The sequence below is a fragment of the Dromiciops gliroides genome, chromosome 1 (assembly GCF_019393635.1).
Source record: "Dromiciops gliroides isolate mDroGli1 chromosome 1, mDroGli1.pri, whole genome shotgun sequence".
NCBI lineage: Eukaryota > Metazoa > Chordata > Mammalia > Microbiotheria > Microbiotheriidae > Dromiciops > Dromiciops gliroides.
Window position 1 is genome coordinate 479,054,263 of NC_057861.1, and position 72,089 is coordinate 479,126,351.

The 72,089-nt window shown below is 36.4% G+C and overlaps 1 protein-coding gene across 3 annotated transcripts; it reads left to right on the forward strand.

Annotated features, from left to right (window-relative positions):
* Positions 1 to 21,834: 21,834 nt before the first annotated feature.
* NUDT12 (nudix hydrolase 12) lies at positions 21,835 to 42,932 on the forward strand. 3 transcript variants are annotated; one of them, XM_043975726.1, is made up of 7 exons: positions 21,835 to 22,027; positions 28,453 to 28,664; positions 29,896 to 30,476; positions 31,167 to 31,334; positions 33,497 to 33,610; positions 39,382 to 39,581; positions 42,002 to 42,932. In XM_043975726.1, exons 2-7 carry the CDS (start codon positions 28,459 to 28,461, stop codon positions 42,110 to 42,112), a joined length of 1,380 nt encoding a protein of 459 aa, XP_043831661.1. In that variant the 5' UTR covers positions 21,835 to 22,027; positions 28,453 to 28,458; the 3' UTR covers positions 42,113 to 42,932. The 3 variants fall into 3 exon arrangements, with proteins under 3 accessions (XP_043831661.1, XP_043831663.1, XP_043831662.1); XM_043975728.1 differs by lacking the exon at positions 21,835 to 22,027 and adding an exon at positions 22,170 to 22,188; XM_043975727.1 differs by lacking the exon at positions 21,835 to 22,027 and adding an exon at positions 22,491 to 22,576.
* Positions 42,933 to 72,089: the final 29,157 nt, after the last annotated feature.

Sequence of the window (72,089 nt, forward strand, 5' to 3'; positions counted from 1 at the left end):
TAATAATGATTGGAGTAATAGGACAATGGAGTGAAATGTCCTTACCAGTCAGTTAATAAGCATTTATAAAGCATGTGCTGTGGAGCAGACAGTAACCTTAATACTAGAAATACAAAAAAAGCAAAAAATAATTCTTGCCTTAAAGTAGGTACATTCTAATGTACCCCATTTGGTGTTTTCTTGGCAAAGATAATGGAGTAGTTTGCCATTTCCTTTTCCAGATCATTTTACAGATGAGGAAACAAGTTTAAGTGATTTGCCCAGGGTAATAAAGCTAGTCAGTGTCTGAGGCCAGATTTGAACTCATGAAGATGAGTATTCCTGACTCCAGATCCAGTATTCTTTCCATTGTACCATCTAGCTGCTCAAGATTATCATGATATCCTCTTAATTGATCTTCCTGCTCCAGGTTTCTCAGCACCCCAGTCCATCCTATTTATTTCTGCCCAAATGATTCTCCTTAAGTAGAGATAGGATCATGTTACTCAATAAACTTCAGTGGTTTCCTATTGCCTCTAGCATCATATATAAAATCATCTGTTTACTTTTTAAAACCTTTACAATATGGCTCCAATCTATCTTTCTAACTTCATCTTATGTCATTCCACCTTCTACACTTTGATCCAGTCAAACTAGTATTCTTTCTGTTCCTCTTATAGGATAGGTACTTTATCTCTCCAATTTCTTTGCTTTTACACTGGCTGTTCCCCAGTCTCAGAATGCACTTCCTCCCTGAAAATGACAAGGTATGTGCAAAATACATAAAAAATAGATGAAGGTAGTCTGAAAGGGCTAGAATTTAGCAGGTAGGACACACCCAGGAAAGACCTCCAGCATAAGATGGGATTTGAACTGTCTTTAAGGAAGGCATAGAAACTAAGAAGCAGAGGTGAAAGGAGCAAAGAATTTCAGGCATGAGAGACAGCCAATACAAAGGCCTGGAGGCTATATGAGCGTCAGAGGAATTGCAAGTAGGCCAATATAGCTGGATCCTAGAGTGGAGAGAGTGGAGTAAGGTGTATGAAGGCTAAAAGGTAGGAATAGGCCAAGTTGAAAAGCTTTAAATGAGTAACAGTAAAGGTTATATTTAATTCTGAAGGTAATAGAGAGCCATTAGAGCTTAATGAGCAGATAGGTGATATGGTCAGGTTTGCACTTTAGAAAAATCACCTTGGCAGCTAAATAGAGGGTAGGTTGCAATAGGGAAAATCTTAAGGCAGGCAAAAAAGGCTACTGCAGTAGTCTAGGCAAGATGTGATGTGGGCCTGAACTAGAGTTGTGGCTGTGTTAGTGGCAGGAAGGAGACATATGTGAAAGAATGTAAAGGATATAATGCATAGATATAATAATATTTGGCAATAGACTGGATATATTGGGTGAGTTCAGTGAGGAATTGAGAATAACACCATGGGTTCAGGCCTGGGTGGTATCTTATACAGTAATAGAGGAGTTCAGAAGGGGAAGGTTTGGGGACACATTGGAACATTATTTCATATGATTGTTGATAGTTTGATATTGTCCACTGAAAACCTACTATTCATACATTTTGATGATTTTATCCATTAGGAAATGAAATTTATTCTTATAATTCATATCAATTCTGTTTTTATTTTGTTGCATTTTTTTCAGTTAATACAAACTCATTTTCTCTTCTCCCAGATCCTGTACGTTAGGGAGGGAGAGAAAAACACAGTTCTCTTAACATATTTATCTTGGAAATCAGAAACATTTTTTGCAAAGATGTTTTTCCCATAAATTATTTCCCTTCTAATTCTAACTACATTGATTTTTTATATGTGAAAACTTCAATTTTATACAATCAAAATTGTCCATTTTATTTTTTATGATCATCTGTATCTTTTGTTTTGGTCAAGGACTCTTACTCTACCCATAGCTGTAAAAACCATGTCCTTCCTTCCCTTTTCCTAGAATTTATTTATGATATGACCTTTTACATTTTACATCATTCTAAAACTAATTATGGCATATAGTCTAAGGTGTTTGTTGAAACATTTGCCATTAACATTTGCCAAATTGCTTTCCAGTTTCCCCAACAATTTTTGTTCTTTCCCCTAATAGTTGATAACATTGGTATGATCAAACACTATATTTGACTGCTTCTGGGTCTTGCTTTTCTACTCTGTTCCATTGATAAACACTTTTTAATGTGTTTTTTTCCAGTATCAAAAAATTTGATGATTATACCTTTATAGTAGCTTGAGATGTGACACAGGTCTCCTTCCTTTCTAATTTTTCTTTGAGTTTCTTGGCCCTTTGGCAGAATGGATCAATCTATCATTCAACAAGCATTTATTAAGAAGGCCAACCTTGTGTCATATACCACCTAGTAGGAGGTCTTGGGGATACAAATAAAGTTAATAAAACATGGTCTAGGGGGCAGCTAGGTGGAGCAGTGGATAGAGGACTGGCCCTGGAGTCAGGAGTACCTGAGTTCAAATCCAGCCTCAGACACTGAACACTTACTAGCTGTGTGACCCTGGGCAAGTCACTTAACCCCAATTGCCTCACTAAAAAAAAAAAAAAATCATGGTCTACTTGAAGAGAGCTTACTTTCTAATTGAAGAGATAATGAGGGATACATACACACATGCACACACACACACATATATATATGCACATTTATTTATTTATACTATAAGGAGAATAAATACAAAGTACTTTGAGTAGTCTGAGCAGTAGTTGAGAAGATCAGTAAAGTCTACAGATACAAAGGAAGAGCGGGATTCTATGGAGGTGGCAGTGAGGAGGAAGTGCATTCTGAGATTGGGGAACAGCCAGTGTAAAAGCAAAGAGATTGGAGACATAGAGTACCTATCCTTTAAGAGGAACAGAAAGAATACTAGTTTGACTAGATCAAAGTATAGAAGATGGAATGACCTAAGATGAAGTTAGAAAGATAGATTGGAGCCAGATTGTAAAGGTTTTAAAAAGTAAACAGATGATTTTTTATATGATGCTAGAGGCAATAGGAAGCACTGGAGTTTATTGAGTAACATGATCCTATCTCTACTTAAGGAGAATCATTTGGGCAGAAATAAATAGGATGGACTGGGGTGCTAAGAAACCTGGAGCAGGAAGATCAATTAAGAGGATATCATGATAATCTTGAGCAGTTAGATGGTACAATGGAAAGAATACTGGATCTGGAGTCAGGAATACTCATCTTCCTGAGTTCAAATTTGGCCTCAGACACTGACTATCTGTATTACCCTGGGCAAATCACTTAAACTTGTTTCCTCATCTGTAAAATGATCTGGAAAAGGAAATGGCAAACTACTCCATTATCTTTGCCAAGAAAACATCAAATGGGGTCATGACGAGTCCGACATGACTGAAAAATAACTGAACAACAACCACCTAATAATCTAGGCAAGAGGTGAGAAACACCTGAACTAAAGTGGCTGTGTGAGTGAAGAGAAGAGGGTCTGATTTGAGAGATGCTGTGGAGGATTTTTAAAAAGCAAGATTTGGCAATTGATGGAATAGCAGAGTGAAAAGAAAGTGGGGAATCAAAGATAATGCTAAGGTTACAAGCCTGGGAACCTGAAAAAATGGTGATGTCTTCAACAAAAATAGGGAAATTAAGAAGAGGGTATTTTTGAAGGGAAAGATAATGAATTCAATTTGGGATATGTTGAATTTGAAATGTCTCTGTAATTTCCATATGAAATGGACAACAGGCAATTTGTGATATGGAACTGAAGCTCAGGGGAAAGATTAAGGTTGGAGATAGATTTTTATATGTGCATGCGTTGTGCATACATTAAGCATACATATACATGTATAGATAGGAGTTATTGGCATAGAGATAATAATTAAACCTATGGGATCTGATGAGTTCACAGAGTGAGTTCACCCAGAAATAAGTGTAGAAAGAAAAGAGTAGGTGGCTTGGATCAGAGCCTTTGTGAACACTCACAGTTAGTGGTCAGGATCTAAATGATTTCTCATCAAAGGAGACTGAGAAGAGAGGTGGCAGGGGAAGACTATGAGATCTGGCAATTAAGAGATCACCGATTACTTTAGAGAGCAGTTTCAGACAAGTGATGAAGACAAAAGTCAGACCACAAAGGGATTAGGAGTTTGAAGAATCAGAGGCAGGGAGTACAGACAATGTTTTTGGTTTGATTTTTTTCAAGGAGTTTGAATGAGAACAGAGAAGAATTCTAGAATGACAGTTTAAAGGGATGGTAAGCTTTAGTGAAGGTTTTTAGATGATGTGAATTACGGTGATTGATAAATCAATAAATCTGTCAATTATTTTAGGTAGTATCATTTTTATTATATTAGCATGGCCCAACTATGAAGAATTAATATTTCTTCAGTTATTTATCTTCCCTTATTTCTGTACAGTAAGGTATAGTTGTAATCCATGTACTAGTTGAATGTACCTTGATTAGGAAATGCTCAGATATTTTATACATATATATTTCAAATAGAATTTTTACTCTGCTACATTTTGCTGGAAATGGAAAGGCTAATAAGTCTTGTTGTTTTATTTTATACACTGCTACTTTGCTAAAAATATTATTTCTGTAAGAAAACCATGATATCACCTGGAAAAAAGCTAATATTTGTTTCTTTTTTTTAACCATTCCTTTTTTTTTTTGTCTTTTAAAATAGTTAGGGGCGGCTAGGTGGCGCAGTGGATAAAGCACCGGCCCTGGATTCAGGAGTTCTTGAGTTCAAATCTGGCTTCAGACACTTGACACTTACTGGCTGTGGGACCCTGGGCAAGTCACTTAACACCCATTGCCCCGCAAAAAACAAACAAAAAATAGTTAACATTTCTTTTTTTTTCTTTTTCCACACATACACATCCCTTTTTTTTTTGCGGGGGGGGGGGAGGCATGGCAATGAGGGTTAAGTGATAACATTTCTAGAAATATATCTAATATCCTTTCATTCTTCTTAATCTGTTTGGAAAGACATCTAGTGTTTCTCCATTACAAATAATGCAAGCTCTTGGTTTTAGCTATTCTCCTAGCAAAGAAATGTTTATTTATTGCTGTGTTCTTTAATATTTTAAACATAAATGAATCTCATATTTTGTCAAATGGTTTTTCTGTGGCAATTTATATAGCCATGTGATTTTATTTGTGTATGGCCTATTCTGTTTATATCGTTTTCTTAATACCTAACCAACTTTACCTAACCAAACTGTCCAAAGTGTATATTCTTTTAAATATGTTACTCTACCCTGTTAATATTCTGTTCAATATTTTTGCATCGATGTTCACTAGAAACTCTGGTCTATAGATTCCATTCTCTGTTTTTCCCTCCATGGTTTATATATCAGAATCATATTTGACTAAAAGAAGGGAGTGATAGGATAACTTTTCTTATTTTTGCAAACAATTTATGTAGTATTAGAATTAATTGTTCTTTGAATGATTGACAGAATTCAAAAATAAATCCATCTGGAGCAAGTATTTTTCTTTGAGAGGAGTTTTTTGGTTTTGCTGTTGTTGTTTTGTAGCTTGTTCCATTTCTTTTTCTGAGATTGGGCTGTCTAAATTCTTTATTTTCTCTCCTGTCAAATCTCTATATTTTTAATTTATATAAATATTGCATCAATTACATTGTAAAATCAATTTTATGATATACAATTAGGCAAAAATAATTTCTAATTTCCTTTATTTTCATTTTATCTGTTGTGGATTATCCTTTATAATTTTAGAATGTGGTAATTTGGTTTTCCTCTTATTTAAATCCAAATAAATCCTAATACTGTGCCTATTTTATGGGCTTTTATGTAATTTTTATCATTCAATCTTATTTCTTAATTTTCTAAATTTTCTTTTTTATTTAGTGGAGATTTTTCAATCTGATGCCTTTCTAGTGTGTTTTGTTGTTATTGTTTTAGTATGCTCAATTCATAGATCTACTTTCTCTCATTTTGTGATGCAAATATTTCAAGATACAAAATTTCCCTGTTACTATTTTAATTGCATCCCAGCCTGGTATATATTTTTTATGTTGTCTCACTATTATCATTTTCTTTGATGAAATTATCCTTAGTTTCTTTGACCTACATATTATTTAGACTTATATAATTTAGTTTTTACTTGTTTGAATACTTCCTTCAAATGTCTTTTATTACTTATAATTTTATTGCTTTGTGGGCAGCACTAGATGTGTTTTATATTTCTGCTTTTCTGCCATTGGTAATGTCTTTATTTTCTAGCCCATAGTCAATTTTTGTAAAGGTGCCATTTACAGCTCTGATATAGATACATTCCTTTCAGTTCCCATTTAGTAATATCCAAAATCTAGTCTTTTCTTGACTTATTGTCATGATTATGAACACCAATTATTATATTATGACTCTAGTCCTAAAGGTGTTTAAGGCTGATAATCCTCATAATAAATGCTGCAGACTGCTGTTATTTGAATTCTTCTATAAGTGTTATATTTTTAAACTTATATTTTCATTCCTTGCTTTTAATCAGTTTCTTCTCACTACTGTGAATATATTTTTAGTAGTCTTTCTTCCAAATTGCTGCTTTACATTAACCATCAAGTTGAAAATTTAACCAAGCTTATTAGAATTATGTATAATCTCAAAGTAGAATATGTATAAGTGCCTGAAAGGGTCTCCAGGGGATAAATTATATGGTTTTTTAAGATGAACTTTTTAATATCAGTTTTAGCTACTTACAAGGCTTTTTTCAACCATTCCTGGTTTTTTACTGTTTTACAGTGAGGTTACTAGATGGATGAATTCTAGATTGGTATTGTTAGAAACACAGCTAACTGCTTCGTGTTGCTCAACTCTAGTGTTAGCAGGTCGCTGTTCAAAAATCCCAAGCAGGCAGCAGTTGGTGAGTGAAGGCTTCATTCATCTTCCCTAAGATGGGCACTCTTCTGAATGTGCCTGAGAGTGCACTGAAGTGAGGTCCCTCACCTCTATTTATACCCCTCAAGGGCTCCCCTCTGACCAATCACATTAAGGCCTTTTGATACCCCTCATTTACATTTCAGTTATTACAGTTATTACAGTTGCTATTTATACCGAATAACAGTAACAGCCTAAGAACCCATCAGGTGGTACCAGTTAACCAATCAGATTTTACAAACTACAATACTAGGCCTTAACCTATTCTGGGCAAGAATGTCACCCCCACCCCACTCAGAACAATACTGTGTTAACATACATAACTCTTCAAGAAAGAAAACCTGCGTGGGGGTTTGACCAATCAGATTGCTCCATTTACCCACCAATCAATCAGATTGCAACCTTAGACCCCAACCCTATGCTGGAGTAAAAATGTCCTCATTCCCGACTAAACAGTGCTTGTGTAAACATAACTTTTCGAAACAAAACTCAAAAAAAAAAAAAAACCTCAAGTCAGGGCTTGAGCTCTGAGTCACATGGGGATCACCTTGGGCGTCTCAAGGTGAACTCCCAGCTCAGCCTGACTCCCACAAAACCCAGGCCCTTCTTCAGGCCCTTATCAGGCCTAAGGCCCAAGAGCCTCAGGTGGAAGCCTCCTGTGCCAAGTGGCCCCCTGCTGGGACGGGGGTGGGGTGGGGGGGGCATAAAGCTGTTGGCCTGAAACCAGACCCACTCTCTGCCTTTAGGGCTCTGAGAAGAGTCCAAATATAATCTTTTCTCTCAGTATGGAGGGAATATATTATAAGTCTTTGGAATTTCTTTGTTTTGTCTTTTTTTTTTTGACCTGTGATTTCATTAATTTAGGGAACTCCCAGGACATAAACTATCTCTATCAATTGAAATAGGCAACTCCTCAGTAATTTACAGTTATCTCTTTCACATCATGACTTTCCCCATCAAAATTTCAATATAATAAGGATTGGTATAAAAAAGAACATGGGAATCTGTAGGAGTTTTGTGGAAGCCGCAGATGATATTCAAAAGCCAGCAGGAAACACATAAAGTTTAGAAACTCAGAAATGCATTTATATATATGTGTGTGTGTGTGTGTGTGTGTGTGTGTGTGTGTGTGTGTGTATGTATGTATATGTATATGTGTGTATATATAGACACACACATATATATTTATATACACATAGTATTTTTACTTAATAACGACCTACATATAGCCTATGGCCAAATACTTAACTAAATTTTACAATAAGGTACTGTAAACACCCCATAAAATAAAGAGAAAAAATTCATACTTCTTCTCTCGGATGAAGGGAGGGCCAAAAAATTTTATGTGGATTAGCAGAGATAACTATAATCTTTAAAAAAAATTGCCTGAGGCACTGAGAGTTTAAATGATTTTCCCACGGTCATACAGCTTCCTAGGTGTCAGTAGCAAAGTTTGAACCCAGGTCTTCCTCACCCTAAGGCCAGCTTTCTATGCGGTGTGACATTCTGCTTCTCACTATAAATCAGTCCCGGAGTCATATTGAAGGACAGTTGATTTAATGGAATTGGGAACCCCATGCTTTCACAATGCTTATATCTGGTTAACTCCAAGATTATTTGGGGGATTACCATACATTAAAACTATCCTGACACTGTTCAGAAAAAGTTACACTACACTAAAAGAAACAGAACCAAGTCTTTTCATAAGCTGCAAACTTTAATCAAAAGATTAGGTTTTACAGAGGAAACAACTGATATTTTTACCACCATTGTGCATATGGCGATATTTTAACTAACAAGCTTCCACTAACTATGCTATTATAATCACAGTTCTTATCAAGACAAGAATTATATTAATTTTTTTGTCCATGATGGGCCTTCAGCCAAGAGACTAGTAAGTGAAGGGCACATCATTGCAGAGGTTTGGATATTTTTGGTAGAGAGATGTTGTTCCTGAGCAGGATGGGGATCCTATTCCTGGGATATTCATCCAATGTTTTCCAGGGGAAAAAAAAAAAAGGAAAAAACCAACAACAGTAAAATTCACTTAACTTTGGAGAGCTGATATAACCATATTAGTGAGATATACCATATTGGTGCACTGATTGTTTTGCACACATTTCATCTGAACCCATTGCTTGACTTTATTACTTTATCTTTTTATTCATGAACCAACTTTGAAATGTCAATTTTTATCCATCAAGTGTGGCTGAGTGGCTCCATTAATGGCTAAATTATATTCTGTGAGCCAAATTGTGCCCCAAACTACTCATGTATGCAGCTACAACAAGCTTTAGGAACACTTAGCATTTTTATAGCACCTTTCAATAAAGAAATTTCACAGTAAGCAACACTATAATAATGAGAATTATATGATAGAAGGAATAAGAGAATTTTGCTTACATAAGTAAGTTTTTGTAAATTCTTTGCACATTTCTTTGATGTCATTTAATTTCTCTTTTTTATTTACCGGTGTTTAGTTCCAAAATAGAGCATCCATAAAGCAGAATGCTATATTAGAATTAAATGTAAAAATTGTGCATATCTAATTTTTTAAATGACTATCATATTTGTTAAATTAAAGAAGTAAATTTGATTAACAATCAAGACATTTTCCCATGTCAGTGAGGGATGCAGAATTTTATGGATATACAAAAATGAAAGAACCATATTTAAGACCAAGTGTTTAATAACTTAATAATTTCTTTCAATCTATTAATTTTAGAAAAGAAAGACATGTCATATGAACAGAGGAAATTCTAATTGGTGGTTTGAGAGATTACACTAACTGGCAGATAACATTTTGCCTAAATTATATCTTTTGTGAAACCATCAAAAGGTCCAGTTTAATTTTAATAATTTAAACTTGACATATTTAAAGTATTCTATACTTTTAAGTTTAGAGAAATAGGCAAGGAAAACTATGAGCCCTGATTGCAGAGAAAGCTGACTAAAATGCATTACTTTCCAGAGAAAATGGCCAACCATTTCCAGGTAGACTATTTGACTTCTTGGAAGAAGTAATTTAACTAAAATGAGTGAGCATTTTGTTCCAAGGGAGAGCTTATATTATTCAACTTATTCTACCATATGATTGGCTCATTGTGAATAAGCAGAACTGGAATCAAGCTTGTGCTATCATTTTCCTTGATGATTTAATAATACCTTGTACCTAATTCTTCTAAGAGGCTAAAAGCTCTTTAAAGACATTTGGCTATTCTTCACAGTTTCTCTTCAAGTTAGAGAGTGGCTAGATATTATCTCAGTTTTAAAAGTAGAGTAACTGAGATATTTTAATAGAAAACACTAGATATTAATCATAAAGTAGGCTCAAACCCAAAGTTAAAAGACCAATTTATATTATCATGAAAATTTTGTTGCATCACAAATAGTGTCCCCAAAGTCTTAGTTTTTTACCCTAAAAAGCTTAAATTGCACTAAGACTTTGGGGACTGACCTGTATATTATTATTTCTAAAAGATAATACTAATTACTATGGGATTATTATATTGATGAAAATATGTATCCTTACAAATTAAAAATGTTTTTCCTTAATGTGGGATACAGTAACAACCTGTTAAAGTAGTAGACTCTTCTCAGTTAGGGAAAAGCATGCCCATATAAGGAACACAAGACAATATTATCTAGTAAACTACAAGTAAACTCAAGAATTAGAGAAAAGTAAGTTTTTCAGGGATAGAGGGAGAACTGACAAAACCAGTCTGAGCTAAGTCTCACCAGTGCCCTAGTAAAAGTAGGTAAAAGTTCAACCCTAGTCACTACTGTACTTGCTTAATAGACTTATTAATATTAACTTCTCCCATGCCTAAAATCTCCACCCCATTTTTGATCATGGGTTGCATGAAGATATATGTGGATGGGAGGGGTAACATATCAAGGAGAATTTAGTTAGAACTCTTCTGGGAAGATTATCAACCTGAGCCTAGCAACTCAGGGGAGGGACTTACCGATACAGGGCTTAGGATAAATAGAGGCTGAGCACTCTTAGCATCGTCAACCACTAATTGGTTTTATTGTGGGTGCCCATTCTCATGAGAATGTAATAAGTTTTTGTCATACCAAAGTTGCTTCTGAAAGAACTTATTTTGAGGTGTTCTGCACCTGTTTCTCACACTTAACTCTGTAATTTGCAGAAAGTTGAGGTAGAGAAGAGGGCACTCAATATTAGGATTTGTGCAGTCTTGAGTGAGTTACAGAATCATTAAAGATGTATCTATTGTGTTTCAATAACATCAAACCAAACTAGACAAAGTGCATAAATCATGTTATTATGTGAGGTCCTATATGAATTTAAAATAATATTGTTATATAAAACTTCACCAGAGAGGTAGCATGAATAGTAGATAGAGTCAGCATTGTTATAAGGAAAACATGGCTTTAAGTCCTGATTCTTAAACATATTGGCTTTGTGACTCTATTTGTGACAAGTTACTTGGCAAGTGCCCCACAGACCCAAAGAGTTGGAATTAGAAATGTATTGCTTATATGCATTGAGATAGGAGGTTTCCACAGTAGTAGTTTTCCAAACTGACAAGATCACATGTCCAAACCAAAAAAAAAAAAAATGACCATTTCAATATATGACTTATCTCCTTGAGGAAATTCTGTATATAATACCTGTTTCAGTTGATTTCCCCTTAAAAGGGGAGTTACACTGTTACTCTAACTTTAAGAGCCAAATGGAATGTTGCAGAAAAATCAGTTTGTGCTGGCAGTTAAGAATCAGTTGAGAAATGTCTTCCAATAAAGTGTTTCTCTCTATGGAGTCAGAGAGAGTGTATGTGTTTCATTTTTGATCTAAAGGAATTCTATGAAGAGTTTATGAGTGAATTCTAGAAAGACCATTTCTTGTGATGACTGAAGATAAGACAAAGTAAAAGAAAGACTAACAACTTATTTCCTGAAAGATTGAACTTAACCCTTATCTTAAAGAGAAATGTGAAGAAAGTTCTTTAGAGACTTTAATTTAATCAGTGAATTAAATGGGGAAATTATTTTTTTCTTAAAGTAGCCATGTACTTTTATATTGAGGGCCTGAGGTGACTCTGGTTGGGATACAAAATAGAAAAGTAAAATAGAAAAGTGGTAGGGATACAAATAGAAAGTAAAGGAAAGACAACCCTTTCCCTCAAGGAGCTTCAGTTCTTAATAGGGAAGACAATCTATAAAGTGAGCTAAAAAGTGGGAATAAGGTATGGGGGAGAGGACAATGAGGGGAGCTGGAGAGAATGTATAGACTGCAGATTTCAAGCTAATCCATTATAATGCATTATACCAAAATAAAGTGTTCAGCAATATGCTCATTCAGAACATCATAATAATTACTTCATTTTCAATGAATGTGCTATAACTAAAATTGCTTTTTAATCTTGCCTAGTTTAGGAAACCTGGGGGTAGGGACGAACATGATATCTCTGAAAATGTTACAATTAGCTAAAAAAATTCAATAGAAACACAAATGATGAAAAAGCAAACCTACCCTGACTTAGTCACTCTTGGCAAATGAATCTGAATATCATGAAATCCCTGGCTATAATCTAATTCTTTGCCCATACCTAATCCAAAATAATCTTTGAGCACTTGAAATATTTTAGAGATTTAAATTGGGCATAAGTCTTTATATAGCACCTGTGTTAGGGCCCCAAGGGAGTTAGCCTGGGTTCAAGGTATTCCACAGATCCATGTCTTCTTAAAATCATAGCTCCTGACTCACAACCCTATACCGTATTTATGTACATTTACTGTGTTTATTTTGCTTTAATCAGTCAGAGGACATATTTAGTTTAAAGCAAAGGCATTTAATGAAAAGATATAGTAACATAACAGTGGGGCAGAAATCACTTTACACCATTTATTACTGATACATGTATTAGGTGACTGAGAGCAGGACCTGGGTACCTCCCTAGACTACCTCTGTAGTAATAGATTGCAAGGATCTTGTATGATTTTGTTGAGAGACACCTGGTAAGAAAGATTTGGGAAAATCAAAGCACAATTAATTGATCTCAAGGAAGTCTATTTGGATTGCCTGAAGGAAGCTAGCCACACCCTTTGGGTTTTCTATATAATTTGAAGACCATGGGATAGCTAGGTGGCCCAGTGGAGAGAGCACTGGCCCTGGAGTCAGGAGGGCCTGAGTTCAAATCTGACCTCAGAAACTTAACACTTACTAGCTATATGACCCTGGGCAAGTCATTTAACCATATTTGCCTTGTTCATTGCCATTCTAGAATCATTTCTAGATTTTCAGAAGGCAGTGTCTGCACAAAAAGCCAAGGACATTATGGAAGCAGATTCAAGGGTTTTTACACAAAGTCTAGAAACAAAGTCATATCTCCAAGCTTGAACTCCTGGACTGTGTGTGTGTGTGTGTGTGTACACACACACACTTGTGGGGGAATATATCATAGACTTTTTTTGGGGGGAGAGACAATATTTTGTACTAAATGCATATTATACTACCTTAGTAAATATCCTTTTCTTTTAAAAATAAAAGCAGGCTAATTGATAATCAACTCATAATCATGGTGGAAACCTTACCAGTGGGGGCTTATGAACTAAAACGCTAGAACAGTCTACCCCCTACCCCTTTGGCCCAACCTCTCAGGGCTATTCATAAAGCTCTTAGAAGATGTAATAACCAGGATCTACAAATTCAGTTCCTCATCCATGCATGTCACAGGCATAGTAAGGGCTACAAGTTGCAGCCTGCTCATACCCACCTCTACTGTTCTCTGAGTGATATTCATTTTTAATTCTTTCAAGACTACAATGTTCCATAACTCATTTCCATAACATTAAATGTAGAAAATTGGTATTATAAAAAGACAGGCCTTTGTTTCAGGGAGAAGTTTGAGATCAATTAATTGTGCTTTGATTTTCCCAAATCTTTCTTACCAGGTGTCTCTCAACAAAATCATACAAGATCCTTGCAATCTATTACTACAGAGGTAACCTTGTTTGATGATTTATCACTAATATCAGGTAAAGTATAAAAGAAGGAGATATCTGCTTACCAAAGATGTTCATCACTATCATAGAGGAAATGCTTTGTAAAGTCCAAGTCAAAGAGGAATTCCCTGTATGGTAATATGCTTCAGATGCTCTTGATTGTGAGTGATATTGTGGTGGTTACCTCATACATCATACCCTGGAACATTGAAATCCACCTCAATGAAATCTATAACCACCAAAAAATGTTTGAACTAGCCACCAACACAGGAAAAAAAATGGAAAAAGAATGCCTATAATCTAACTAGATTGGGGCTGCTAGGTGGTACAGTAAATAGAGCACTGCAGGAAGAATCAGGAAGATTCACATTCATGGGTTGAAAACTGGCCTCAGACACTTGCTAGCAGTGTGACCCTGGGCAAATCACTTAACCCTATTTGCCTCAGTTCCTCTGTAAAATGAGCTGGAGAAGAAAATGACAAACCACTATAGTATCTTTGCCAAGAAAATCCCAGAATGGGTTTAATGAAGAGTTGGACATGGCTGAAAGGATTCAACAACAACAGATTATGATATGGAGGTAGATTTTTAAAAAATCTACAGTTTGTGTGCATGCGTGTGTGCAAGTGTGTCTTTGGCAGACACCATAAATTGATAGTGAGTACATCTTAGGATCAAACAGTAGAATGACCTAAATTGATTATGTCTCTGGAAAACCCATTAGGCTGAGTGTGGGGACTAATAATACTAGTATCAACATTACCCCATAACATCAATGTGATGTCAAAACATATAATACCATCCTTCTCCTCCTTTTTGTTTCCAGGCAGTATAAGACAAAGGCTTCTACCTAGCTTCCAGCTATAGGTTAATGTTTACCAGCACAGCTAGGTGGCACAGTGAATAGAGCACTGGCTCTGTAGCTGAGATTACCTGAGTTCAAATGAGACCTCAGACACTAGCTGTGTGACCCTGGGCAAGTTACTTAACCCCAATTGCCTTAAACATCCAGGGCCATCTTCAGTTGTTCTGATATGTATCTTGCCAGTGGAACCAGATGGCTCAGAGTGAGGTTGGTGACCTAGCTCAGTCCTCCCTCACTTAAATCTAATTTACTTCAAAGTCATGGAATCCCTCTGATGTCATGGAGCTCTTCAAGAATGAAGGACAAACAACAACAACAATAATGTATACCACAGGATAAAAATCCTATGGGTAAGAATAGACTTTAACTACCTAATGAAACACTATCTAGCTCACACTATCTGTGTCCTACTTATTTAAGAATTAATTTTCAATATTCAAATTTTGGCAAAGCAGAGAACTTAGAAATACATACAGTAAGTCTGATTAAAGAAATTAACGCCTGTTAGAAACACAGCTAACCATTCACAGTGTTGCACAGCTCTAGTGTTAGAAGCCCTAGTGTTGCTAGCAGGTCACTGTTCAAAAATTTCAAGCTGGCAGCAGTTGGTGAATAAAGGCTTTATTCATCTTCTAGAAGATGGACACTCTTCTGAATGTGTGGAAAGTGCACTGAAGTACGGACCCTCACCTCTATTTATACCCCTTAAGGAGTCCCCTCTGACCAATCACATTAACGCATTTCACTACCCCTCATTTACATACTGCCCCCCTCAACATATAGTATAACAATAACAACCAATCAGATTGTGCCAAGTGGACCAATAACAGTGCTAGAAACTAGTCAGGTGGCACCAGCTGACCAATCAGATTTTACAAAAGACGATACCAGGCCTTAACCTATTCTAGGCAAGAGTGTCGACTCCCCCTCAGAATAATACTGTGTTAACATACATAACTCTTCAAGAAAGAATACCTGTCTTGGGGTTTGACCAATCAGATTGCTCCATTTACCAACCAGTCAGATTGTGGTCTTAGGCCCCAACCCTATGCCGGAGTAAGAATGTCCCCATTTCCCACTAAACAGTGTTTGTGTAAATATAACCTTTCAAAACAAAACTCAAGTCAGGGCATTTGCTCTGAGTCACGTGGGGATCACCTCGGGTGCCTTAAGGTGAACTTCCAGCCCAGTCTGACTCTCACAAAACCCAGGCCCTTCTTCATGCCATGCTCGAGCCTAAGGGCCAGGAGCCTCAGCTTCCTCAGAGCCTTGTGGGCTGGGCAGCCCCCTACTGGGAGGTGTGGGCCACAAAGCTGTAGGGCCTGAAACCAGACTCACTTTCTGCTTTTAGGGTTCTGAGAAGAGTCCAAATATAGTCTTTTCTCTCAATGCTCAACAATAATTTGCTGAATGAGCATTGAAATTTCATTTCAGGCCAGATTTTGTTTTAGTGTGGATGATCCTAGTACCAGAAAAGTTCAACATGATTTTAATTTGAAGTTTTCGCACCTAGAGCAGATTACTCTTTAACTAGAACAAAATGGAATACTATATGTGATATCCCTAGTGGCATTTTATAATGTTCCTTACTCTGGCTTTTTAAATATGGGTTTCAGTATTACAGCTCTTCTCTTAAATTACTGGAACAGCCCTACAATTTTGTCTGTGAGCTTTATATCATATCTGGTTAAAGAGCATAGAATACTATATGTTTCCTATGATTTTCTTTTTTTTCATTTTTTTTTAGACCAGCTCTCTTTCCTTGATATGGGAAGCTTTAAAAATACATCAATGGAGACATTTTTTAAATCAAAATAATGTTTCATAATCAAAATATTAAATTGCTTTAAGTAAACACATGTAAAACATAAACAACTTTTTGATATTTTAAGAAATATTAAAATTCACTAGGTCCCATCCCTTGGCCTTGAAATTGATAGATTGTTTCATGGAATAAAAAAGCCAAAAGCCAACCTAGACATGCAAGGGTGTTTATTAATCAATCTAAATTTAATTCTATTTTTTAATGTATTCTCTGAATATCATGGCAATCAGCATTATATTATTGTTGTAATGAGAGCTAGGGAAGCAATAGAAATTCTCTCTGGGATACTTAAATCAGACAAGTCAGAGAATGCTGACAGAGAGCACTGTCAGTGGCACTTTGGAAATAACAGGTAAGGTGCCCTCTAATCACCATAAAGCCACCTCCCAGATTCTCATTCCAAAATTTCAGATTTACTTCTGTACTAACACTATCTAGGGGCCAAAAACAGAATGCATTCACCTCTCACAGTAAATTAACCCATGTGGGCATAGAACACATGGTTTTAAATACAGCACTAAATTATCTGTCCTCTACACAAAAGTCATGGACTCTGATTCATACTGTAGGTAGCAAAGCTGAGGCTTTCAATCACTGGGTGGAAGGAATTTATGTGCAATGCAGACATTCCTTCTTTGCTGAAGGTCATGGGATTCAGGGCCTGGGAAATAATCCCTCCCAGCCAACTTGCAAAGAACTATAGGCATTGCCCCTGAGAGTTGCTTCAAGTCTTTCAAAGGTAGAGGTCAGTGCTGTGATCACAGATCAGTCAAATTTAAAGGAAAAATTACCTGAGGTTAAAAAATGTAGTAAGGGCAAAAACAGGAGGGGAGGGTGATGAAAGTGGGTAAGAAAGAAGAAGAAACACAAAGAAAGAAAAAACTAAGGAAACATATTGTGTTACTCTGGATTTTTGTGTGAAAAAAAGAAAAGCATGTAGCTTACTATTAAGTCTAGAATTATTTTTTCCTTAAGAAAGCTTCAAAATAAATTGACTAAATCTGAATACAAAATCTTATGGATGTCATGATGCAATCTATTTTGTGGATATTTCTTAAATGCTGCAAACAAATCCATTTAAATGCTCATCAGCCTGGATATTCTAAAGAAGAAAAAAAATCAAGCTAAGTGACTTAAACATGAAATGTGAACAGCAGTTCAATGATTAAATTACTGTATCAATTAACTTGAGTACACAAAAAAGAATGCTGCTCTTTCAAGCGAAGCTAATTTTGTTTCAGATTAGAAAGATTCCTCTTCATGTCATGGTTGCTGCTTCTTAAAACAGATCATACAGCAAAAGGGAAAAGATTGTAAATAAGAATAGAGTGCTCTTTGGTAATTCTTTATAACGTAAAATAAGCAAAATAAATTGATGCTTCTGAGGAAAAATCGATAGTAATTTTAAAGTAATTCCTGGAGTAAAAAAATCCCAAGAAATATCTTTAAAAAGTGCAAAACTAATCAAAAGAAATTACCAGTAAATTAAACATAAAATGTATTTTCTACTTATAAGAAACATAAGTGCAAAAGATTTAAAGCTTTTAGACTTATGTATTACAGAAAAATAGCAAAAGACAATTTATCAGTGCCAACTGCTATTACACACAATGGTCACAAATGTTTAAATTTACATACTGTCATAACAGGCAGTTGTGTTATAGTGTGAATATACCAAAAGAACTTGTACTTTTGGTATCTAGTAGCCAAACCTTATTTTCAACATCCCCACCCACCCCCCCAGTCATTCCCCCCCCAACAACCTCTCCCTGCTCAAAGGCTCAGACCTATTCAAACTCAGGGACCAATTCTTCATGTAGGAGGACTAGATGATCTAAGACCTTACTATCTCTAAATTCTGTGTGTTATAAATTGAGAGGAAGGAGAGGTCACTTCAGGATGGCTAGTAAGGCTTTATGGACGTATTTGAGTCTGACTTTGAAGGATGTTTAGGAGGACTGATGTGGTTCCTGGTGAGAGGCATGATATGAACAAAGTATAGTGCCAAAAGAGGAGGGGCTGGACATAAGATAGGAAAGGGAGGTTGCAGTTCCAAGCCATTGAATGATTTCGATCAGGAAAAATGACCTGCTAAAAGTAGTGTCATATGTCCTTAATTTATCCATTCCTGCATCAGTATAATAAAAAAACAAGTTTTTATTAAACATTTATGATCAAGAACCATGCTAGTCAATGGGGATAAAAGTACAAAGAATGAAATCCCCAGTTACGATAAGCTTGCATTAATAATAAAGACGATAAGGACATAGAGGAATACATACATCAAAATATGAAGTCAATAAACACACACAAAATTGTTCAAATGAAATACAACTGTGGGAGGGAGGGCACTAGAAGTTAGGGGCAATCGGGAAAGCCAGGCTCCTACAAGAAAGGATCCCTGTATACTGTACTTAACTCGATTTGTTGATATTACCTAGGTCATTCCCTCAGTAGCACTTTTTAAAGTTAAAACTACTTTTTAAAAATGTATATACATACATGTATATACATGTATATACATACACAGACATATACATATATGCATACATATATTGGTAACTGTGGGTAACTCTTAAAATGATGAATCAGCCTAAAACTCAGTATCATATGCTTGTAGCCCCTACTTTAACTTAGCCTTGAATATTTACTAAAACTGTGTTATTATGTAAGTCTCCACGTGGTTCCAAAGGACAAGTTATTTACAGGCAGTAACAGGTGATCAGAATTGCCAAAGTACAGCCTACCAGGGAGGTTAAAATCCAGGAGAGTAGAATGAATCTCTAATAGTACTTAATAACAAAGTACACCTCCCAAATATGTACTGTTGTTTTCTGACAAAGAAATAATAAATTCAAGGGCTAGATGGGATCTTACCTATCACTTAGTTGATCTTCATATTTTAAAGATGAACTGTGGCCCAGGGAGGTGATAAAACTGCCTGAGGTCACTCAGCAAATCAGTAAGAGAAATCCAGCCCCCTCCAACTCAGCATCTGTTTTTACCTGAGACTCAACAATAGTTACTGTAGAATTCTCTTGTCCATCATTAACACTGGGCCACTCAAACCTCACCCTCCTTAAACCAATCCAAGGACAGGAGAACTTCCAGAGGAAGACTGGCAGAACTGCTACCCTGACAAGCTCCTGGGTTGGGTATCTTGAACATGAGGCTGTGCTTACAAATTTAACATTGGCAATAGAATAAATTTCTAATTCCACTGCATTAGGGTTAAAAGAATTGGAAGTCTTTAAACTCTCTGGCAAATGTGGTCCTGGATAATCAGATTGTTGGACTATCTGTTGGCCTCAGAAAGCGGAGTCTGTATGGTTCAGAACACCTCCTGAAGGTTGAGCTCCACATACAGAGGTTACCTGGATGGCTGAAATTGTTCACAACTGTTTGCTTTTTTTGTTTGTTTGTTTTTAATGGACCTCTGGATTTATTCAGTATTACGGTCCCTGTTGCCCCTTGGTCTGTTAATCATTTGTGTCTTGCGTTGTGGTCCTTGCATTTGTAATTCTGGCTCCTAGATCTCCCTCAGCTCATAGACCCCACCCCCACCCTCATAGGCCCCCATGTCACCCCCACTCAGCAGGAAGTAGATACAGAAGAAATTATTTTAGTTCCTTTTCCCTGGGTATATGAAAAGGGGGAAGTGATGGAGGAGGCTATAAGGGTTAATAGACAACCTAAGATCTGAGCTCTAAGACCCGGACCCCAGCTCTATAAGGGGCTAATAGATAACCTATCAATTGTAGCTAAAAGGGTTAACAGATAACCCTTTTAGGTACTATTAATAAGGACTCAAGTTTAACAGGGAAACTAAGGTTTGTGTTTTTATAATAACCAAGACCGTTTGTCCCTATCAATCCTCACCATTAACAGAGACTGTAACTAGGGACCGTTAATAGCCATTAATATTCCTACATGACAGGACACTTAGAAACCAGATCTAAGTAAAGAGAGATCATAAACACAGAGACCCTCTGGCTTTGACAAGTTTAAGCATGTCTTTTTGAACATGCAAAGAAAAAGCCAAACGTGTCTTTAGGTTCACCTTCTGACGTGTAAATACCAAAAACACACCTCCAAGGAAAAAGGTACCTTCCTTGGTGGTTGTCTTACTTAGGACCCCAGGAATTCCAAATTAGGATAAGACCTCTTATGTACCCCCTTAAGGTGGAGATTAAGATAATGAGGAGATAACCTACTTTTTCTTACTATAAATATAACCAGCTTTCTTTCCCCTATTCGAGATACCTTTTCTTTTCTACAATGGTATTCTCCCTGTGGCCTCACAGTATTTTAATAAAACTTAGGAAACTGAGTCACTGAGTCTCGTAATTCTTTTGGGACACCTCACGATCAATTTGATCAATTAAATCCATCCCTATTACTACATCTCTATAATGGACAGAATGTACTTGAAGTAAGGAAGACCCCACTTCAAATCTTGCCCCAGCCATTTTCTAGCTAACCTGTCTGAGTTTCATTACCTGTAAAATTTGGGATAAAAATAGCACCTATTTCAAAGGAATGTTAATGGGATTAAATGAGATAAAAGGCGTAAAGCACTTTGCAAACACTAAAGAATCATAAATGCTAGTTACTAAGAAAGTAGATTGCATAATAAACCATTTCAAATTCAGCTGTTGCTGTGTTTGGTTCTACTTGTTTTTTAAAATGCTTTTTTCTTAGTGGAGGCAGGAAAGGCAGGGTTTTGGGGGAGAGGGGGAGAGACATGCTTAAGGCATGAAATTACTTAATAGCTAGCATTTATAAAGGACTCTAAGGTTTCCACAGCACTTTCACATATATTATCTCCTTTGATCTTCACAACAACCGTGAGAGGGGGAAAAAAAGTATGCAGCACATACTTTTAAGTTTAATCTGCACCAACATTTTCTCTATCACTTCAACCACCACCACAAACAGCAAAACAAACCACACGCTCATCTGTGGAGTTTGTCTGAGTTAGCCAACTTCCCAAGGTGTAAGTATTAACACTAAAATCTCAGAGGAGCTGTTATGAGGTGCATTTGAACAAATTCTGCATTTCTCTTAAAGAGGTTAAGTGACTTGCCTTCCTCACACAGCCAGGAAATGCCTGAAGCTGGAATCTTCCGGACTCCAAAGACAGGATTCTGTCCCTTGGGCCACCTATTTTCCGGAAAGCACTTCCTCAGAAGTATCAACTTAATGTTGGTGACAAGTCCCACTCAGGTGGGCTAAAATCCCTGCCCTCCTCGCAACCTATCTGTTTACAAACTACATCTCCCATAAGGCTGTGCACAGACTAAGCGCCCCGAGATCGGAAGTAGCCAGGGGCTTCCTCCGGGACCAGGAACAGTGGAAGAGACACTCTTCCCCTCCCTTGGGCTACGTTCCTGCTGCAGCCGCTCAGGTCGCCTTAGGGTGGGGTAGGCTTCCCCTGCAGTCGCGGCTGGTCGGCGCCCACTTTTGCGAACTCTCTGGCTGCCCCTGGCTCTGCGCTGAGTCACGGTGGGTGGCCCAGCGGGGCGGGTGCGCATGCGCGGGGGGCCTGAGGCCTGAGGCGCCCCCCGAAGCCGGAGGGAGGGCTCGGCCTGGGGGCGGTTACGGCCGAGTCTGTGCGGTATGGGATAAAACCAGGACTAACGACTAGAGTCCTTGCTGCCCTGAAGGTGTTACAAGATAATCCCTCGGGGGCGGGGGGTGGGGGGGTAGGGGGTGGGGGTGGGGGGCGGCAAGCAAAGGAACTCCATTTTAAAGTACCCTGAACCCCTAGGGATTTAGGGGCTCCTGGGTCCTTGTGAGGGCCCAAGGAGAGGAGGGGGTTCCGAGGCCTTGGGTCAATTAGACCTCTGGCTGATGCCCATTCCTGGAGGGAAGGAGTTAACTGACCCGGGGGGTGGGGGGGAGACCCCAATCTCTCCTCCCAGGCTCCCCCAAGCCCTTTAAATCCCCCTCTTGATTTCAGACAACACCAAGGGAAAAAAAAAAAAAGGAAACCATGCAAGGAAACCACCCTTCTGGATAAACTGCTGGCCCCTCAGTCAACAAGCATTTGCTGTAAGCGCCTACTATGTGCCAGGCACTGTCCTCAGGGCTAGGGATACAAAGAAAGGCCAAAGACAGCCCTCCATCTCCCAGGACACAACATGTGAAAGACTTTAATCATTCCCTGCCACCCCACTCCTCCTCCCCACCCCACCCCCTTGTTGTTGAGCCTAAGGTAGCTGATTCAGGAATGGGGGCTGGGGTATGGTTTGGTGTAAGCTTATCCTAAGAAAGAACTAGGTTGTGGTTTTACTGGGCAGAAATTGTAAGGAAGAAATGTAAGGGCATACATAAATGTTGAGGTGCAAAGCAGAGTACTGTAGTACAAGACCGTATAGCATTTAGGCATGAGAGGAGACCGGTTTTGAATCCTACTTCCAATACTGTCTACCCTTGACAAGATAGACAGATAGACGAGACTTCTCCAAGCCTCAGTTTCCTGATCTGTAAAATGGGGATAGACATTTCTGTTGAACTTATTTCACAAAATTGTTGTGAATTTCAAATGATATACACAGTGCGTAAACTTTTAAATTATAATATATTTTATTTCTGGAGAGGCAGTATGGTATTGTCAAAAGAATTCTGGACTTTGAGTCATGAGATGCCAAAGTTCAAATTACTGCTTTGAACAACATAGAAAGCCACTTGACCTATCCGAGCTAGTTTCCTCATTTGTACAGTATTGATGATAATACTTTCGATGTCTGTTCAGATTGTTGTGAGGAGTGTAATGTATAAAGCTTAAAGTATCACCTAAATGTTAAATATTAATATAAAGGAGAGATCAGGGTTGAGATAGGGTAGTCCATCTGATACTTCTTGGACAAAATGAATTCTGAACTTCAAGAATTAAAAAACTAGAATCACATACTTAGTGAATTTCAGAGTTAAAGGGACCTTCATTGGTCATCTAGCTTTTACATCCCACACCTGAAAAAGAATCCCTTTGACAACATTCCTGTCAAGTGATCTCCAACCTTTCTTTGGAGACCTTTAAATAGGGTGAATATACTAGGTTCCAAGCCTCTTCCACGTTTAGACAGCTTAATTCTAATTTGCATGTAGAGAATATTGAGATGATAACTTGTGCCAAGACAGACATTAGAACATTTTGTGCAAACAATAGTAAAAGATTGGCTTGCTTGGCAGAAATAAAAAGATGAAATTGGAGAAGTAAGGTAATATGGTTCGATGGATTCCCTTCATTAAAAAAAGGTGAAGTTACATTATATATTAAAGACAATGGGGAACCAGAGTAGATTTTCAAGATATTTTTAATAAAAACAGCACATTGCTTTGCACATGGTAAACTCTTTACTACTTCATTAATTGTCTTGAAAATTATTCAGGCAGTTATCCCCTGACAGCATGAGTATAAATTTGAGAGAAAAAAGATGTGCAAAATTGAGGAATCAGTAACGAGAATCAATTAGGATAATGGCTCTGAAAACAGATTTTAAAAGTTTTACAGAAGCAGAAATGGTTGAATTTAGTTTTGTATAAGTAAGCTACATGGTCCTTCTGCCTTGCATTTCTTTTTAGTATTATTTTATATATTGTAACCAAAGTCCCCTAATAGCACAAAACTGTAGCCTTACAAACTTTAGGTCGTTATTTGAGACAAAACATTTTTGATCTTTGGTGACATCAAGTTTTCTGATTATCTGTCTACCATCACCATATCGATTTTATGTAATTATCCACCTAAAACATTGTTGTACTAACTGTAGTGTGAGACCAGTTAAAAGTGATTGCCTAAAAATAGTCCCTGATTTATAAATAGATTGTTACTCCAAATAGTAGTCAGTTTAGAAATAGGAACTCGTTTCTACATAGAAATACTGCTAATAAAAAGGATACTGATGATAGTCATAATTCACATTTATGTAGTCCCTTTACATTTATAAGTGGTTCCTTTCAAAAAAGACCCAATTCAGCCCAAATTTTTCTGAAATTGAGACAGTATGAAATAATGAATGGAGTCTTGGGTTCAGATCTTCTCTGATGCTAGGTGTGACTGGAAAACCATGTGTCTTGAGTAACTACCATGTCTCATCTTGGAAATTATAGTTTGCTTTGCTTTGGTGGAATGAGTTATTTATGCTGACAAAATCAGAGATTCTTCTATAGTCATGTTTCCACCAAAACCTTCATTTGATCTTGCCATACCATCAAGCCATCAACACATTTCTTCCCTTTCATTGCTGAACATAAAGGAAAAAAGCCTTCTACACTAGCTGTTTCCTCACTTTCCACCCCTTTACTTACAACATAGCTTCCTTTTATTGTTTGTACTTCATTCTCAGAAAGGACCATAAGGTTGGAGTGATGTCATGACTTGCAGTGAATTGAAGTGAGGGAGAGCTGTGCAAAGTCACCAACCTCACTCTCTCCTCCAGAGCCATCTGGGTCCAGTGGCAAGATATACATCAGAATAACTAGAGATGGCCCCAGATGTTGGGGTTAAGTGACTTGCCCAGGATCACAGTGTCTGAGGTCAATTTTTAACTCAGATCCTCCCAAATTCAGGGCCAGTGCTCTATTCACTGCACCACCTAGCTGCCCAGCTTCCTCTTACTCACCAGTGGACAAAAACTAATCTCTACAGAATTACCAATCATTCATTTGCTACATCCATTAGCCTTTTCCCAGTATCCTCCTTGACTTATCTACAGCCTTTGTCATTGTTAACCATCCCTTCCTCCCAGCTAATCTCCCTGTGTTTTCATGCCTGATCTCTTCTTGCTTGTCTGACTGTTCCTCAGGATTCTCATTTATCTACATACTGTATCCATGGATGTCTCCCGGGTGTCTGCTCTGGGCCTTTTTCTCTCCCTTTACTTTCTTGGTGATCTCATCAGCTCCCAGGGATTTAGTTATATCAGGGTTCAAGTCCTACTGCTTGACATATAATGTTGGTCACTTAACCTGCGTGTGTGTGTGTGTGTGTGTGTGTGTACATGTGTACACACACACATACATACACACAGAGTATACCAGCATAAGCAATATTGATTCATGTACATATCTCAAAGTGAGGATGGATAGAACTCATAGTTACAAAATTCTGTAAAGCAAAATGATAACCTTATAGACATACTAAGGAGTCAGAGAGACTGTAAGTCAAACACTAAATCACATTATATGTAACCAGCCTTACAATGTCATGGACAAATCACTTAACCTTTTTGAGTCTCAATTACTCAATATGAAAAATAAAGAAGCTGACCTGGATTAACCATAAGGGTCCCTTCCAGTTCTAAAGTTGTGATCCTCTTACACACTCTATCCAGCTACTCATATATATTTTGCATTATACATTAAATAACTACCTTATGTTTACATGTACATACATATGCACACGCATACAGACTTTCATTTTAGTCTGACTTTGTGATTTCCCTGATGTAGAGGAAGTTTCTTCAACTAATGCATATTAGTAACTTCTTCAATTTAGAGCCTTTGAGTGTTCCTGGGAATACTGAGAGATAAGGTAATGTGTTAGAGATGGAGTTTGAATCTAATTCTTCCAAACTCCAAGACTTGTTCTTTATCTACCATGCTATGCTGCCTCTCTGAATTTATATAGTGCTCTACAAGTCACTGTTATATGTTGTTATATGACTTAGAACAACTAGGTGCTGTTATTATCCTGTTGTCCTGTTTTTGTAGATGAGGAAAGAGAGGTTCAAAGAGCAATTTAAATTTTCGTTAAGAGGCCATAAAGGCTATAAAAAGAAAGTCCACTATCAACAACAATTTAGTACTGAATACTGTGTTCTTATAATTCCAAAGAAGAAAAATGACATTATATCTCCCTCTCTTCCTTGCAGAGGTCAGGAATTATGGATGTTGAACAGTTCGGGTACTGTCAGAAATTAATGGTGTTGATTAATTATGCTGAGCTTCTTTTCCCCTCTTTTAATTTTTTGTTATGAAAACATGGGTGGAGGAGGAAAAAATGTATTGGGAAATGAAAATGACGTAAAAATAAAATATATCAATAAATTAATTTTAAAAGTCCAAAGGATGAAAAATAGAATACTTTTTATCATAGAGGTTGGAAGCAGTTTTCTTTTTAATTAAAACGGAAATATGGTATTTTAAAAATGTAATGGTTTAGGAGCACCAGGGTTTGGATGCTTTGTATTTGAAGTGTTTACTAAACTGTAAAGCATGACATAACAGAGAATTTCTCATTAGCAAGAGAGTGAACCTTGTAACTTCAGAAGTTTTTTTTCCCTCAAACATAAAATCTCTCTGACTAGAACACTTCAGACAGTAGCTGCCCCACACTTCCTTTTTCTTTTATTTCTTTTTAAATGGATTTTTATTGATATATTTTTACATCACTTAGATTTCTCCCTGTGTCCCTTCTCCTTTTCCCAGAGAAGCTACCCATATAAGAATTGAAGAAGAAAGATGGAGAGGAAACAGCAAAACAAATCAGTGCACTGAAAAAAATACATTATGTCCAATGTCACACAGGTCCCTCAATACTTCTCTAAATAGTCCAGCAAAACAAATTCCCACATTAGCGACATCCAAAACTGTGTGCCTCTGTCTGCATTTTATGTTCATTCCTTCTGTCAGGAAGTAAATGGCTTCATTCTTTTAGACTTGTAGTTTATCTTGGCTTTGATTAGAGTCTCAAAAGTTTCAAAGTTACCTTTCTCTGTAATGTCATTATCACTATCTAAACTGTCTCCTATACCCCAGCACAATGTCTGCAAAGGAGCTTGAGGAGTTATCTTCTCATAATTTTTATTTGTGGTCCAGTTTATTCTTTACAGTTTTGTCACACTCATTTTCAGTTTTGTGATTATTTCTGTCTTTTGTTGTTGTTGCATATATTTTTGTTTTTGTTTTTTTTCTGGCTCTGTCTCATTTTGCATCAGTTCAAGTAATGTATGTTCCTCTGAACTCTGACCTCAGCACGTTCTGCTCATGGACCACCCTCAAGTTCAGTAAACCAGTAGACTTGAATGATGCTAGCCAATTAGCTTTGAGCAGTGTGTAAGGGCCGTTTCTCCTCCTGACACAGAGAAAGCTTCCACTCACAGTTAGGCTCCCTGATGAGCTCGTTTGAGAAGGACTTGGAGGAAGAAGGTGGCCAGGCTGATCTCTAGGCTAAATAGGCCTTTTTTTTAACTTTCTGAGCCAAGTGTTCTCTCTTTACTAATATTTGATATACTTTATTAAATGCTTAATGCCCCAAAACTGGTGTCCTTGTTGATATCCTTCTCCTGCTATGGCTAAGTAAATCTCTTTTTGTTAACTGTTGAATGACCTACTAGTCTCATTTTGTTCAAGTTTCAAACCAAAACTATCTAGTGACTGGCCTGAGTTCAGGACTAATCCAGAACATCATTTTTATTCACAGATTATTTCTAGTAATTATTTCCAAAAACTACATCATACTATCATAAATATGCAACTTTTGTAAGGACTAGGAACTCTTTGGGTTCCACATGCATGTTCATTTCTTACAGTAAACCTGGTTTTCACATAAGTCTCTTGATGTTGTGATTGCCTGTTGAAACTAGGCCCAGCACTCTATCTACTGTGTGTCACCAGCTACCTCTAAAAAGAAGGAAAACAAATGTTCTTGTGATTCATGATCATGTAAGCAATTTAAATGCAAAAAATGTATCCCACCAAAGGGCTGTAAATGTTAGACTTCCAGATTTCAGTTTTATTAAAGACAAGAACCATATATCTACTATAATTCTACATATCGGTATATACTAAACGAATACTTCAGTGATTAAACTGAATTCCTCCTCTTAAAACATTTGAATGTTAATTATATTACTAATTGATGTATAGGTAACAACAATCAATTCATAATTTGACATATTTGTTTTGTTTCTTTTATTTTAAAGGAGAGAATGGCTACATTTAAAAGAAATCTCAGACAAGAACTGATTTCCCAATTTCACTCTTTAGCTGCTGAAGGAAACATCAACAAGTTACCAATAATCCTTAGTCAATATCCGTTTCTTATAAATGAAACTTCTGAAAATGGTTGGACTGCCCTAATGTATGCTGCAAGAAATGGGCATCCACATGTTGTTCAGTTTCTGTTGGAAAAGGGGTAAGCATTGTAACAAATACAATTTTGTGTTATAATAAAATAGATTGTAGCCATATTTTTAATTATGAATTGCTTATAATATCCTATCAATTCATTCATATAAAACCAGTTTTTCCATAATACTTTTAAAATTTGCTGCTATATTACTGAAAAATAAAACCAAGAAATGTTTTAGTCTAATCATTCAGAGAGAAAAAGATATTCAGAAAATTGTAATTAGAATAATAGCTTACATTTTTATAGCAACTACCTTGTCTAAAATGCTTAGCATTTTACAATTATTTTCTCATTTGAATCTCACAACAACCTTGGGCAGGAGGTGCTATAATTAACCACATTTTACAAATGAGGAAACTGAGGCAGACTGGTTAAGTGACTTTCCCAGAGTCACACAGCTAGTAAGTGTCTGAGGTCAGATTGGATCCCAGCACTTTAATGCACTGTGCCACCAAGCTGCATTCCAGTATAATAGAGGAATACTTTTCACATCCTCTCAGTTTTCTACATATAGTACCTAAGATAGAACACAACTTTTAAAAAAAGTGTTCTGGAATATATGCTGAAATTTTTCAAATTTTCTGAGTTGCTTTCTTTGGAACAATCCTTAATCAGTCAACAGACTTATTAAGTGCCTGATATATGCCAGATATTTTGCTGGTGACTGGAGATACAAAGATAAAAATGAAATCCCTGCCCATATACATTTAGGTATATTCAAAGTAAATACAACATCATTTCAAGCGTAGAAAAACTAACAACCAGTCAGGGAATTCCTCATGTAGGACATGATGATGGAACTCAGCTTTAAAGGGAACTGTAGATTCTAAGAAGCACAGGTAAGGAAGGAATGAATGCATTCCAGGTAGGCAGGATATCCTATGCATAGGTGCAGAGCTGGGAATTGGGATGTGGAGTTGATATAAGACCTGGAGGTAATGGAGCAGACAAAAATTAAACATGCTCATGTAAATCTTTGTGGAATTCTGGAGCAAAATACAAAGGAATACTTACACTCTAAGCAATTCTCAGGAAAATTATAAGTATATAATATTTCAAAGTTTTATTCATAGGTTAATGCTTTTTAAAATTTTCCCCAGTGTAGCAATTAATCTTTAATCATTAAATACATATAGAACAATGATAAGATGGACACTAAAAACTTTTTGTTGTATGAGTGGATAAAAATATTATACTTACTGTTTTCCCTCCCAATTCTTTCTCCTGTCTATAGGTGTGACAGGTCCATTGTCAATAGATCAAACCAGACTGCACTGGATATTGCTAAGTTCTGGGGCTATAAGCATGTAGCCACCTTACTGTCTAAAGCCATGGGTGTACAGAAACAATTTTTCCTGCTCAATAAAGTGGAGGAATATGAAAATTACTTTAGCAGGACACTCCTAGACAGGAAGAGCGAGAAAAGAACAAATTTGATGTGGCTATCAATTAAACAAACCCATCCAGACACAGTCTATATCCTTTTCTCAGATTTAAGTCCATTGGTTACGTTGACTGGCCAACAGCCAGAAGTGAGGCTTTGTCGTTTAAACTACATACATATAAAAGATTACTTAACCAATCCTGATGATGTCATCCTAGTTTTTCTTGGGGTAGAACTTGGAATTAAGAAAGAATTAACTAGCAATATAAATGGGGAATACACAAAAGAGGATGAGGAGGATGGGTTAGTTGCTTGGTTTGCCCTTGGTATTGATGCCATCTCTGCTGAAGGGTTTAAACAAAGACATGAAGACTGTTACTTCCTTCATCCTCCAATGCCTGCTCTCCTACAGTTGAAAGAAAAAGAAGCTGGTAAGATGCAAATTTTGCCTCATCACTTGGGGTGATTGATCTGGTTATTAGAAGAAAACAGGGTTAAATTACTCTGCAGCACCTAAGAAGGGATTGTGTATAAGCAATGTGCATCATTTGTGCATGGCAGTGACATAAGAAAACCTTTATTAAAGGTTTCCTAGATATATGAATTAATTGAAATAGACATTTAGTTATTTCTGCCTTGGATAGCCAAAAAAGGTTTTTATGTGATTAACTTCAGGTAGGTTCTGTGTCCATGTTACTCACCAGAGTCATTTGTTTTTACAAAGATTATACAAAAGTTGAGTATTTGTAATTTGGAAACTGTTTATATAGTAGAACCTATATCAATTTCAGGTCATTATTATATAGATAAAGGTGTATTGGTCAAGTAATGTTTCCTGAAATGTAAAAATTACATAAAATAAAAATGTTGTGTGTTATGGTTAGCCTATGAAGTTGTGAGTACCATTCGCTTAGCACTAGGGCTACAAGAAGGTTCAGTTAGGTCAAAATGAAGATAAGGTCTAATTTTCTTTCATTATGTTTATTTGAGAAAGAAGTTAACTTAAGTGAGAAAATGCAGACCAAAAAAGGCCATATTGGCTTTATATTAGCCATAGGAATGTTTTTGTCCTTTAGAAATGCTTTATAATTTCCCTAACGATGAGTACTTATTTCTTTAAGGGGTAGTAGCTCAAGCAAGATCTGTTCTTGCCTGGCATAGCCGATATAAGTTTTGTCCAACATGTGGAAGTGCAACTAAAATTGAAGAAGGTGGCTATAAAAGAGTATGTTTAAAAGAAGACTGCCCCAGCCTTCAAGGAGTTCACAATACATCTTACCCAAGAGTTGGTAAGTCTTTCTTCTTAAATTAAATTTTTGAATACTCCCTTTGCAGAAGTGTGAGGGATTATGAATGTGAAATATTGTATATGCTGCTAGACATAATTGATATATTTATTGATGTTACTGTTATGCTTCTTTTTGCCTTTTTAATTTGTTTTACAAAGTTTGGATGGGGTAGAGAGATATATTGGAAAATATAGGTGATGTAAAACAAAGTGTATCATTAAAAATAAGATTAAAAACACGTTGGCTAATTAATATCATTATAAGAATGAATCATCCAATTAGCCAGGTTTACCCCTTTTGGATTGTATCTTAGAATGTTAGAACAGGAATAAATGTCAAAAACCATCTGGCCCTTTCTCCCCAATTTAAAGATGAAGAAATTGAAGCACAGACATAAATGTTAAGTGACTTCATTTACAGGCTTGTTAATGTCAGAAAGCCAAGACCAGTATACTTCTTACTCCCATTACTCTATCTTTAACCACACAGTAGTATGTAGGATGTAAGAGTTTTACCAGTAGTATGTAGGATCTCTTACTGAGCCAGGTAATTTCTGATAGCACCCTTTAAGGAGGGAAAGATGGGAAATTTAAGTGCCAAATCTTTAACTTACCCATGTGAGTTAAAGACCTTTCTAAAAAAGGTATGTATTTCTCTGCCAAATTAAACAGATGATACTAAACATAATTTAACTTTTTCTTATTGACTTAAGATGATCATTATGAACTAACAGTTATTATGAAATAACTAACAGTTACTATATTGTGCCAAAATAGGATGATGTCATCTGGGTCTGTTGAGGTATGTGTTTACTTGTACACTAAATGACCCCCCACTGCTGTACTTTTTGAGTTCTTACATCTGAAGCAATATGGTATAGTAGATAGAGGGCTGCAGCCTTGCAATCAGGAAGACCTTGTTTCAAGTACTCTCTCAGACATATACTATCTCAGTGACCCTAGGAAAATCACTTAACTTGTTAGTGCTCCCAGACAACTCTATAAGGCTATAAGTTTCATATAAGTACCAACCTGTAACAGTAGTACCTCTTCATATGGTAGTACTTGGAAAATCACAAGTCTAGTCTCTATCTCTATCCATCACCTATAGCATTTCTGCTTCTTTTGTTGTTATCTAACTGCCAACTATTACTTCTTGCTGCTATCAGTGTACCTCTTGCTAACAATTCCTTCTCTTCTTCCTAATTTGCTACTTCCAATCTGTTTTCGATTTGGAAAGCAGCTCAAAGCTTGGTAGAATTGTAAATAAAATGAAAAAAAAAAACAAAAGAAATAGAAATATTTTTAAAACAATTGTTCTCCATGAAAACTTGGGTAAATGTGCATGAGCAAATGAACAAGCTTTAGGAATTTCTTTAAAATTCTTTATTTTGACTCCTGAAAAGGTTTTTTCCTTTACTTGCTGGTTAGCTGTGGAGTTTTCTGAAGTTTAGTTCTAGGATAGATGAGGTGTATTTTTTAAAATACTTTTAAAATGTTTTAAATGACAAATAGGGGCAGCTAGATGGCGCAGTGGTTAAAGCACCGGCCCTGGATTCAGGAGTACCTGAGTTCAAATCCGGCCTCAGACACTTAACACTTACTAGCTGTGTGACCCTGGGCAAGTCACTTAACCCCCATTGCCCCGCAAAAAAAAAAAAAAAAAAAAAAAGACAAATAAATGTAATGTTATATCATATTAGATTTTAAAGACTACTTTTACTTTATTGATGTTTCCTAAACCCTTATCAACCCCTAGAGAGTCCTCTGCCAAACCCTTATATCACATATGCTAGAAAAAGTTTGTTTCTAGAATCTTCTAGTTTCTAGTGACTATATAGACAGCATGACATAGTGGGTAGAGTGCTGGACTTAGAGTCAGGAAGCCGTGGGTTCAAATCCCATCTCTGGTACTTATCAATTGAGTAACCATGGACACGCCTCTTCAACTCAGAGCTTCAATTTCTTCATCTGTAAAATGGCCATTATATTATCTCAGTAATGTGGTGAGACTCCAGTGAGATAGCGTGTGCTACATTTTTTACAGACTTTAAAGCACCTCATATATGTCAGTTACTATTCTTGGAATCATCCTACTATGCAGAGGCACCTTTTTTAATGATTGTGAAAATGTCTTCCTAAGATTTCATTTATTGATTCTAGATCCAGTAGTAATCATGCAAGTTCTTCATCCTGATGGGAACAGGTGCCTTTTAGGCAGGCAGAAAAGATTCCCCCCTGGTATGTTTACATGCCTTGCTGGATTCGTCGAACCTGGTAAGACTTCTAGAAAAAAATTTTTTTTTTGCAAATGAGTATAAGTATTTTTTTTGTACTGCTTAGTGAGTTTCTTAAACTCTACTTGTCACAAGATAGGATACTGGAAATATTTTTTATACTAATATATTTTAAAACTTATAACTTGTATATTTCAGTAAAATATTTTCATTTATCTCTTCAATAATTCCTATTTGAAAATTCCTGTCTTTATGTATATTGCATCTAATGATATATATTAAAAGAATAGGATATTATCATAACCAGGTTTCAAAAATACCTTCATAATCATAATCCTCTTCCTTAAACATTAATTTAATTCTATTTAGAGGTACTCTCAGATATACACTAAGATACACTCAGTAGAAAAGGTTTTGATCTGACAAAAATAAATTTGATTACTTAGAAGCACATACAATTAGGGGATTTAGATAATTTCTGAATTCATTCCTAACATTGTTTTGTAAGATCAAAATTATATATGTCAACTGCTATAAAATAGCATGGAACTCTTAAGGGTCTCTTAAAGAGTCCTCCCCATAGTACTCTTGGTTCAGTATATAGAATTTTCTTTTGCTGCTTACTCTGATGAAATGCATGCTTTTAGATCAAGTAACACTTGTACTGGTGTGCCGTTATATACCTAGTAGTTGTATACCTAAAAAGTTTTGGAAGTTAAATTATTTTTATAGGAGATCATGCTATTTTTTAAAATCTCATTGTTGCTTTTTTTGTTCAAAACAAAGTATTATTTCATAATTTCTCTTTTCTATAAACATTTTTTCATGTTGGTTTGCCTAAAATGAATTCTTTATATTCTGTCATGTACCTTCTAGCAAGTATGAAGGGGAGTTCATACCCTACAAATCTTTTCTCAGTACTTTATAATCTCATTCATTTGGGTATTCCCTCCTAGTGTGATTCATAGCCAGAGCCATACTTAGGTAGTTGTTCTCCCTTCTTCACCACGGTCTGCCAGTCTGTCAGTTATACTAGGTAAAACTGTATGACTACCCCAACTCCCACATCTGACCACAGACCACTTCTAATGTCCAGTTATTCACTCCTTTTCTGGGACGTGCTTTTCTCCACAGATATACTCTCCTGTCTGTGGTCTCCCTGCTCTTTTCCTTTTCCCAGAAGTTAGAGGAGAAGTGTCAAGGATCAGGAGTCATTAGCTGTGCCAAGTAATCATGGGCCAAACTCTCTGACATACAAGACACCCCATTGTCCTGCTACCTAACTAGAGCCACATTACTCTTTAATAATCAACACTTAGGATTACCAGCATGCACTAGGAAAGGTGGGATCCTAGGCTTCCCCACAATTAGGTAAGCCCTCTGAATTCCCTATCTGAATTCTCCCAAGAAACTAGAATTTTTAGTATGTAACACTGTCATCACATCCCATCCATTCCTTCTCATCCTATGTCCATTCCTTCCCATATATCTTCCACTGGGAGGTCCAGATCTTCTAGATCCCTTGACATTGATTAGATATCATTGGAGCATATAGACTGTCCACTGGTTATCTTTTACCTCCATACATGATGGGCCCACCTCCATCTCTAGTCATTCATCATCTGTTGATAATTCTTTAGGCTACTTCTGTGTGATTCTTCATTAGTAATGTATTATAACATATTCGTGCTCACCATGTAATTTTTCAGTTATCTTCTAGGTGATGAAAAACTTTCAATTCTTAAGAGACTGGGAATATTTATACATACATTTATTGGTTACTGTCTTGCATACCTATTTAGCTTCAATTGCTTCTCACTATATTTTCCTTTCACCCTTAAAACTATCTGAGGTCTCCCTTTCACTCCCCAGTTATAGCTTCATCCTGGGTCCAAAAGATCCTATATACTCCCAAATCACAGATAAGATCTTTCACAAACTCCTCATTAGCACTTTAAGTAGATAGACATTCATATCCTATCTACTTTCTTCCCTCATGTAGTCCAGTGTGCAGAGATCCCAACCTAAATAACTGTAACGATTGAAATGATGCCACCTGCTGGAGACTTACTATAGGAAAGTGCTGTGATGAAGTGAAGGGCTTTGAGGGCAAGACCAGGAGTTTTTTCTTTGGCGTCAGGAAGTGACGTTGGCTAGTGGGAGGAAAAAGGAAGAGACTGGTGCTCTGTCTCGCTCTTTTTCCTGAGGACACTGGTGGAGAAGGGAGCTAGAAATGCACTCTCCCTTTAATAGATAGATGAATGTAGGCCTTTCTCTCTCTCTTTACCAAATTCTTTTTCTCCTTAATAAATGCTTAAAAGCCTAACTCTTGCTAAAGCTTATAATTAATTGGCAACCACCCATTAGATATTTTAGACAGACTGGCTAGAATTTTAGCCCTTAACATCTACAAGTAAAATTAGAAAGTAACAAAAAAAAATTAGAAAGTAAAATCTAATTTTTCCAACAGTAACTACCCTGGAAGCCCTTCTTACACTCCCCCAAATCCCAATAAAAGCAAGAGAGCATACCTAGTACATTTCAGAGATGAGTCTTTTTCCTGTACAGAGGGGGAAAGTGGGAAAGCCATCTTAGAAACTGTCCAGTATCCTTGCAGACTTGGAAAAAATGGCAATATCCTCCTCTCTCTAGCCTTCCTGATGCGTCAGGTAGCTTTGCAGAACATCCTTTAATAACTCTCACTGGAACCCTTTTTCTTTATTTTTTTTTTAAATAAGAGGAAGGGGAAGATCTTTTCTCTTCCTTATCATGAATACTGATTTACTACAGTCACTCATTTCAAGATGCCTTTGCCACCAAATGTAGGAATTAAAATGGGTAGAAGAAACTGAGTAATTCTCCATATTTTAATACTCCTTGTACTCACAGAAATAGCTATCATTCACACTGTTGCAATGAATTGCCTGAATTTCGTAAGAAACCCTAAGTGGTAGTGGTCAATTTCCCCTAAGAAACTAATCATTCTGTTCCACTCACCCTTCTTCTAATACCAGTTCCTTCCTGTCGATGAGAATCAGATCCAGAAAAGAATTTCTCCTAGTGGTTTCTTCTACCTCTTGAAAGATGAAGTTAAGGCAAGTCAAAAAATTATTGACTTCTGTACTTTGGGCTCCTCAACTCCAACAATTATTTGGGTAATTGAAACCTCCTATAACTCCTATAACATGACCTTCTGACCTTGTGACAGGCAATTGATCTGTGTCCCATATTCCTTTATCTATATCTTCTTTTTGTCTAGGTGGCCTATGTGACAAAGCTACTTCTGTTCCTGTCTCCATTGATCTTTTCTCCCATGGGTCTTCCTGCAGGTTCCAGAATTTCCTGACTTGAATGTGTCTTCTTAATATATAAGGCTATCTTCCTACCAATCCCACCTCCCTATTTAACCTAGGCTTTTTCTTTTGTATAATGTATAACTATCCAAATCCTTATTCCAGTCACAGGTCATATTCCACCAAGTCATAATTACGTCTGTGCAGTCAAATTTTTCTAGGACATCTATCCCATATGGCTTGATACCAAAACTTTAGGTGTTTGTGTATAGACATTTGAGACTATGGGTTTTACACCCCCAAATTTCTCAGATTTCTGTCTCCTATAAATGTCTAGGTTCTTCTATATATACTCTTCTTATTCCTACTTCTAATACTGTGGTAGGAATATTTAGTCATCTTTCCCCTGCCAATTTTCTTTTTAAGTTTAAAGCTTTTAAAATTAGATTTCCAAGACTTTAAGGAAATTAATGTTACCAGTTTTAAAATCCAAATACCATTCCCAGATACTATTTTCTTAACTAGCTCTTCACTTCCCACTTGGCTGATAGTCTTTCTTCTAAATGTTTATCATCAGTAATTTAATAAGAAATAACCAAGTATTTAATGAAATTATGTTTCTTTCTGTCTTAGGATGCAGGTTTAAACATTCTAACAACTCCTTTATTTGCTTCTCTAAGGAGCAATTCTGAGTCATCCTTCCCTTTACCTTTAATTTCTTTTTAACTTCTAGTTTCATTGGTAGGCAAAAATATGACATGATATGATTCAATCCCTCAGGTAGTGTGTTCACTTAGGGAACCAACTGTTAATATTCATAAACAATCTAAAAATTGTGATTGTTAGCAGTTTCCCCTATTTTCCACAACTCTTATCACTATCACTGAAGAAGCAAAGGATACTGTTCAGAACTAAGGGAATATTTTAATTTTTCTTTGAATCATGGATTTCCATGGCCAGATAAGTCATCACCAAGCCCCAAGCCTACTGGTAAGGACCCTATTCATATTTACCTAGTATATTCTTCATAAAGTAAATACAGTTTCTTGCCGTGGATCAAATACAAAATGCTCTGTTTGGCATTTAAAGCCCTTTAAACCTAAGGCTCCTTCTACCTTTCAAGACTTATAATACTTTACTCCCAACACATACTCTTTGATCCAGTGACACTGGCCCCTTGGCAGTTTCATAAACAAGACACTCCATCTCTAGTCTCAGGGCCTAGAGGCATTTTCTCTGGCTGGCTCCTAGGTTTGGAACTCTCTCCCTCTTCATCTTTGCCTCCTGGGTTCTCTGGCTTCCTTTAAATCCCAACTAAAATCCCATCTTCCACAGGAAGCCTTTCCCAATCTCTCTTAATTCTAGTGCCTTCCTTGTGTTATTTCTTACTTATCCTCTATATATAGCTTGCTTTGTATACATTTGTTTGCCTGTTGTTTTTGCCTTTCTCTTGTAAGATCCTTGAGGTAAAAGAGTGTTTTTTGCTTCTTTTGTATTCTCAAAACTTAGCATAGTGCCTGGGACCTAACCGGTACTTAATTAATATTTATTGATTGAATGAAACTTTACTTAAGACCTTTTTAGCATGTACCAGCTGCCTGATTTGGGGCTCCACTTACATGGCCTTCAGTAACAAAACACTGGCATAGTACTTTGTGGAGAAAGGTGTTTTTTGGATTTTTTTGTTTTGTGTTTTTTTATTAGCATCAAAACAATTCTGTGAATGGGTGAGTCTCAGATTTGCTTATGTTCACAAAAATAATTATTCAAGTTTCTTGATTGTAAGTTCAGCATTTTATCCACTATTCCAGACTACCCCTGATTAATAGCATACTTCATATTACTATCTTTACTGACTGTTTTTGAATATATATAAAGTTATACTTTATATTTACAAGGAATGTTATATGTGTTTAATAATTTTGGTTTTTTTAAATTTTTATTTCCTATTACATATCTCAGTGGACAGTCATCTATCTAGCTTTTTTGCTCTGAGGGGAAAATTTGCAGAAATTTAGGAGGAAAAAAGTATTGTGTTTTATGGTATAAGGGTTTTCAGATATATGGTATTAGTAGTGAATGTGATAGCTAAAATGATGTGAAAATAATTATTTTCATCAGCAGTAGCTTTTGCACATGATGAAAAATGTTGTAATGAAATTAGATAAAGAATATGGGATTTCCAGACATTGAGATAACATATACTCATACATACATGTATACACACACACACACACACATATATATATATATATATATATATAGTCTATGAGAGGCTACTATCTTTAAGAAAGGAACTTTCTGTGTTACCATTTTAAATGCCTTGTGAATGGGTTGACAATTATTTTTTTCTTGAATGCCAATGTAGTTTTAGACTTCTTTTTTCCTTACTCTATAGTAGGCTACTGTAGAGAACATTCAAAGTGATTTCCTGTCTTCTGAGTAATTCAAAGTACAAAATACAATTCTTGCTTAAGGCATTTTCCTCAGCCACTTGTTCTTTGCACCATTTGATTAGGGGAGACAATAGAAGATGCTGTTCGAAGAGAAGTAGAAGAAGAAAGTGGAGTCAAAGTTGGCAGTGTTCAGTATATCTCTTGTCAGCCTTGGCCAATGCCCTCTTCCTTAATGATTGGTTGCTTGGCTGTTGCTATGTCTACAGAAATTAAAGTTGACAAGAATGAAATAGATGATGCTCGCTGGTTCACTAAAGAACAGGTAAAGTTCAATTTAATTTCCCTCTCCTCTTGATTGTTCTCTGACTGTATCGGTTTTAGAATGAAGTAGATTCAGCGAGTTGATTCAGTGTTTGTATTAATTCACATGGTTCACTGATTACATTGTAATTGTAAATTACACATAGTAGTAGAAATATGTCCACTATCAACTCATTGTTTGAAGTTCTCAATAAGTTCAGCATGTTTTTTGAGGACAAATCAACTCATTGTTTGAAGTGCCCAGTAAATACAGCACCTTTTTGAGGACAATGATTGTCTTATTTTATAAATAAGTGCCATTTCTCTGATCCTTCCTCATATTTAGTAGATTTGAAAATGCAGGAAAAATATTTTTCAGATGGGAATTAAAAGACAAATGCCATTTTCCACACATACACTTTGTGTTATCTCAAGGCTTAACAATTCAAGCTGCACATAGAACAATTCAAGTTGCGCTTGTCTATTAAGAAATAGGCATTTCAAAATTTCTGATTTATTAAAAATCAGGTTTAAAAAAGAGAACCACACTATGAAGGAACATCTCATGAAACCCTTTGAAAGTTCTAGTCCTAATACTGGTAAAATAACAGGAAATGAATTCTTCCATTTACTTTTGCACCATAAGCATTTATGCAAAAACTTTATTTAAAAAAAATAATTTTTTGAACACAGAATCATTTTCTTTGGCTCTCTGAAACTCATTTTAGATTTGCCTAAATAAATTAATTTAGAAGCAGCTGTTGTGATTTAAAATATCTTAACCTACAAAGAAATGAGCTATAATTTTCCAAAAGTTTATAGAAGAGGTTCTACTTCAGAAATTGTTGTTCAGGTTTGAAATGAAATACAGAATCACAAAACCTCAGAATGGAAAGGATCCTGAGAAGTCATTTAATCTAGCCTTTTGTCCAGCATGAATCTTTTTCATGGTCTCCTCAACAAGTATCCATTGGCCCTCAATTTACAGAATTACAAATATCAGATACCCTTTATAAGCCACTATAAAATTCCTCTCCCCATCCTTCATTCAGATCTTTATCACATTTACTGCTTATTCTTATAAGTATCTAATTGCCATGACAGTTTTCCTGTTTTCTGAACCTGATTGCTTCTCCTTGTCCCTTCAAAATATGACACTAAAACTTGGATAGAGTACTCCAGATGTGACTTGATAATTGCTTCCCTTGTTCTGGATCTTAGAATTCTGTTACTGACTGTAACATGAGATTGAGGAAGGATTTTGGCTAGCACACACTTCTGATTCATTTTGAGTGAACAACTCACTAAAAATTCCAGATCTTTTTCACAGGAATTTCTACAGTTAATTTTTGGAATATATATGTACTTTTTGCATTTATTCTCATTAAGTTTAATTTAAACAAATTGTCTTTTGTTTGAATTTTTATTATATCCATCCTGATCCTTTCATTTTATTTATTATTTGTCCTGTGCACAAATTTCAAAAGCATGCCAACTTTGGATTTGGATTCAGAAGACCTGGATTCAAATTCCATTTCTGTTCTGTACCCCTTCTCCTCTCTGTGCTTCAGTTTCCTTACCTGTAAAATGAAAGAATTATAATAAATGACTTCCCAGATCCTTTCCAGTTCTAATTCTGTACATCCTATGACCTCTAGTAATGGGCACCTCACTTCTTCATAAAGGAATCTGTTCTATTCTCAGAAAATCCTAAATAGCAACTCATATAAGATAAGGTGGTGCAGTGGATAAAGCACCAGCCCTGGATTCAGGAGGACCTGAGTTCAAATCCGGCGTCAGACACTTAACACTTACTTGTGACCCTGGGCAAATCACTTAACCCCATTTACCTCACTTAAAAAAAAAAAGAGAGAGAGTTAGCAGGACCTCGGAGGCTATCTAATACAATTTATACCTGACCACGAATCCCTTTGACCAAAATAAAAAGATTATGAAGTTCTTTCCTATATTAAGCCAAAATTACTATCCTAAAACTTTTGCAATTTCATCCCAGTTCTCATCTCTAGAGGCACTTCAGGTAAGTCTGATCCTTCTTGTATATGAAGTCCATCAAAGTTGCTATCTGTGTCCTGCTCCTACAACTGACTATCTCGAGTTCTTTTCCAGCTGACACTAAAGTAACAGTTTTGAATCCTCCATTAAAAAATACTTTCTGGATATCTTTCTTAGCATATTTTCTTTTCCAAGGATTCATTTTATAATGGATGCCTGCTTAAAGGTTTGGAAAAAACTTGAGTCACTACTGTCATAGAGCAATTAAATATTACTACTTGGTGTAATAAAATCATCATATTCCATCCAAAGATGCTGAAATTATTTAATTATTAAAAGCTCTTTGTGATACATTAAAAATGAGTGATATCATTTAAGTCTAATCTTGTTGAAATTAAAATACAGTATATTTTTGTATATGTGTTTTAGGTTATGGATGTTCTCACCAAAGGAAACCAACAGTCATTCTTTGTGCCACCAAGCAGAGCTATTGCACACCAGCTAATCAAACACTGGATTGGAATGAATTCTAACCTTTAAATTCAAGAACCTGACTTTGCAGCACATTATTTTGCTTCTGATTACCGATCGGTCTTAAGTAAATTAGAAATATTTGGTGATCTTCTGAACTGTTAAAGCACATGATCCATTGTAGCTTTCTGGAATTTTATCTATTATCCATCTTAGGAGCAGAAAACAGAATTAAGTTCTATGTAAGTCATGCAATTGCCTCTCTCTAGTGAAAGATGTTTTCCCTGTAGTAAAGAAACATGACCTTTAGGTCATAAGAATAAAGATAAAGGATTCAAAAATTAAATTCTAATCTTGGCTATTCTAACGTTTCTTTTTAGTTTTAGACATAACAATTAAAATGCATTTCATTTCTTCATCTGAGAAGTGAGAATATACTGGAGATGATTTTCATTGGGAAATAGTTTGTTTTACATTTTCATCTTTTTTTAACCTTAATATGTCTTATAGTGCCATCACATTTTCACCTAATTATTCATCAGTTGCCCCCAACACATGTACATAAAAATTATTTTTAATAGCAGAAGTTGTTATTAATATTCTGCCAGTTTAGTCTAAGCTAGTCTAGTCTAACCATTTTTTATACTAGACAAAGACTAACCAGTCTTGCTAAGGATCCCAGAATATCATGTTATCTTGCAAGAAGAGTCATTCAGAAGCATAACTGTATTGGGATATAATTCAAATCTTGAAATGAATCTTAGGGACATAGGTGTCCCCGAGGGGGTGGGGAATTCTTTATATCAAATTTGAATTGAAAACTGTTTCAAAAAGGTTATAAAATAAGTTCTTGATAAATTGGTCTATATAATAAAAAGGTACATAGGTATTTTTGTGTTATAAGATGTTTCCATTATTTGAAAAAAACACAAAAAGTATTTTTATTAAAATACACATTTCAGCTATATTTTAAAACATTCTAAAGATGCATTTATACACAAATGTATTTTAGTATATATTTGGGATATTTCATAGAATTTAGAGTTGGAAGAGACATCAGTGATAATCTCATTGAATCTCTTCATTTTACAAATAAAGAAACTAAGGCCTACAAAAGGAAAATAATATGCCCAATTTCACATAGCTAGCTAGTGGCAATCTAGGATTTGTTCTTGGACTGATTCACTGCTCTTTCCAAAATACCATTCTGCCTTCTGATGCTGCAATATTGTAATAGTGTACATTTTTACACTTTTTAATTTAGATTTTATGCCTCATCTTAAAGTGCATTTTGAAATTCTTTTAGAAATCAATTTAGAAAACTGCAGATTTGGAGATTGGTACCTCTGAGCCATGTGCTTTGTGCCTATCTCCCCATGAGAAGTCCAAGGATTTCTGTCATGGTTTCCCTACCCCGCCTCCTTCCCTTCCCTTCCCTTGCTCCTAAATAAACTACTACCTTATTCTAACTAAAAAAGAAAAAGAAAACTGCAGATTTAAATCACAGAATATGGCTTCCCTTTCAAGGTCTATAAAAGGGACTCTAGAAAATATCTGATCCCCCAAAAAAGAGAGAGATTAAGTGACTAGCCTTGATGATGAAGTTGATGCTAAATCCAGGTCTATTGAACTTTCTGGAATACCTTGATGGTATTATATACTTGGTGCACTTAGGAATTATTTTTGAGGAGATACACAAATTAACACCCAAAGAACAGATGTCCTAAAAATAAAAGGAAATTCCCTTCTCTCTCTCTCAAATAAAAATATAATTTTCTAAATTTTAGGTATTTATAGCACACTTAATCTAAATAAGAGCTTTTTTAGAAAAAAAATTTTTAGCATTGTCTTAGTAATTGATAGGAAATTTTAACAATTTAAGTTTAAATCCAAATTCAAACTTACACAGTACATTCTAATGACTATTAAATATAAGCATATAGAACATAATTTGCCTTTATTATAAAATTATAGTGAGTAGAATTTAAATTTCCTTCCAAATAGTTCTGAAAATAGTATTTAAATAATTTTTAATACTTTCAGATTCTAAAGGTACGTGATGGAAATTGTGATTTCCATATAGTTTACTTAAGAAATAAGTTAATTACTTTTAAAATGCAATTATAAAATTACAAATTTGGGAATACTTTCTCAGGGAAAATAAGTATCTGAGTAAATTTTTTATAATTATTCTTCAGTTGTCCACCTCTGAGAGGTGAATATCCAAATATACATAAACAATGTAGTCAATTCAAAAAGGAGGCTGTGTAAGTATGTATTCTGTTTTAGATGTATGTATTAATATATTAAAATACTTAAACATTTTCCCTTTTGTGCAGTTCTTTTCAAATCTACTGACAGATTGCAAAATTGAAAATAAAATTTTATCCATTCATTCAACACATTTATTGAGTACCTGCTACATAGTGGCCACTTGTGCTTTGGAAGATACAGTTCATTATTCTTGTGATTTTAGAAGTTTGTGTTAAAAATAGTAGCCTTAAAAATGATTTTTCCATGGTAGAATGCACTTCAGGATTTTCATTTTCTTCTAAATCTTGTATATTACAGTAGCAGCTCAATTGTTTCTGAACATTATGGAGAATATTTACATTCGTCATAGTTTTTATTTTTGTGCCATGTAAGGTGCATTTTATTGATACATCTGGCAAGATGAGGATAGTGGGGATGAGTGAACGCATGATTGTAGCTAAACCTAGCTCTCTTTTTATCACCTTAAAACAGTAAAAATGCACAAAATATGGTAAAAATAATATTAGTGGAAGGAAATAAGCTCTCACATGTAAAAGAAAATTTGTTAGAGTTGCTGTAAAAAGGAATAAACAAAAGAGAAGTCCTAAAATGTTGATGATTAATGATGGGTTAATCATCTGGGAGAATTCTCAAGAAGAGAAGAATACCACCAGACCCCCCCAAAATGAGAAATGGAATAACCATAAGAGTCACCCAAGTATTTTAATGAGAAATTTATTGAGAGGAAAATATAAGGTTATAAAAAAATTTGATAGTTTAGAACAATATTTATCAAAGTGTGCTCAGGGGGTTCATGAGGTAAAAACTTTTCATATTATTATATTACTAAGATATTTTTAATTTCCAGTATGGTAAATATCAATCAGTATGAGCAAAGGCTCTTTAGAGGGTGAAGTCTTCAGTTTTTAAAAATATAAAGGAATCCGGAGACCAAAACTTGGGAACCACTGGTTTAAAACAGTGGAAACCCAAAGTAAAACATGGGAGCTAAAAACGTTGCAAAGTAACACCAAAATATTGAAATAACAAATTTAGCTAAATTGAAAGGCAGCAAAATTAGAAGAATGCTTTAGATCTCTACAAACCAAAATAGCTCACCTTGAAGACAAAACAAAGTAATCTGAGAATTATTGCATAAAAATGTGATAAAAGTCTGAGTATCAGAAATTCAAAAGATAATTTCCTGGAAATGTTGGAAACATTGTTCAATAGACAATAATGGAAATAGTCCCCAATAGAATAGACAGGGCATATCAAATAGGAACCAAATTTTAATTCAGAAATGTAATCATCAACTTCCAGAGTTTCATTATCATAGAGAATCTTCCTAACAACCAAGAAGAGGCAGTTCACATACAAGAAATGAAAGAAAATAATGAACTATGGTATAATGTCTATCGAAAGCAGTTTGCAGCTCAAAGTAATATATCTTACAAAGAAGAGAATAGTTGAAAAGCAATATATCTTTTATGGGATCACATAATTTCAATCATTAATGAAAACAGACATGAGTAAGAATTTTTAAATGAAAATTTAGCAAACGAAAGAAAGTTAATAAATGCAGATAACAGGAAAGGGCTTAAATGATGAATCAGTGTTTATGGCAGAAGGGGAGAAAAGACAACAGAAAAATTCCACCTTGCCTGAGAGCTGAGAGAACAAAGAATGGGGTAATAATCTGTGGGTTAAATCTGGGTAATAATCCTTTAGAAGGAGATTTAGACAGGTTCTCCACATAGGTGTCCTTGATTCCTTACTCATTCCAACTATTAATTGCCAAATCAATATTTCTGTGTCTACATTTTTCACATTTCTTTACTCACTGCCACAACCTTAAACAAGTCAAAGTAGACTTCCAGTTTCCTGTTTCTCCCCTCTCCAACCTATCTTCCAATAGCTGCCAAACCAATAGGCCTAAAAAATACAAATCTGACCATTTCACTTAATAAACTTGTGACTCTCATTGCCTCCAGAATCAAATCTAAGCCCAGATCTTTGTTTAGCACTTAAAGCTTTTCCTAAACTCCCAAACTATTTTTCTATCCCTATTGTACAATGCTGTCCTTCATGCATGCTATTGTCTAGCCAGACTGGCCTTCTTCACACAGGGTACTCTGTCCCATGCAAAAATAAACTACTTCAGAATCTCTTTGTTGTTGAATTGTTTCAGTTGTACCCGACTCTCCATGACCCTATTTGGGATTTACTTGGCAAACATAATGGAGTGGTTTGCCATTTTCTTTCCAGCTCATTTTCCGGATGAACTGAGGTGGAGTTTAGTGACTTGCCTAGGGTCATACAGCTAGTAAATGTCTGAGGTTGGATTTGAATTGAGGTCCTTCTGACTCCAGGGCCAGCACTCTATCCACTGTACCACCTAGCCACCCCACAGAAGCCTTAGTTTTCCTCAATACTCAGCTCAAATGCTACCTTCTACATTAGGCCTTTCCTGCTCATAACTGTCAAGTGTCTGAGGCTGGATTTGAACTCAGGTACTCCTGAATCCAAGGCCAGTGCTTTATCCACTGTGCCACCTAGCTGCCCCCCTGATGTATTTTTAATATACTAAATAAGTACATGTTATTTCCATTGACTAGATTGTAAGCTCCTTGAAAGGGACTGTTTTTGCTTTTGACTTTGTATGACTTTGACTTTAGCACTTATCACAGTGTCTGGGACATAGTAAATACTTAATAAATACTTAATAATTAAATGAAATTTATTAAAGAAAGGAGGAAGGATAAGATATACCACAGTAAATTTCAAGTAGATAAACTATCTTAATATTAAAACTTGTACCATTAAAAAAAAGAGAGAAGCATGGAAGTTTGTTTTCTCAACTGTAAATAAGGAAGACTATAACCAGGCATAGCTGTAGAATTCATGAAATGTAATTTTAGTCGTATAAAATTGTTAAAATTTCCAAAAACTAGGGGCAGCTAGGTGGTGCAGTGGATAAACCACCAGCCCTGGAGTCTGGAGGACCTGAGTTCAAATCCAGCCTCAGACACTTAACACTTACTAGCTGTGTGACCCTGGGCAAGTCACTTAACTCCAATTGCCTCACCAAAAACAAACAAACAAAAATTTCCAAAAACTCAATGAAATAAGAAACAAAAGACAAGATATAGTTTAAGGGGAATCTGCATTAAACATCTCAAAAATATAAAGGCAAGTGACATAAATCTTGTAAGATTAATGCCCATCCTCCAGCAGACAAAAGGATATGAACAAATAGTTTTTAAAAATCCAAATGTTGACAACCCTCTGAAAAAAGGACCAAAAAACCTAATCAGCTAAAAAAAATAAAAAGATATCACTTCGTATACAGCAAATTGACAAAGATAATATAGAAAGCCTGTAAAATTCAGTGTGGGTGAGGCTGTCAGAAGAGCAGCTAGGTTTGCTAGTTCATTGGTTGGTGACACATCTGTGAACTGATCCAACTATTCTCGAAAACAATTTGAAATTATGCAAGAAAATTTGTGAAACTATACCTTTTAACCCAGAGATCCTATTATAAGACTTATAGAAAAGATGCAAATGCTCAGAAATACTCACAGAAGCATTTTTAATAACAAAATCCTGGAAAAGAATATGTGCTAATAATTGAGGAATGACTGATTAAATTGTGGTATATGAACATAATGGAACATTATGGAAAAATTGAGATAAACGGGAAGACTTCTATGAAATGACACAAAATGAAAATATCTAAAATGAAGATAGCACTAAACTGCGACAATTCAGGACAAATAAAATAAATCTCAAAACCTTGCTATGTAGCGACACCTGCTGGTTACATGTAAATATCCCCATTTTACAGATCAGGAATCAAAGCTCAGAAAGGTTAAATGATTTGCTCAGTCGCACATCTTTGAGTTAAGTCAAAGTTGCTCTTATTCCAGATTCATTACCCTAAAAGACCTCACAAGATGGAAAGAACTGTCAGATGGAAAATAAGTGTAGCAGGGTTTACCAATCCCACACTGGGGCACAAACGTGGCATGAGACAATGCAAGAAATAGGAGTATAACTAGATTTCACACAGAGACTTAGAGGGTTTGTTCCTGTTCCTTGGCTGCATGTACATCAAACTCCATTTTGAATTTTCCTTTTGAATTGCTAGAAGAGGAAAGAAGCTCTGCACCATTCTCCAGGCAACCAAATGGGGAAAAGCAGTTAAAAACTTCCCTGCTGGGGCAGCTAGGTGGCGCAGTGGATAGAGCACCGGCCCTGGATTCAGGAGTACCTGAGTTCAAATCCGGTCTCAGACACAATACTTACTAGCTGTGTGACCCTGGGCAAGTCACTTAACCCCAATTGCCTCACTAAAAAAAAACAAAAAAAAACAAAAAAAAACTTCCCTGCTTCTGCAGTTCTGTGGTCACCCCCACAATGACCTGTAAAGTTGTAAATCTATAACTGACAGGAAAAAAGCAGAAAAGACCAGAGTGAGATTCGGATATTTGGACTAGGGAAAGACTAGCCTGCCATATCTCGAACATACACAGCCACAGGGGAATTAAGTAGAATTGACTCCAGTGCCTCCTCTTCACCCAGTTTCCTTAGAACACTTAAAAACAAGTAAAATACTTTCCTTTTCATCCATCCATTCCCCCACTCCATTTAAAAGTTTGAGTTCTGTTTAGGGTTTTAATTGTTTTTAATTATTATTTCAATAGATCCCTGTCCATTGAAAGTGAATTGTCAAATCATTATTGTTGTTTATTCTCGAAGAGGACCATGACGCTGGTGTGATATCATGACTTGCAGAGAATTGAATTTAAGTGAGAGCTCTCTTCCAGGGCCATCTGGGTCCAGTCACTGTATATATGTCAGGGTGACTGGAGATGACCCCACATGTTTTGTTGTTGTTTATTGTTGTTTTAAGGCTCACACAGCTAATAAGTGTCTGAGGTGGGATTTGAACTCAGGTCCTTCCAACTTCAGGGGTCTGTGTTCTATCACTGTGCCACCTAGCTTCCCCAACTGTCAAATCCTATGAGGATGGAGGAGTACAAACAGAAATAAGGATTTCCTATTTTTAGTAATTGGAGGTGTTTTGTAGGAGAACAAACCCCCAAATTTGAAATAGTTTTTTAAAAAAGAATTTATTAGGCCATTTGGTAGAGTAGAAAGGAAGGGTTGGCTCCCTCTCCCTAGGTTCTGGAAGGTTTATATTATATAGGATTTTAACAAAGGTTTCTGCACATGGCATACATGAATCATCAAACAAAGGTAATACACATGAGTAACCTGAAGGGAATCCAAAACACAAACTTGGGTAGACCCAAAATAAGACCTGGGTATGGTAAATGTTTTGCATGAATTTAGGAGTTGAGAAAACTTTGAATTTCCTGTAACCATTTCTAGCATTCTTGGAGAGTTACTGAGGTCAGGATGATATTTTGGGTGCAAGCAAGTCTCTAGTTATATTTGAACAGTATAATCATTAACAAGTTTTCCAAACAGTCTAATAAAGCATTCTTTCCACAGGAAGAGGGGCAAAATCATTTCTCTAGGATTCTTTTGAACTTGGAAGCCAATTAAAGCAGCACAAAGTGGTTGGAGTGTGGGGGGTGGGGGCTGGGAGAGAGAGCAGATAGTGGAAAAGAGAAGGTATTACTTGCAAGTAGTTGAACCACCATCTAGTGATGAAATATTAAACTATCCCCCCTCGAGTGGCTAATCATGTGACATCTGCCTACTTTCCATAATAATATAACAGGAAATATTCCAGGTATGGGTAATTTAAAGCTTCAGCTACTACTTAGGCTACAACCTACACCAACTGTGACAATCAAATTGTTGTTAATCTGAGAGGATTAGTACAAATTGTGTCCTATTTGACCAGATATTGAGCCTCTTAGAGGGATTTTTTTTTAATAAATATAGGAGTGCCACACAGGCTCTGGGAAGATAAGCAGGAGGAGAACAAAATAGTTTCTATTGCTTATTAGGGGTTTTATGGTATTTCCTGTACATATTGAGGGCTTTACTGTTGTGGATACATCAAAAAAATTTTAATATGACGATGTCCTATGTAACAAATAAGTTTAGAATTCTGCTTCTGAGGGGCAGCATGGCATCATGGTCATGGAGTTGGCCTTGGAATCAGGAAGTGTTGCCCTGCGTAAATCATTTAACCTCTCATTGCCCCAGCTGACTCCCTAAGAATATAAAATGCAGAAGTTACCCAGCTAGTGATACAGAGGAAACAGAGAGACAAGAGAGAGTACATTGATTTAGAAAAATCCACCCCCAGACTAAAAAGAGTAAGCCATTGTTGGAGAGTGCAGCTTTATAACCCATTGCATAGAGTGTTGAAGCTAGAGTATGAAAGCCTGAGTTCAAATTCTATCTCAGACACTTATTAACTGTGAGACTCTTAGATAAGACTCAGTTTCCTTATTTGTAAAACGGGATAATAATAGCATCTATTTCACAGGGTTGTGAGGATTCAATGAGGCTTTGCAAACCTTAAAGCACTATATAAATTTAAGGTATTATTATTATAGTGCCAGGATGCCTCAGGCAAATCTTAACTCTCCAAGTCTCCATACAAGAGGTGGGTAGAGGGGAACTAAAGAAGCCATGTTCCTGTGTCACCCAGTGGAAGAAAAAAAACCCAACAAGTCTGGAAAGAATCAGCCCCTCTTCCCCTTTGGGGAGAAAGGAATGAATAAAGATCTAATTCTCAACTTAGTCTCGAGCCACAGCAACACCGCTGCTTACACTATTGTGGGAGTAGTAATGTGGGCAAAGGGTGTATGGGTGGGGGTGGGGAGAGGAAGATGGAATTAATAGGTACCAGAAACACAGCATGATTAAACCCCTTTAAGAGATGGAGAAATGGGGTTCAAAGAGGTAAAAGAAATGCAAGTATCAGAATTGGGAATAGAACTCAGAATGTTCTAACTAAAGTCCAGTGTTCCACCTCCTATAGTACATTGCAGTGATGTTTCCCCAATGAGGGTAATGTTGTCAACAGAATGTGGTAAACAGGGTGGGCCTTTGGCCCCAATTGAATAATGTAGTAAGTACCACCCATTGGTGGAATAACCATTATCCACACTGGGAATGTTCACTTGGGAGGGATAAAATGGCCCTCACAACAGGCTCTATAGCCCTTCACCAAAGTCAGAGCCAAGTGACTCTTCTTCCTTCTGGAAGCTTTAGCTACAACACTCTATTTGCTTCCTACCCAGCCCCAAGGTCTCTAATCTTTCAATCCTTTGCCCAGGGATGAGCTGGGATTGTCGTGGGGAGAAAGCATGGGAACAATGGATATTTTGGGCAAGTCAAAACCTCTGTTTCCCTCAGTTTCTTCAACTGCAAAATAAGGATAATAAAAGAGCCTACCATGCAGGGTTGTTGTGAGTATCAAATGCAATCATATCTGTAAAGTGCTAAGCATAGTGCCTGGCACAGACAAGGGACTTAATAAATGCTTGCTTGCTTGCTTGCTGCTGCTGCTACTGCTGCTATTATCCCTTTCCCTTTCCTCCCCACAAACAAGCACAAAGTGGGAAGTAAGCCCAAAGCTCACATATCTGAATGCCTGGGTCACTTCTGTCAGGTAAACTTCTTCCAAAGCTCCAAGACTTTCTCACCTGGGTACAAGATCTTAACCTGATGCAAAATCCAACCTTGGGCTGGGCCTTACCCACCATCAGTGCCAAGGTTTCACCTGCATGTGGTCTGCATGATGGTTGTAAAAGGGACAGATGGATGGATAGATAAGTGTCATACCTCCCCCAGCATCCCACTACAGCCAACTAGGACATGCCATTCATTCTTCCCTCTGCTTTCATGACACTTTTCATTCCTGGTTTTCCTCCTATGTGCATACTCCTCAGTCTCTTTGTTGAATCATCATCCATGTCCTAGCCCCTTGCTAGAGGAATTTCCAACAATTCTGTCCCAAGGCCTCTTCTCTCCATTGACTCTCTTTGTGATCTCATCAGCACCCGTAGGATCAATCATCATCTGCAGATAACTCCCAAATATGTATATTCAGTCCTAAACTCTCTCTTGACCTCCAGTCCTGAATCACCACTATCGTTAGACATCTCCAACAGGATGTGTCCTAGGTATCTCAAACCCAATCCTTCTCTAGGCTTCCTTATTTTGGTCATGGTACTTCTGTTCTTCTAGTCATCCAAGTTCACATCCTTAATATCTTCAACTCTTCCCTTTCAAATAAGATAATGTCTGTAAAGTGCTTAGCATAGTCCCTGCCACATAGTAAGCATTTAGTAAATGCTTGTTCCGTCCATCCTTTCCCTTCCCTGCTGTAATACAATGAGAATCTTGTGACTTATCCTTCCACATCTCTAATCACTGTTGCCATCTCTCCATTCCCATGACCACTTCAGGCCCTCACCACTTCCCATATGAATTTAATGAAATAACTTAAATGGAATCCTAGCTTCCAGTCTCTCCCTTCTCTGTCCCATTCTCCACACAAATGACAAAATAATTTTTCTGAAGCACAAGTCTGACTATATTGCTGTCCTGCTCAATAATCCCCAGTGGCTCCCTATTGTCTGCAGAATAAAATACAAATGCCCTTCACGGTATGGTCACTGATAGCTTTTCCAGGTTTGTGGCACATCACCCCTCTTCAAGCACAAGTCTGACTATATTGCTGTCCTGCTCAATAATCCCCAGTGGCTCCCTATTGTCTGCAGAATAAAATACAAATGCCCTTCACGGTATGGTCACTGATAGCTTTTCCAGGTTTGTGGCACATCACCCCTCTTCATATCTGTGTTCTAGCCAAAGTGTGGCAACCTGCTGTTGCCAGAACTCAGCATTCCATCTCTAGCTTTGTGCCATCCAGGGCTGTCCCCATGTCTGGCCTGCTCTTTAAAGCTCAGCTTCTGTGCTACCTTCTAACAGAAAAGTATCCTGGTCCTACTAGTTAGTATTCTTTCCCTCTTCAAATCAACATGAATATACTTTTCTCATTACATTTTTTTTTTTGGTGATGCAACTGGGGTTAAGTGACTTGCCCAGGGTCACACAGCTAGTAAGTAGGTGTTAAGTGTCTGAGGCTGGATTTGAACTCAGGTCCTCCTGAATCCAGGGTTGGTCCTCTATCCACTGTACCACCTAGCTGTTGTTACATTTTGCGTTCCCCTTTTACCCCCAGGGGAATGTAAATTCCCTCAGGGCAGGGACTGTTTCTCTTTGTTTTCTATAACAAAAACAACAACAACAACACTTATAGAGAGCTTTGAGATTTGCAAAAGATATTACCTCATTGGATCCTCACAAAAACACACTAGCAGATGATGTGAGGAGTCATCTCTTCTCATTCTGACCTCCCTCAAGCTGGTGTCTCAGGGTCTCTGTCTACCTTCAACCCCTTTCCTGCCTTTACATCCAAGGGTCAAAACAAATCCTAGCTCATTTCTAGTTACCCAAGATCCTGAAAACAAGTTAATAAAACAAATGGGCTCTGTGAGGTACTGTTACCTTGGAAGCTGCCTACTAATAGGTCTTCCTGTATCCAAAGTCTCTCCCTGTGCCCAATCTCTCATGCCACTGAAAGAATAATCTTTGTGTATAGATCTGTTTCTTACACTTCTGTTAAAAGAAAAAATCTTGGGGCAGCTAGGTGGCGCAGTGGATAAAGTGCTGGCCCTGGATTCAGGAGGACCTGAGTTCAAGTCTGGCCTCAGACACTTGACACTTTACTAGCTGTGTGACCCTGGGCAAGTCACTTAACCCCCATTGCCCTGCAAAAAAAAAAAAAGAAAGAAAGAAAGAAAAAATCTTCCATAGCTTCCTATTGTCTACTGACCAGAATTCAAAAAATTCTATCTGGCATTTGAGGACTTCCCCAATTTGACACCACCCCATCTTCCTTGTCATATCTTACATTGTCCTCCATATACTATATAATCTGACCTAACAACCACTCTTCAGAACCTGTTAACACCCAGAGGGTAGCTATCTCTATGACCTTATTCTTGAGAGTCCTTGTACTCTCTTTCCTCCCTGTTTCCTGTTGAGTGATGAATCCCTACACATCCTTTAAAAAGATCAACTCAAATGAAGCTTTCCCTGAACCCTTTGTCAATTATGAACTCCCCTCCCCGCCAAGATCTTAGCACTTTTCTTTATATCAATATTTCTTAGCATGCAATATGGTGTTATAATTATCTATATTTGTGTGATCTTCCTATTAGACTATAAAGTCCATGAGAACAAAATTATCTAAACTTGATATTACTCTCCCCCACCATCCACCCCAGCAGTGCCTAGCATAGTGCTCACCACATAGTAGACACAAAAATGTTTGTTGAATTGATTTATAGGAACTAAGCACATGCTGTATCTATGTGTTTTTTTTCTCTTTCATTCTTTTTTTTTTATAAACCCAGCAAAATATTTGACTTGGTCTTTGATTCTGATTTTAACAATGAAGAATTTCCACCCTGAAGCAGAAATAGAATTCAGTAAGGGCTGTTCTGGGCCAGTGTTTTGAGTACTTTCTAGAAGGGATATTTGATCTCCTCCATAACTTATTTTAGTTTACTTTTTAAACTGCTTATTTTATGTTAGTCTGTAATTGCAGTCTATTGGAAATGTGCAATGTTCTGAACACTTCAGTGAAGCTGAGCACCTTATAAATATTTATCTCCTCTCTTCAGATGGCTGAATGCGTCAGAAGTCATCTCTGTATCAATGGAAGTAAAATGACTTTTTAAAAATCCATTTATCAGGGAAGTTCTGTGATGAGAATTATTTTCCTTTCCAACTCAGGTTGTCTTACATCTGTGAAAACACTTGGTCAGCCTGAGGCCAGTTTAAAACTCCTCACTGGGCTAAGAAAAATAGGCCTCATGGTGAGCAAAAGTAAAGAATCCAAAAATTCATAGTAATTTGTGGCCATCAACATAGGAGTTATATGTGAGAAAAGAGGTAGGGATCTAATCTTTGTGGAAGGCTTTTGTCCATGTACTGATTGTGTAGGGAATTGTGTATATTTTGTAGGCTGAAAAAAGTTTATATGAATCTTGCATTCTCTCAAATTGTTCTCAAGGATATCAATTCATCATAATAACAAAAATTAGTTAAGTTTCAACATCAATAGCATATTGCTTTTGTCATATACTATATGGTTTATATTTCCAGTATTTTTTTATTCTGAGTTTTGATTCATCCTTAAAAACAAAACATTTTTACAAAAAGAAAAATCCCATCTTGTTTTGTATTGTCTAGAAGTAGTTCCCTTTAGTTGTGCATCCCTTGATTTATTTGTTATCAAAAGAGCACTTTGCTTAAAAGAAGGGACTGATAAATGTGCCATATGTTTACAATTCTTTGTAAATTCCATGAGAAGTAAAAATGTCTTTCTATTATGGCAAAATATCCAGTGACTTATCTCTTACTTAGTATTCTCTTGCTGAAGCTCTGTCAAGATATTGTCATAACAAAAAGAGCCTTTTATTCCTTATTGAAGAACACTTCATTTTTCTTATTTTTGATCTAGACCTATGATTTCATTGGTATGGAGAGCTCCCAATTTGGAAAATGGCTCATCTTCATAAATTGTTTTCTGTAATTTGTAGCCTTTAAAAGTTGCCTGGAATATTAAAAAGTTAAAAGTTCTACTCGTGGTTACATGTTGTATGTGGGAGAAGTGGAATCTGAAATTAGGTCTGATATAAAGTTGTCCTTCTGTCCACTTTATTGCTTTTCATAGAGCATTACATAGCCAGCATAAATCATTTGGGGGGGGGGGAGCTCTTCAAATTAGGACTGTGATATACAGATAAACAAAATCAGAAATTTCTTATGATCTGAATCAGTCATCCATTCACTGTAGTTTAGGGTTCACTGATCATTTCTATTATGATGATTCTTACATTTACATACCTAGCCCTAAGCTTTCTGCTGACCTCTAGTCTAGCATCTCTACCTGCCTATTGAACATCATGAAGTAGATATCCCATAGACACAAATCAAAAACTGAACTCACTTTCTTTCCTCCAAACCCTTGTTTCCACTTTCTGGCCTCCTCAGAGTTCCAACTAAAATTCCATCTTGTTCAAAAAGCCTTTCCTGATCCACCTTAATTCTAGAACCTTTCCTCCATAGATTAACTCCAGTTTACTCTGTGGAGGGAATGAGGGAGGGAAGGAAGGAGAATATGTTAAATGCAGATAATGATGCTTTTCACTTCAGAGTGGGAGCAGGCAACAAGGCAATAATCATTTATTAAATGCTTATTGTTGTTTGTCCTTCATTCTGGAAGAGGACCATGACTTGGGGGTGATATCATGAATTGAATTTAAGTGAGGGAAAGCCGTGCAAAAATCACTAGCCTAACTCTCTCCTCCAGAGCCATGGAGGTCCAGTGGTAAGATATATATCAGGACAACTGAAGATGTCCTTGGATGTTTTAAGGCAATTGGGGTTATTTGCCCAGGGTCACACAGCTAGTAAGTGTTTGAGGTGAGATTTGAACTCGTGTCCTTCTGACTCCAGAGCTGGTATTCTATTACACCACTTAGATGCCCTTATTAAATGCTTACCAAAGGCTAGGCAATATGTTAAGGGCTTGGGAATACAGAGAAAAAGAAAAAGAAAGGAACCCTCAATGAGCTTATATTCAAATAGAGGAAGACAATAAAGAAAATGGTCCAGAGAGTCAGGAACATCCAGGGAAGGAATAAAACATGGCCCCGTCACCAAAATGGAAAAAAATTGTCAATGAGAGAAGGCCAACGTGATGGAGAAATATTCCAGGATAAGAAGGCTCCAGATACCGAGGGAAATTTTAGGGTGAGAAGGAATACTTCCAGAGTGAGTTTTCCTCCAACCTCCAATCTACTCCAATACTAAAATCATATCCAGTGAAGCAAATATATAGTTCTAATTGGATTTGAACACGATAAGTCTTCAAACCTTGTTTTTGAGCTCATAATTGGATATAAAACACAGTGATTGAAGGTTATTTCCATTGCTTGCTGTGTGACAATGAGCCTCAGGAAATTCTCTTTCCTTCTCCCCTTCCCCCCCCCCCCCCGCCCACCCCATGCCTGAAGTACACTGGTGGAGTTGTTTCCATTTTGGCAGTCCTCACATGAAATCACAGGTATTTATTTCATTAGATAACTATTTAGAGGTATTCCATTGTATAAATATTTACAGTAACTTTCTCCTTGTTTTCTCCTTATTTGTACTCTACTACCTTCTGTACTATATTGCATGTCCTAGCCCAATTGGTATTTCCCTAAAGGATCAATATGACCCAAATTACAGATTGAGCCTTCTTATGTGTTATCTTATGCTTTCTTCTACCCACTTATAATGCTCATCAAGTGCTTCTCATCTCTTGGACAGCCCTTCCTTCCAGGTATAGTTTTATGTTCTCTTGTTTTGCTTAACTTGCTTTTGAGTAGTACTGATATCACAACCCTGGCTGGCTTAATTGCCCTCTCAGAATTATCTCTCCTTCATTCTTTAAATAAATTTTTTCCCACAGAGACTTTTTCTTTTTATGTAAATTTAATAGTGACACCACTTTAATGATAAAAAGTACAAATATCATTTATTTTTCAAACATCATTTTCAAGGGGAAAAAAGCCGAAAATAATTTCATCAATGAAAGGAAAAGAGGTATTTCCAAAATGTTTCATTCTTCAGTCCATATTTAAACAACTTATGAGAAGCTCATTTTTACACTTGACAAACAAGGAAACCTGTAGACCGTTGCACTTCCCTGGGATTCTGATATACAGATAAACTAAATCAGCAATTTCTTATGATCTAGATTAGTTATCCACTCACTATAGTTTAAGGTCCAGCAAGGTCCCATGAATTCAATGATCATCTCTATTCTGATGATTCTTACATCCACTTATCCAGCCCTAAGCTTTCTGCTGACCTCTAGTCCAGTATCTCTACTTGTCTATTGAACATCACGAAGTGGATGTCTCATAGATACATATAAAAAACTGAACTCATTTTCTTTCCAGCAAACACTTGTTTCTACTTCCGGGCTTCTCAAGATTCCTTGGAGTTCCAACTAAAATCCCATCAAAAAGTCATTCCTGACCTACCTTAATTCTAGTACCTTTCCTCCACTGATTAACTCCAATTTACTTTGTATATATTTGAAGGAAGGTGGAAAGGAAACTAGTATATAGTAAGTACTACTATGTGTGAGGCACTATGCTAAGTGCTTTACACATATCATCTTATATGATCCTCATAACAACCCTGTAAGGTAGTTGCTACTTTTATCCCCATTTTATACTTGGGGAAACTGAGGCAGACAAAGGTTAAGAAACTTGTCCAAAATGACTTGCACTACTGCCCAATATCTGTGGTTGAATTTTAACTTGTTGTCCTGACTGGAGACCCAGTGTTCTATCTATTGAACCATATACATATACATATACATATACATATACATATACATATACATATACATATACATATACATATACATACACCTATACATATACATATATATACATATACACACACATACACACACACACACACATATATATATATATATATATATATATATAATATTGCAGGGCAATGAGAGTTAAGTGACTTGCCCAGGGTCACACAGCTAGTAGGTATCAAGTGTCTGAGGTCGGATTTGAACTAGGTCCTTCTGAATCCAAGCCTGGTGTTTTATCCACTGTACCACCTAGCTGCCCACCCCCCCATATACATATTTTTTGCATGTTGTCTTCCCCATTAAACTCCGAGCTCCTTGACAACTTTTTAAAAAAACTTTCCTTTGTATCCTCAGTACTTAGCACAGTGTCTGGAATATAAAAATGTTTTATGATTGTAAAATCATCTGCCTCTTTGAAACTAAGTGGGACATTTGTGATTAAGTTATATCTGAAAACCCTCAGAAAAGAGGGATTAATAGGCACCCAAGGTATAGTTGTTTCACACACATTTATAGGTATATTACTGCTTTGAAAAGGATCTTTATGGATCTCTTTCTCTTCCCTTAGAGAAACAACTTCTCTTGCTTCTTTAAAACAAATGAACACAACGTCTCAGGCCATTCCGAAATAGAAATGACAAATATCAGACTGCACCAAGAAGAGAAGTGGAAATCTGTCAGTTATCGAGCTAACTTTATCAATGTAGATAGAATAAATGAATAGCTCAGACACAATAGTGGATTTATTTTTACCTGAGTTATTTCTGCTTCATTTTTTTTTAGATGCAGCCTGTTTGTTTTTCCCTTCATTAAAATCCAGCTACAGGATCCTTTTCAGACTTTCCATTGCACATCTGCTGTACAGGAGCACAAGAAGCTATAGAAACACATAAACAATGTTTTATTATCCCATATAAATTCATTGCAAAAACACCTGGTCACCATCATTTGCATCAAAGTAAGTTATTAGTATTTATATGATAATGGTAATTCACTAAATGTTTAAAACATTAAACTATATTTTTTAAAGCATGCTGATTAAAGGAAGGTAAACTAAGCTTGACTCTGCATAGGATTAAACATGCCAATCAGATTTGGGATTTACAGGACAAAAATAGAAAACAAAGAGGTGGTATAAGCCAAGGTAAAGATAGCCCATACTCCTTTTATCTTCCTTTCAAAATAAATATTGTGTTTTCTCCATGTCTCTTGAACAGTGAAGCAGTTGATGAAGGCTTTGTCTCGGTGAGTTGATTATTTCTTCTCTTCATGTTTTTTAAATTTTTATGCATATAATAACTTTATGGTATCCCTTTCCTGTAGTTTTCAGTACAAATCTGAATGAACTGCATGACTGAAGCAGGACAGTAATGAAAGGAAATATTTCTTTGGACAAAATGGAAAGCCTGGACTTGGAGCTTCAAGCCCTACAATCAAGTCTGGGTTCTGATATCTGCTAGCTATGTGATCTTGGGCAAATCTCTTGACTTCTCTGAACTTCCGTTTCCTCATCTATACTTGTGCAACATCTCTTGTTTTGTTTTTGTTGTTTTTTTTTTTGTGGGGAAAAGATTATAAATCATGAAATACTGTATCATAATAGCTTCTATTTAAATAGCAACTTAAAATTTACAAAGAATTTTCCTTACCATAACCCTGTGAAGTAGGTAGCATATTATTAACTCAGTTTCACAGATGGAAAAATAGATGGTTAAAAGACTTGCCCAGGGTCACATAACTAGTAAGTTTCAGAACTGGGATAAATGTGAGTTATTATAATTACTTGATGTTTAATACATCAAGACAATTTCATCATACATGGCATCTAACAATTTATATATATATATGATATATATATATTCTGTTTATATATGTCTCAAGGGATAATCCTCTAAGTTTTGATTGAGTTAATATGTATCAGCATCATTTATTTTAACTAAGATATGATGTGTACCTTAGGATACCAGTAATCCATATCCAAACTTTGATAACTTGGAATGCATGGTAATTATGAAACCAAGAAGATAAATTCCAATGTGTGATTTAAAATCATTCAGATTTCAGTGTGAATACAATTTGGTTTCAAAGTACATGTCACTCTTGCTTTACCTCACAGTGCATATGCTTTTGCGGCAATGTTTATAGACTCATTCACATTCTCTCATGAGTTACTCCCCACTTGACTCATTACCATAGTCATTCTTATCATTTCAAGGTCTAAGGTAATGGAGGTAAGTTAATATTTGTGTTTCCTCATTAATTACTAAATTGCAACATCTCTATCATGAATTAATCAATTAATTCAGATGCCCCAAACCAGTTTATCAAACGTTGTTTATTTAATAGACTAAAAGAACTTTACCCACATGAAGTTGCTGATATCTATATATCAAAATCCTTAATTTCCCAGAATTAAATAAAGTTGCTAGCTATTGGCTTTATAAACAATGTGATCAGTATTAACCTAAAACATAAATAAATATTTACAATGTTTTAGCTATGACAACATAGCCAGAGACATGTCTAACCATCATTGTAAACACAGATAACCTTTCTTTATGAATGAAAACATAGTTCCACCATCCAATTTACTGAAAATACCAAGAAAAATCCATTCTCAAGAACCTTTGTCATCCGTACAAGATAAAAGTTAGTTTCCTTAGGAAGGCAGATCTCTCCCCAACCCTACATCTTCTTTTTCTGTCTTGATCAGCTTCTCTACAGCCATGACAGGAAAGTAGTCACTTCAGCTTCAATTAAGTCTGGGATTCTAACCTTTTTTATGTGTTCTGGACTTTTTTCCACAGTCTGGTGAAGCTTTTCGGTCCCTGCTCAGAATAATGTTTTTAATTATATAAAATAAAATTATATAGTATTACAGAGGAAGCAGATTCTTTTGAAATAGAGTTATAAAAAAATTCAATCCATGGAATCCATGTTAAGAATGAATTAAGCCAAAAAATAAAAAAGAATGAATTAAGCCATCCTGTCAGTTCTACAACATTCCATTTGGCTCTTATAAAGAGCAATGGTATTTGTAGTCTTTGTGGGAGAAAAGAGAAAAACAGATACTATTCCCAGCATTAAGCATATTCATGAACAAGCTATGTTTGTCCTAATCCCATATTTTGAAATCAAGTATTAAAAAGAATAGAATCTGATTCTTTGTTAATTTTTACCTTGTTTTTCAATTATTTGGGTCAACCTAATTCTCACATAAAGTACAACAAACAAAAACTAGGATTCCTGAGATCTGATGTCCTCACAATCACTGAAATCATTCAGTTATCTTAACTTCATCCACAAAATGGACATCAGATTCTGGTCAACTGCTTTGATATAAATACTTCTCAAGTCAGACCTGGATATGTTATTCTCAGGAATTTATATACACCATAATCAATGCCAGTAGCTTTAAAAAAGTTTTTCCAAGTAATTCAATGAAAGTTCATTTTCACAATTGAAAATACCTTTCTGCAACAGGAAACCTGCTCCCACCAATGAATAAATAATTAGACATATGTTTCAAATTTAAAATTTTGGAAGAGTCTGTCCCTTTTCATTTACCCAACATTTAAGCTCCAGTCAGTGCTTCCTTCCCTGTGATATTGCTATGAGAGTCCTGGAAACTTTATACTGACTTTGATGATTAAATTAGCTTTGGTAGATTCTTTCCTTGGAAAAAAAAAGGGGGGGGGGGACTTCATCCATGCTATCCATTTCATTGAATGATTTCCTCTGATTCTATCAATTTATAATTGCTTTTACTGTGAAATTCCTTGCCCCCTCAAAAACATCTATGGTGACTACATATTTGATTGATGTAGTTAGAATTCAGATAAAATATTCTTGGCATCTTTTAACCAGGAGAAACACTAACCTGAGGCATGTTTTCAAAGGGCACTTAAAGTACCATATAGAGAACTCAACAAAAACCTAAATCTTGGTTGTTTTGTAACTCATCTGTTATAGAAGCAGACACTTGAGTGCATTGGTATCTGCTTAAACTTATTCACAATATCTGAATTAAATTTTCAATAGGGCCTTTACACATTGGTGCCTAATACTACAAATCAGGGTTTGATTCATTGTTTTGTTTTATTGTTTAGACTTACGAAGGTGATAAAGAAAATGTCAATAATGCAGATTAAACTGAAAAGTATGTCATATAGGTTGTTAGACCAGAACAGTCTTAGACATAGTCTATTGAATAGAATGAAAATTTGATTGGTTGGAACTGTGTGTGTGTGTGTGTGTGTGTGTGTGTGTGTGTGTGTGTGTGTGTGTATGTACAGGAGTCAATCAATCCACATTTATTAAGTACTTCTTAAGTGTCAGACATTGTGTTAAGCACAGGGAATACCAAGACAAAAAAACACATCAGTCCCTTCCCTCAAGCAGCTTACATTATGCTTCTGTTTTGAACATATTGAATTTGAGATGCTTATGGGACATCCAAATGGATAGTTCACAATAAGGGATGGAGCTCAGGAGAGAGACAAGGGTTGGATATTTATATCTGGGAATCATCTTCAGATAGATGATGGAATACAAAGGAGCTGTTTAGGACCCCAAGTGAAAGAGTATAGAGAGAAAAGAGAGGAAGGCCCAGGACAGAGTCTTGGAGTTCACCCACAACTAATGGACTTAGCATGAACTATAGTAGATTCATTTGGCATTACTGTATGACTTCTATACAGTTACCATAGTGATGTTCTTTAGAATAGATGTGCCCACATCACTCTCCTATTTAGTAAACGTCCATGTCTCTGTATTTCCTCTACGATAAAATAGAAATTTTGTTTTTAGATTTCTCTGTTTTTTCTATTTGTTTTTAAGCCCTTTAATATTTGACATCAATTCATTTTCCCAGCTTCATTATACATTATTCTGTTTCCCACATTCTGCTGTCCAGCTCAACTTCATTCTTTATACGTGGCATTCGATCTCCCATATCTGGCTTTTGCACTGGCCATCCCCATACCTGGAATGCTGAAATATATTCCCTACTCACTTATAGTCATAGTATGTTTGAATTTCTTCAAGAGAAAGCTCAAGAACCATATTCTATAAGACGCCTTTCCTCATCATCCCCCCAAACTGCTAGTGACAACAGCTAGTTGTCTCTTCCCAATTGTATTCCCAATAAATATACCCTGCCTAGCAAATACCGTGGGGGTAACACTGTTTATAAAGACTAAGGTAAACATTTAAAATAAAGTTAAAGAAAATGCCCTTTGCCCAGAGTAATAGAATTCAGTCTACCATGAAGGAGCTCATGGGGAGAAAGGAGACACAGGATTACTACCTTGGGGTCTGTATTTGGAGGTGAGTGGGTGAAGAGGTTGTTTTAGCACTATAGCTTACATTTGGTCACACCTCACAGATCAACCCGATAAGCCTCAGTTTCATTTTCCTGACCCCTTTCTTTGCAGTAGTTGTCTCTGCCAGTGCTTCTATTCCCCTAGAGTCATGAGGCTTTCTTTTCTCTAGCTCCATGTGTCTTCTATTTATCCAGTGCTAGATCATAATCTAGGAAATCTGGTTCTTAGACTTAGTGATTCGATTTTTAAAGATCATTTAAAGGCATGGACTATTATTCTCCATCCTATCATGGTTGCTTCCTTTTAAATTCTCTTAAGGTACTAATTTGCACTTCATAAAAGTAACATATCATCATCATCGATATCAGTTTTGTAATGTTTTAAGATTTGCAAAGTGCTTTTCAAACACATCTTATTTTAATCTCACAACTGCCCTAAGAAACCGGTGTTATCATTAACCTTGATTAATTGATTAGAGAAGTGAAGCAAAGAGAGGTTAAGTGACTTGTCCAAAATCACAAAAGCTGGTCAATGCTTGGATTTGAAAGCAGGTTTTTCTGACAACAGGTCCAGCATTCTGTGCCACCTAGCCATTATGGCTGGCATGAATTCATCCTTACAATTTATTTAATGAACCATTATCTGAACCCTTTTCTGTGAAAGACAAACTCCCTTGACAACTACAGGATAAACACCTTTATATCTTAGATACACATAGAACATGCCATCAAGGAGTTTATACTCAAACAAGTGACAATAAAACCAATAAATATATAGAGAAGAGAAACATATGATTAAAATAATGAATATGTATTCAAGAGACAGGATGGGAAGATTCATTTGGCATCACTGTATGACTTCTATGTAGTTACCATGGTGATTTTCTTTAGAATAGATATGCCCACATTACTCTCCTATTTTGTAAACAAGGGTATTGTGCTGGTAGGTTGACAGATCAATTAAGTTGGTGAGTAATTTTGGCAATGTAGAACAGGAACTAGGAGTCTAAATTAGAAACATTTGACTAAAGACCCAACATTTACTTATCTGGCTCTTTTAAAGGGAAGTGAAAGTTAAAGAATCCCAGATCTCTGAAATGAGGAGGAAAAGAAGAAAAACCTTTAAGAACAGAAAAATCTTGACTACAGCTGAATGTAAGTTTATTTTAGTGTTATTTCTAAATATCTATAAAGAGAATCAACAGTTGTTTCTAGACTTTCTGATTCATTAGAGAGATAAATGTACATAAATACACTTAATGATTTAGAGTTTCTGTCATTGGGATGATGATACATTAAAAATTAAAGTCAATTATGACTATGATGTATTAAAATAACTTTAATACACATTAAACACCTTCAAAAAGAAGGACTTGTTTATTCAATTGCAGATGACTTGATACTATTTTGCTACTATTTCTTGATATATATGATCAGATTGGTATTGTGTGTCTCATTATTGTCTTCCCATGTGCAGAAATAGTAGCAAAAGCTAAGAGGATAACACCCTTTGAGAAAATTGCAAAAAGGATCTAACTTTTTTCTAGTAAGAAGATGGAGCTTAAAGAAAAGTTTAAAATATACTCATTGCAAGGCAAATTTGAAAGGAGTTTGTGAGATATAGTTTAATACATCAATCAAAAAACATTTATTAAGCTCCAACTTTGGGGCAGCTAAGTGGCACAGTGGATAAAGCACCAGCCCTAGATTCAGGTGGACCTGAGTTCAAATCCGGCCTCAGACACTTGACACTTACTAGCTGTGTGACCCTGGGCAAGTCACTTAACCCTCATTGCCCTGCAAAAATAAACAAACAAACAAACAAGCTCCAACTATGTCACAGGAACTGTATTAAGTGCTATCATTAACACATCTTTCATGTAATATATCCTAAAATTCACATCGCATGATATGGGAGAGAGCATTGGGCCTGTAGTTAGGAAGATCTGACTTCAAATATAGTGGTAATCACTTACTAGCTGTGTGACCCTCAACACATCACTTAGCCTCTGTCTGCCTCAGTTTCCTCAAAAGTAAAATGGGGGTAATAATAGCACCTACCTCCCATAACTGTTGCGAGGATCAATTATATTTAATATTTGTAAATAATATTTGATAATATTTGTAAAAAGGGCTTAGCACAGTACCTGACACATAGTAGGTGACATGTGAATCCTTCCTTCCTTCTTTCCTTCCTTCCTCCCCCCTTTCTCCCCCTTCCCTCTTTCCATAATCAGGCCACTGCAAATTGTTCTAATATATTCTCAAGGTCATTCTCTATAAGTTAGGGATGATCAAATATTGGGTAGACTTCTCTCATATGATATAAAGATTGTTAAGTTAGAAGTCTGTGAGCAGTCATTGCCAGCTTTGGGAACTTTTACCACTCTTTCATTGTCTGTTTAATTTTAAAAACATTGCTATCCTTTAAAAAAAGGAGAGTATGGGACAGGGGAAGAGGGAAGGGAAGAAAATGAAGGAAAAGGGGAAAGGAAAGGCTGGTATAATTTTTTTAATTTAAGTAATTTTCTTTTAATTTCATGACATCCTTTGAGAAAATCTCATAACTTATATTGAGCATTCCAAAGTTCTTGAGATCACTACCTCATTTTGGTTGAAGCCAAAGATGGATAACAACCTTGTGGTGTCAGATACCAGGATATTCTCTGCTTATTTAAAATAGCACTCTGTTCTTTATATGTTGCCAAGTAACAAGAAGGAAGGAAATAAGTATGTATTAAGTGCGTACTAAGTGCCAGTCACTATGCTAATTGCTTTACACCTGATATCTCATTTTATCCTCACAATAACCCTGAGAGGTATTACTATTATCCTCATTTTATAGTTGAGGAAACTGAGGCAGACAAAAATTAACTGACTTGCTCAAGGTCACACAGCTAATTAATATCTGAATCTGGATTTGAACTCAGATATTTTTTACTTCATTTCCAGAACTCTACCTACTCTGGCCCCTAATAATCTACCTGCCTTGTAATAGTTTGAATTCTAAGAGCCTTGGATTAAAATAAAAAGCAGCTAGATAATGAATAGGAAAAAATAAATATTATGGTTAAAATATTTAATTACAATAATAAAAATAAAGCAGCTCTCAAAAGTAAAGATAAGAAACATATTTAACATTTTATCATAGTTTGATGTATTTGTTCCTGAAACTTTTCTTTCCTCTTCATTTTTAGATGAGTCTCAGTCTATCCATCACCCACACCTCAAAAATGCAAAAGATCTTAAAAAAGGAACAGAAATAGACCCCTCAGAAACTACCATTCCTCCCACTAAAGGCTTGGAGAAGTCTGATGAAAATGGAGGTGAGCACAGGTGTGCTTCTATGAATAGAGAACAGCATAATGTTCCATTATGCAAAGAAAATAAACAATCTCTGTCTGTCAGTGAAGATCGGGTGGGAAAGAAAAGTGACTGTCCTCCCTTGGTTTGCTGTCATCAGCAAGAGAGATTCCTCACTGTGATCACCTTCGGTGATCCAGAAGGCTCTCTATCAGGAAAAATTACCTTGCAGAATTTTCCAGGCTCTATAGAAACCTTTAAGTCAACAAAAGGCAAAATTACTACAGAAATGAAATGTGGTGCCTTTAATATAAAAGTAGAAGTTGAGAAATGTTCTTTAAGTGATACTGGAATAAATCTGACCCAAACGAAAAAGAGTTGCTGGAAGATGCATAAGAGGTACCATGGAAAACAGATGTGGAGATGTCCCTATTCTAGATATTACCATTCTAGATACCAGACTTTATTCGTAGGTCACAGAAGAGACAGACAGTGTGAAGCATCATCTAAATCCAAAGCCACAGTTGCCAGCAATGAAGACCCCTCCCTAAAAGTAAACATTGTAGGGAAAAGAATTAAAGTGACCTATGTTAATAAGAGGCAAAGCCTATTACTTAATATCTCACAGTGTAAGCAAAGGAAGAAAAAAGCCAACAACTATAGTGGCTATAATTCTAATGTCACCAGAAAGAGATGCTCCAAGTCTCCTTCATTATCAGCTCAAGGTGTTCAATTAAAGGGACAAGTTTTTCAAAGTTATCAAAACACAGACTGTTCTTTAATACCACCATCACCATCACCTCTTCCTCGTCGTCCTGATGAATCTGCTGATTACAAGGAAAGAAATACAAATACAAATATTCTTACAGAGTCTGTAGTTTCAGAAAGCAACAAGAATGAACTTGGAATGTTATTTGCAGTCTTTGATACTGAGAGGGTACAAGGTGCTATAACTCAACAAAAGAATTACCAGAGTAATGAATGTACTGCTACAAAGGAAACCGTTTCTGAGGTTGAGACTGTTCCCCCACACTTTGCTCCTATTGTTCATGGTCCTCTACAGATGAGGGACACAGACTCATTGAAAGAACCTTTAGAAAATGGTGAAGAAATGAAAGAATGGAGCAAAAGAATCCTCATTAATCAAGAAAATGACATATCAGATCTATATCTCCAAAACAACACAGAAGGAATAATGGATTTCATGGGCACCACTACTTATACTCTCTCTCAGACCCAAAGTGTGAAAGATTCAAACATTAATTCTTTACCATCTCTTAAGGTACAGCACGTGGGAGCCAAAGCATTGAGCATCTTCAGCAAGGGTAGCACACAATCCAAGTATCCAGAATTTTCTACACCTGCCAGTTCTGTATCTTCCTGCTTCAGTGTTGGTGATGTGAAGCCTTCTCTTTCATGCTCCACCACCACCAGTTCATCTCACTCTGATGTGACTCCTTACTGTTTGCAACCTAAACAAAGCACCAATGATGCTTTTTTCTTGAATCACTGTATGGAGTATATGACTGACTCTGAGATCCCTCAGGCCCCATTAGAACATGACTTTAATTCTATGCTTCAGGAAAGTGTGGATCAAATGCCTGGGGATCTTGATTTAATCAATCAATCAGTCAGCAAGCATTCATTAGCCATTCACTGTACACCAGGCATTGGAGATACAGATACAGAGTCTACAAGGTTCCTTTCTGTTTGTCAAGAAGCACACACAAACGTCAGTGAGTGTGGATTCAGTGAGGAAATTTCAGATAGTGTTCACCATGCTAGTGCACAGGATCATGTGTCTTCACTAAACCTGCCATTTCCACTCGCTAGCAGCTCATCCAGAGGATATGTCAGCCCTCACAAGAGAACTAATGGTGAAATCACGGAGTGTACTCAAAGGCAGTCTAGTGTGAAACAACCAAGTGTCACCACCCAGGTAACTACCCATGAAGCAGAAAGGGCCAGCAAGAAATGGAGAGGATCCATGGTGACTGTATTAACTAAGGCACTAAAGCAAAAACTTATCTCCCAAAGTGGTAGTAAAGTCATAAATACTGCATGTGGTTCCATGCTAGAGAAAGATCTCAAAGACCTGCCGAACCATCAAGAAAACTCTGACATTTTGTCACTTTGGGATAGTGAGGAGCCAAATATAGAGGATGAATACAGGGACATTTATGAAATCTTGTCTAACAGTGATTATATTAAAGCCTGTTTCCAAAAGTATTTCCCACCTATCACTGCAGGGGACAGCTTGCCAGTGTCTCCTCTAGATAATCAGGTTTCTAACCTGGAAGCATTTATTAAAGAAGCATTGGGAAATAGTGACTGGGAAGAAATGAGCCCTAGACCAACTATTCTCAAAAAAGACCCTGTGGAATGTCAAATGGGAGAGTTTATTAAGTTGAACTCTGGAAGAAATGAGAAAAGCAATGATCAAAATCCTGACATACTGTGGTCACCCCAGAAGCAAAGTATTCGGAAAGGTATAGTATTGATATATTGAGGATTTTATATATTTGAATTTTAGACAGGTTTTGAGATTAGAGAGTGTACTTTCTCATAGACACATGTTATTGGATATTCTAGAGAGTAAAAGTAACTTTGTATAAACATATACTAACTTGCTTCTTAAAATTATTATTCCCTTCTTAGGAAAAATTACCCACGCCTTTAGTTCAACATAAAAAAGCTTAATAGTCAGTTTCTCTACTAATTCTGATACATTGCAAGATGGAAGTAATCTTGAAGTACAGTTCCATGCACATAATAGACATTCAATAAATGTTTATCGAATGAATGCTCGAATGATTTCACCATTATTTTCCTTCTTTCAAGCTAAGCATGCTAATTAGAACATTTTTTTTCATGAAACATTCTCAAAACTCAGTAAAAAATTTTGTGAAGCAGGCCATGAAAGCTCCAGCAGCCTTCAAGGAACTGTGATTAAAATGAAGGACATAAAACTGGGAACAGCCAGTGGCTAATCCTGGAGCTGGACAGCTCCAGGTGTCATTGAGTCTCCCACTTTTATTTGTCCACCTAGCTGAAACAAAGAGGAAAAGGAAGAAACTTTGCATTCCTTAGGATAAACTAAAAGAATTTCTTTCATAAGATATTCATTACTAAGATCATAAATCATCTGTATTAACTTCTGGGTTAGCATTATATCTTTTATATCATTTCACAGAGGATGTTTCCCTTCAATTTGCTGTACTCTCCTGACTTCATATTAAGTGGCACCTGTCTCCTCTAATGGCCAATGCTCCCTAATCCCAAAGGAAATGGGAAATAAGAACCTCCCATCCCTCCCCCACCCTCCTTAATACAGTAAGGCCAGGGGGCAGCTAGGTGTTGCAGTGGATAGAGCACTGGCCCTGGAGTCAGGAGTACCTGAGTTCAAATCCGGCCTCAGACACTTAATACTTACTAGCTATGTGACCCTGGACAAGTCACTTATCTCCAATTGCCTCACTAAAAACAAACAAACAAACAAAAAAACAGTAAGGCCAGGTGGTATGGTGAAAAGGACAATGGTTTAGAATTCAGAGCACCTGTGCTCCAATTTCAAGAGCCCTAAACCTAGAGTCAGGAAGACCTAAGTTCAAATCCTGCCTTGGATACCTATCAGTGCATGAACTGTGGGAAAATCACTTAATCTTTATCTGCTTCGGTTTCCTCATCTATCAAAGGCAGGTTGTACTATTTAGCTTCTGAGGTCCTCTCTAGATCTTGAGCAGGGATTCTTAAACAGTTTTTGTGTCATGGACACTTTTGGCATTCTGGTGAAGCCTATGGATCCCTTCTCAGGATTTTAAATGCATGCATTAAAATCTATAGCATTACAAAAGAAATCAATTATACTGTAATTCAATCATCAAAATATTTTTAAAGCTCTCAGACCCCATGATAAGAATACTTAAGTATTTCCTTTAAAGGGAATTATAGTCCAAGGCACTGTGAGTTCTGGGGCCAAATAACTCAAGAGTACCAATGGCAGCAAGTTTTGAAAGTTTTGAAAGCCCTTTTGAGGGATTAACGAACTTTCTCATTGCCAGTCTGGTAAAGCACAGCTCAGATGTCTGAGTTATCCCATGGGAATCCCATTAGCTCAGATAGAACATAGAATGCTGTCTCAGCCCTAGGGTCTGAATTATTCCATAGCCCAGCTTTATGTTGCAGATCCTTGAGATTTACTAAATCATTGGGTAGCTCGTAATGTGTAAAGGACTCAGAGAGGACTGTAACCATGGTTTGATAGACATTCAGACAGCACCCTCCACTTCACTCCAGCTTTGGCTCCATGTCTTCACACAGACATTGTTCTCAAGATGTCAGTTGGCCAGATTTGTATAGCAAGGAGGAGAAGAAGGAGGTGATTATCTGGGTTCCCAGATCTTAACTCATTCTGAACAAGAAAGAACTTTGCCCACGGTTACAGCTGTTTTCTCTGTTACAGCAGTGCCAAGCTGTTTAGAAAAGCCTGTACAAGTCTTGTGAGGCCTTCTTTGACCTGTTCATCTCACTGACACCTCCTAGTAGGCTCTGCTTTTTTCTATATCACCATCATCATCATCATCATCATCATCATCATCATCATCATCATCATCTTCTTCTTCTTCTTCTTCTTCTTCTTCTTCTTTCTTCTTCTTTCTTCTTTTTTCCTTCTTCTTTCTTCTTCTTCTAATTGAAACACAGACTCC

Bases quoted from the DNA above. Each gene is read 5' to 3' on its own strand.
- NUDT12 (XM_043975726.1), top strand. From the start codon at position 28,459: ATGGCTACATTTAAAAGAAATCTCAGACAAGAACTGATTTCCCAATTT. The intron at 30,477-31,166 runs GTAAGATGCAAA...TATTTCTTTAAG, and splicing joins GTTGAAAGAAAAAGAAGCTG to GGGTAGTAGCTCAAGCAAGA. The intron at 39,582-42,001 runs GTAAAGTTCAAT...TATGTGTTTTAG, and splicing joins GCTGGTTCACTAAAGAACAG to GTTATGGATGTTCTCACCAA.